The sequence below is a fragment of the Polistes dominula genome, unplaced genomic scaffold (assembly GCF_049000335.1).
Source record: "Polistes dominula isolate Pdom_NZ unplaced genomic scaffold, Pdom_raw_medaka contig_31, whole genome shotgun sequence".
NCBI classification, from domain to species: Eukaryota; Metazoa; Arthropoda; class Insecta; order Hymenoptera; family Vespidae; genus Polistes; species Polistes dominula.
Window position 1 is genome coordinate 1148598 of NW_028300925.1, and position 72089 is coordinate 1220686.

Genomic DNA, 72089 nt, shown 5'->3' on the forward strand with positions numbered 1-72089 from the left:
TAAAAAGGGTCCCATACCAAGCAAGTGGAATTTGCGAGTAGGTAGAAATTCGGTCGGATCGATAATTTGTCGGATGAAGATAAAAAGTCATCCATCTTGTAGGGCCGTCAAGTAGGAATGTTAGGAATGATAGCGTAGGACGTTTTATACATTGGTAATACGTCCAACTATCGCTGTGGTGAAACGTTTCAGGAATGTGGAGACTATGCGGACGAAGTTAAAATATATTTAGTTCTTTGCATTCTCGATATTGATCGTACTTGTCTCCATCTGTCGTTGTTAGATTGATCAAGAAAATTGATCTATATTTTCTTGTCTTCTACTTCTTCATATCCTAATCAATAAACATCTTCGTACTACACGAAAGCAAATATTTTACGATATCAATAAACATAATACAATTTAAATAATAAATTATTTCTCAAATAAACAATTCTAATAATAAATTTAAATTTACAGTTAGGTATGCATCTACTGCAAGGTAAAATATATATATATATATTTTTTTTTTTTATGATTTAAATATAATTAATTTAAATACACAGTATAGATGGCAATATATTGTCAAATAAAATGAAATATTAATAATAAATCTTATCGAGAAAATATTAGTATAATATTGAAATAAAATAGAATAAACATTTTCTATTACAAAAAGAAAATTTTTGTCGGAATAAATGTAATGAAAAAAAAAAAAAATACAAATTATACTAAATATATACGTGTATGTATATATGACGTAAATGCAAATGAGTGAAGTCAATCGTTTTGCCGAGGTAGATAACGAGAAGATAAACGTCGATTACACAGGAAGGTACACGAGTAGACGCCGGAAGGTCTTGGAAAAGTAGCACGTATAGTACATACGTATGTAAGTATATACATAAGTATGTATGTATATATATATGCATGTAAGTACTTACCTACGTTGAACACGTTAGCGTGGCGAGTAAGGTGATACGGCCGGAAGTCACCTGCCTCGTGTGCATAAGTGAGCATAATTCACTTGGCTCACGGTAATTCGGTAAGGGTCACGTGCGAAGAAAATAGGTCAAATGCTAATTCATTCCTGTGGTATCTTTTATGGCCTCGAGAATTAACCGATAAAAATGGTACTTGTAATTTTAATTACCTTATAAAATAATTTACGTGTTACGTGTTCTATTTGTAGAAAAACAAAACAAAAAGAGGAAATTAATGTGATTTGGAATAATTGGACGAATTGAATTTGGGTATGTTATTTTATATTTTTTGTTTTGTCATAGAAAAAAATTATGAAGGGATAATATAAACTTTAGGGGTAAGTTCATATGTAGAAAATACAGGAACGTTTCACGTAATTACCCGTTTCCCTTGACCAGCTACTTAAGGCAGCACGTCAGTTCCCTTAACCCTCTTCGCTACCAGGAGTTAAGGATCGTGTAAACGTCGAGGGCATGCGAGCACTTTTAATTGCCACGCATATCGCTGGAGCACCGAGATATGGCGAACACCATAAGAAAAACAAGAAGAAGAAGAATCAGAAGAAACAGAAGTAGAGAAAGAAGAAGATAAAGAAGATGATGATGATGAGGATGAGGATGAGGGAGACGTTGGTGAAGGTAATACGAAGATCGAGTGAGAAAAACTTTAAAGAGTAGGAGGAGGAATAAGAAGAAGAGGAATAAGATAAGTAGAAGAAGAAGAAGAAGAAGAAGAAGAAGAAGAAGAAGAAGAAGAAGAAGAAGAAGAAGAAGAAGAAGAAGAAGAAGAAGAAGAAGCAGGAGCAACCATGGCGGGAGGAAAAGAATTTTAATTGCCAGAGCAACCGAGGAGAGTCCGGCTTATGGCTATATAGCAACCACCATAAGGTTGAGGTCGAGCCTGCTGTCCAGTACAGTGCTGGGAACCAAACAGCTTGGTAGCCAATGGGATCATATATCAACTACTGCTCCGGTAGGCAGGAACAAAATGGCGTCTGCGATTAGATTGTTCTTTCGTCTTGGGTCTCTTAAGTTTCTTTCTTATTTTTTTTACAATTTACCGAATGTTCAATATACTTCTTAATGGCTAATACCCTTTATAATAGTCGATTAGTATTCATCACCAATAACATTTATTTTCAGAATCAAATTGAAGATTTTTCAATGAATATATTAGAACATGTATTACGTACAAAATTAATGTTAATTTATTTAAAAATTATTTAGATGTATTGCATTGCATATACGAGTACAAAATTAATTAGAAATCAAGCAACGTTCGAGTTTCAAAACGAATTGTTCGAAAGAAGAACAAAATAAAACAAAACGAAGAAATTTTGTTGGTTCGCAATGAGTTTTAAGGATGCTAATTTCGACCCATATTGCAAGGAAAGAAAAAAAGAAAAAAGAACGAAAAGAACCAAAAGCGAAGGTGCCTCCTGTGCAATACGCGAGTATTGCAGTAAAGTACGTGCCTATACCCGTTAGGCTGGAGGTGTTGTTTGCAAGCACGTTTGCAATAAGGCAGGTGTCTTCGAAAAAGGATTTCGTTTATCGTTTGGATGTGCATGCTCGTTTTTATTCGTCAGTTGATGAGGAACCAAACGTATGTGAAAATTAGACTCGATCCGGAAGAATGATCTACGCACACACTTATCTTTTTTAGCTTACGTTAAAGTTACTGTAAATGTGTGTTGTAATCTGCTCCGCTTTTACGACTTTTCTTTCTTCCTTTCGTACAACCTAAGGAAGTCGTATTTTAACTTGCCTAACGAGTTTCTCACTATCTATGTACTTTAATTTATATATTCACGTATATTTTATACAAGTGTCAAATATTAAAGGGACTTGGACATTTTGTGACGTGATCGAATAACATAAAATTGTGTGTCATTTATGTCAGAAGGAATAAAAAATGATTGGAAAGGGTTGAAAGATCGAAATACGATAATTGTTATCGTTTTATCAAATCGTGGTAAGGAGGATTGGAAGAAAAATATATGTGACACATGAATTTATTATTTAAACAAAAAATATATCATATATATTAATAATTAAGTAAATAAAATAACACATTCATCTTTATTCATTTTATCATACGTAAAATTGAATACTTAAAAGAACAAATGTTCTTTTAAGTACAGGTACTTAAAATTTGTTGCATTTGGTTTGTATTTATTTTTTTGGTTTTTGTTTTTTCATTTCCATTCGAAAAGTTTGAGGAATTGCAGCGTGGGTTTCGTTAAGAGGGAAAACGTACCAGGCGCACCTTGCGCAAGGCGTGAAAGAAGGACACGATGGTATCCATCAAGGTGTCGGAGGTAACCTAGGCTTGTGTGGGTGGTTTGACTCAGCTGTTGTTGGTACACCTGCTTGTTGGGATATGAAAGAAAGAGAAAGAGAGAGAGAGAGAGAGAGAGTAACCTTTGTGTTCCTTGTCCAAAGACGGAACCACGTTGCATTTACATACGCGTTTCGCGCGAACACAATGTAATTGTTACCTCATAATGCTTGCCCCTTCACAAATGCCTTCCTTCTAACAACTTACTCTTCAAACTCATATATATCCCACTTATTTCACATTTTTTTTTTTACTTATCTTTGCTAAACAAAGTTAAAAAAAATTTGTTTTTTTTTTTTTACTTGCTTGCTTACAATGTTTGTTTGATTCGCTTTTATTAAGTTTGTTTTTGTAAAATTAAATTTCTATTTTCCTCGTATTCGTCGAATAGAAAAATTTAATTGGTAAGATTGATGATGATAGTTTTGATTTTGTTTAAATAAAAAAAGAAATGATATTATATATATATATATATCTCTTGTAAATTTAGTATATGGAAAATAATTTATAATATAATAGTCAAATTTCATATGACGTTTCTCCAATGTTGACCTAACATCAGAGTCGATAATACCAGTTATTTAAAGACTTGTGTCTAAGGGGCAAACAACCCTATACGTATTCCCATGAAGCCACAGGTGCGTAAATTAGTTTTTCGAGAAGTTTCAATGGTGGGACGACTATGGCTCGTGGTAAAGCAAATTCTTCGGTAGTATCGATATCTTTTCTTTACACACATACATATACACGTGTGTGCATGATGAGATGTGGCGTAATAGCGTATGGAAAACATTCAAAATGAAGTTATCGTTTAAAAAGGACTTTACGATTATGGCGACAGAGACGAGACACTCCTATAGTCCATGGTAGTAGTGTTTGTATTTAATAATAGTTGTTGTAATAGTAGTGGTACTAACGATCACCAGGAAAACAAAATTAAAAAAAAAATAAAAGAAGAAGAGAAGGGAAAGGATGGGCGACGATTTTCGAGACTCGCGTATGTGGAAACCCAAACGATTAAAAAAATATGACGAGCATTCATTTCCACGATCATAAAATCATTAGCATAGAAATTCCTATACCTGAGAGAGTATCTTTCTCTCTGCAAGTCTCGGAGTCTCGAACAGAGTGGAGGATTCGTGTTCAGAGGTGAGGCGCCCTCTAACCCCCTTCACCCCCCTTCACGTTCACCTCCACCTCCTTCTTTTGCTATTCGTTTTCTTCTGCTTCTCCATCCCACCCCCCAATCTCTCGGAACTGTATCTCTCTCTCCCCCCTCTCTTAACAACTCCCATGGGACTCCCTCGTGTTTCTTCTCCGTACTCTATCTCTCTTTCTCTCTCTCTCTCTCTCTCTCTCTCTCTCTCTCCCTATGGCTGATTTATAAACATATAATGTGACGAGGGTGTGGCCGCGCTACCACATAATGATAGGCCGACGTTAATTACGTTTGGTTAACTCATTTATGACCGGGCCCGTTCAACCTATCTCTCTTCTCTTCTCTTCTCTTCTCTTTCTTTCTTTATTTATTTATTTCTTTCTTTCTTTCATTTTTTTTTCTCTCGAAGTTGTGCGAAAATTCGTAGGGGCGAAATTTCGATGCAATAAATCATGAAAAGGTTTAAAACGTATCGTCACCGTCTTCTTTCCTTTCTTTCTATCTTTCTATATTTCTTTCTTTATTTATTTATTTCTCGTATTTATTTTGATTTCTTTTTTTTTTTTTTTGGTTTGTTTTGTCTTGGGGGCAGGGATTGGGTTCTTCCTTTTTCTTTTTTTTTTTTCTCCTCCTCTCATTTTCTTATGCGACCATATAATTTATTATCGTTCATTTCGAGAGAAACGCATTTTTTATGGATTAACCTACGTCGAACGCCGATATAAAACACATCGTTTTCTTGTGAATGTAGAAGAAAAAAAAAAAAAAAGAAAAAGAAAAAGAAAAAAAAGAATTGACATTGGAGAATGAGAGAAAAGATATCGATGGTTTTTCCCATTTTATATACGTTAAATAACGATTTACATATTCGTGTGTGCCTAGCATATAAATATGTGTTTTGTTGAAGGATGCGTGGAAAAATTATGTTGAGGTATGTCGTTAAGTTAAGGAGACCTGAACAGAGAAATAGAAAAAGAGAAAGAGAGAGAGAGAGAGATATACCATGGGATTTCTTCTATAGGTATATGCAGTAGGGCAGTAAATCAGTGGAACACAACGAGAAGAACCATAGGCTTGTGGGGTTATAACAGTCCTGTTAAAAACTTATACACATATTTACTTACACACTATTACTTCTATTCGAGAATGAAAATAGCTTATTTCTTTTGATGGACGGAATTACGATCTAGTCCTTTGGTTAATATTATAATTATTATTGATTATGTTTATTTTAATATGGTATATAATTAAATTAGCAAATTTAGTATTATATTTAATTTTCAATTTATGCAAGAATTTATCGAATAATCAATGATATTTTAGATATTATTTATCTTTCTAAACAAATTTGTTAGACATATATCAAAGTCCAATAACAATTATCAATCGTTTGTTATACAAATGATTGGTTATCAACATAAATCGATCAATCAATCTCACGATAGATTAATATTTCAGATATTATATAGAATATTTATATATGTTATACACGGTGACATTTTAATTACTATGATGTAGCAAAAAATGTCTCCAACCGATAGTTCGCGTTCCTAATAAATTAGCTCGACACCCTAAGTCATCTATGATGATACTAGAAAGGGAGAAGAAAAAAAACCATTGTTCCTGGCTTTTGACTCGAATGGAATTCCTTGACCTATAGTTATAATCTTCTTTTATTTTCTTCAGAGAGACGACTCTGAGAGACGATAAAATATCCCTGCCCTTTCTCTCTCTCTCTCTCTCTCTCTTTCGTTTTCTGTTGGCGTGCGCGCTCGCGCGCGCGAGAAAGAGTTTCTTTCGAGTCATGTGGAGATCAAACACCGTGTGTGCCTAGCTAGAAAGACTCCCACAGCCTAAATGGTGAAGGCGAGTTGAAATATCGCGTTGGGTCTCCCTATATGTTAATCTCCGCATTAGCATAATACCGTGATTCTTCAAGGATCATTTGGAAATGCAAATAAATAATTTATAATAATAAGAGCGGACGTCCTGTTGTGGCAGCCTTACATTCATACGTCACCTTCTTGCTCCGTTTTACTTCTACATCTTCTATATATATATATATATATAGAAGCTTACTTATATCCATGTATGTATGTGTGTGTGTCTGTGTAAAACAATTTTTAGTATTCTCAGTTTCTTTTTAACATTTTTATCGACAGTACAATCTTTTAACACCTTCATAAAAACTACTTTAAACACGTTACCTATATTCATAATTTGTAATAAATGTATCATACATAATGTTTTCTAATATTTGGGACAACTTTGGGACAACTTTGGGATAACTTTGGGACAACATGTATTCTATTCTATCTTCTTTTAAAGTAATAACTAATTTTAATGGTTTTCATTAAAAAACATTTATAAATAATCCTACTTCTAAATACTTTTTAGAAATACCCTATGAACTTATCAGATCAAGTAGACGCGTACTGTTTGAAAATTCAAAGTCGATTTTCTCGAAAACGAAAAGTCTTAAACGAAAAATGTTTATTCTATATTATCGATTTATTTTTTCATGTAGAATCACCCCTCTTTTCGCTTGTAACATCAATATATATTAATGATATATTATTTATTTATTTATTTATCTTTTTATTAAAAAGAGAATAGTACAATTTTTGTAAAACAACTTTTACAATCAATTAAATTTATTTCTATCTTAAAATTACCAAATAATAATAAAAACAAAATACTAATATGAAAAATATTATCAGATACTTGAAGAACAAGGTAAAATTCTATTCGAAATGTATACGTTGTAGCAACGTTATTGTTATTATCTCAAGATAATAAAAAAGATAAGAAAGAATGAAATGAAATAAAAAATAGAAATAAAATATTGGAAAGTCAGCAAGCAATCGGGCTAATAGGGAGGACGATCCTGTTTGCTTGTTGGCCTTCCGGTGAAGGAAAGGCACGACGACGACTACGACGACGACGACGACGACAACGACGAAGGAAGGCAACAACTAGCAACCAACGGGTCCCGTGAGTTTATGATTTTCTGTGCCAGGCCACCGGCCGTATCGAGCATATCCCACTATTTTACGATATCTAACCAGCTTCGAATTTACGTGGACGTTTATAACCGGGCCACGTGAATGGGAGGACGAACGAAACGAACGAAACGAACGAACGAACGAACGAACGAAACGAACCTTTCGTTTATCCACTAGTTAGAAAGAGAAAGACAAAAATCAAGAGAAAAAAAAACCGTAGAAAAAAATAGAATGAAAAGAATAAGAAAGAGAAAGAGAGAGAGAGAGAGAGAGAGAGAGAGAGAGAGAGTGAGTCGTGCGAGTCGAAAACACGGCTTTTACAGGACATAAATAAAGCGTAAGTGCGTGTGCCTTGTCCACTGCACGAGCAGCCGCAGGTGTGCACGTATGACGTGGCTTTGATGTGTTACGTGTTAATACACCGGAATACGTCGTTCCCCAGCATCCACCACAACGGTCACAACCATACTCGACCAACTCCTCCCCCTCCCAACATCTCTTTTCTCAACCCCTTTTATTTCCCCTCACCCTCTCATAAAAAAGATTCTCTTCTTTTTAAAATGTGTTCTCCCGTTCGAATTCAAACCTTCTTCTTCTTCTTCTTCTTCTTCTTCTTCTTCTTCTTCCGTGGACCACCTCCTTCTTCTCCTACTCTTCAAGAAAATCGAATTATTCTCTCTTTCTTTCTATCTTTTTACTCTTACTACTTCGAAGAACTTAGCCGTTTTATGAAGTCATTACTATACACCATGGATGTTGCTGAAGTATCAAGAAGAAGATAGGGACCTCGATAATAACTTTTTTTTTTTTATTTTGTATTCCTTTATACCAAGCCTATATTTGCTATGTTTCTGGGGCAGGAGGAGGAAGGGAATATTCAAGGAAAAAGTGGGTAAATGGGGGAGTCGAACAGGAGATTGGTAATTCTGAATTTTTTATTGTTTTTATTTCTTTTTTTTATTTTTTTGGTTTTATTTGGTACTCTTTGTGAATACTTAAGGGATCATTTAGTTGAGTTATTTTCGTGTATTTGTAAAGTTTTAAATCGTAAGATTTATTTTTTATTCGTGCAACCATAGTTGTCACATTTTTATTTTCATTAATTTCAACTTATGCGATCCCGTAAAAAAAAAAGTATAATATTATTTATAATATTTTATTTCACGTTACGTTTATCACGCGATAATCATTTGACTCGAATTCGAGACGAGAATTTGGATTAAGAAGAAGAAGAAGAAGAAGATGAAGAAGAAGTGAAGGAGAATAAAAAAAAAAAATAAAAATAAAAAAAAAACGAAAGAAAGAGAGAGATAGAAAAAATGAGAAAGAAATACAGAGAGTTGCATGCACGTGAGTTATATGTGAGTGTTGTGTATAGGTAAAACTAGAAGAAGGTAGTAGAAATTGTCAGTGAGAGAATGGCGAATGAAAGTGGATGAGGAGGATGAGGAAAAAGAAGGAGGGATAAGGGTGAGTCAGAGTGAGATAGTAGTAGTGGGAAATGCAGTGACAAATGAGAACGACTACAAATTACACTTTCCTGCTCTCATTCTCATTCTCTCGTCGTTCCTCTCTTTCTACACTTTTCTCATCAATTTATCTCCCTTCGACCATCTTCTATCTTTTTATCTTTTTATTGGAAATAATCTTCGTACAAATTTGGACTAGCAGTCTTCAACAATTTTTTTTTTTAATTTCTCCCCATAAATATAACACGATTTTTTTTATAGTATATAAAAATAGATTATTCTTTTTTTAAGTTTTCAGGTAAACCTTTGTAGTTTTGATATTCAAAATACGTAATTCATATTATTTTAATGGAATTATTTAAAAAATTGTGAAACAACCAAATGGAACTTTTGGGACAGACTGTACTTTCTAATCCGTTGATCGTGTAGGTGCACGAACGATCTCGATTTTTGTATTATTTCCTTTTTCATCATGCTCCTTGCATAACACTGTATAAATTATCTCGAGAAATCAGGACAATAAAATATATCATAAATCTCGGGATAGGGATACTAATATATATTATATTTTATTTATAATAAAAATATATTACATGTATATATATATATATATATATATATATATATATATATTTTTGGAATGCAATTGTGTGTCTCAGAGAGAATTATATAATAATAATAATAATTTTATATAAACTCTTATATACATGGAATGTCATATAAGAAAAATTTCATTTAATGTAAAAAAAAACAAATTTGTAAATTTATTCTAAATTTGTCGTTTAATTTAAACGAGAAAAAAAATTAGGACAAATAAATAGAGAAGAATGAAGGATACAAAAAAAAAAAATTTTTTTAAATTTGTGCAAATTTTCGTACTGTGGGTCGATCGTTTGGTTTGTGGTCTGCTTGACTCGTATTTACTTGGAAAGATTCTCTTGGACTAAAGACGACGACAACCTGGACGACGAGGATGAGGATAAGGTGGTGGTGGAGGTGGAGGTGGAGGAGAAGCAAGAATGTTATATATAGTGGCAGGGGCCAAAGAGTAGAAAGTGTATTCTCGTACGGGCAAGCAAGTCCTACCTCGCTGCCGTTGTAATAACCCCCGTAGATCATACGTACGAGCACTTACATACGGTGGCTCGATAAAGTATCGCCCATTTCTTCGATACTTCGCGAATGAACATTTTTCTTTCTATAAAACAATATTTATCGATCTTTTGTTAAGTCGACTTTAATTTTTTTACCCTGATTAATTTATTATAACAATGTTTTTATTTTTTATTTTTTTATTTTTTTGGATCAAATTTAATTTCCACGTTCAAAAGGTATTTCAAACATTTCTTTTTTTCTTATATGAATTACATTTTATTCATTCAATAATTTTCTAATTAATTTTATAATTTGATTAATTTTGTAATAATTACATTTATTAATTTATTATATATTTATAAATATAATCAATAAAAATATATAAATTCTAATTAAATATAATATAATATATATATATATATATATATATATATTATAATTTTATTAATTTAATAATTTTATAATTAATTTTATAATCTTATTAATTTTTTATTACTAAAAAATATCGATTCTACTTCATTTTACCTTTTACTATACTTTAAATGATTCAACCAAGAAAATATTATACCTGTAGAATTACTAAAAAGAAAGAAATATTTAGTACAACCTAATATTTGAAATATGTATAATATTTAATAACATAATATAATAATAAATACAAATTATGAATCAAAATCTTGACAAATTTGAACTATAATATATAATATTTTAATCATCCCTATTTAGATACGTTAATCTAATTGATTGTTCATTTTTGTATGTCCACGTGAATAGAAATAGACAAAGAAAAAAAAAAAGAGAAAAAAAAGATGGTTGTCTCGTTCGTGGATTTGAGAAGAAGAGTTTTAACATTTACGATTTATCAATGGCTTTATGGTGGATTTACAAGGTGGACAGAGCCGGTAATGGACACCAATCGGGTGAGCCTTTTAATCCTCTTACACATCGTTTTACGTCGTTCACTACGGAAGGAGTGAACCGTTCACACTGTTCCCTCCCCCTTTACGTGTTTAAAACCTTTTTTTTATTTTTATTTTCTTTCCTTCCTTCCTTCCTTGCTTCCTTCCTTCGTTTCTTACACACTTCCTTCTCCTATGGCTGATTTTCTTCATGGGGAGAAGAAATTTTCACCTTCAGCACGCGCGCACGCTCTCTCACGTCATTGTAAATCTTCAAAGATTCTCATATATCTTTGAACATCAACGATAAATTCTTAACGCCTTCTATATCCCATTCGTTCGTGATATATGTTCGAGATATATCGATGTATACGTGTGTACACGTATGTATGTGTGTTTGTACTCACCGATTTTCGATCACAACCTTTTTCATATTTTTGATTTTATTTTTTTTTTCCTTCCCAATGTGTTGTAAGTTTGTTTTTTTTTTTTTTTATTATTATTCTTTTTATTTATATCTCATATTCCTACCGATTTTCGATCGATCATTTTATTTATTTTTTCTTTTTTTTTTTTGTATGGTGTTAGTTGTTCTCTTGGTTTCCTTTTTTTCTTTTCTTTTTTTTTTTTTTATCTTTTTAAAGTAATTTTTGTGCAATACATTTGGTTGCAGCACGTGATTGATTTTATTGCAGTTTGATATTCTTGCGATATAATGGAAATATATATATACACGTAGAATGATTTATATACAAATTTATACACATTTATTTGAAAACAGATTTGACATTTTTACTATTATTCTTATAATATTTTAAAATTATTTTACTTATGAAATAAATTTTTTTTTTTTTTTAACTCACATTTGTTCCTTTTTATTTTTATTTATAATTTAAAAAAAACAAAAACAATTCTTTTCCAACAATTGTACAGAAACAAAACACGATGTGCAATAGTAAAGAAAAAGTTGAAATTAAAATTAATATAAATATCGATCACGCGTGATATATTATAATAATAAATATAATATAATTAAATAATTACAATACGATATATATATAAAAGAAAAATTCAACGTTACTTGTGTTACGAATTAGTTGTTGTAAGTAGATCGTCACGTGCCTTTTAAAATACCATACACAAGACGCGCTCAGTATTTCACGCGTGCGTGTTTTCACATATGGTTTTTGTTCGAATGTAACATGTACATAAGGATATGCGTGTGTACACGTGCTAAAAGTGTTTCAATTAAAATAAGCGGAATGCACGAGCTACTACTACCATCACACTTTATACAACTCTCTTTCTCTTTCTTTCACGTGGCTGGATATAATGGCCGTCTAATTAGCTACGGGCTGTTAATCGCAAAGCAAAAACTTTTTTTTGCAATTACTACTTCTCACACCTTCCAGCATCGCGAAACGCTCGTTTATGGGCTCCTTATTCCTTTCCCTTGCAATACTTATTCCCCTTGTATCATTTAACTTTTTCTTCCTTCCTTTCCTTCCTTCCTTCCTTTTCTTTATTTTTATCGTACGAATGAGAGAACATAAAAAATGACATAGAATTAAAAGCTGAAATTTACTCTCGTTAAGGTATACCTGTCTATACACACACACACACACATATATATATATACACAATCAACTGGTAATCACTTTATTTTTATATATATATATGAAAATAAATGTTTTCTTATTAATACTAATAATTCAATCCTACGATTATTAATATTATAATAATGAAATAACTATATATGTATATATTATTAGAATATTGTTAAATAGATATTTTTCCTATAAGAAAAGATTGATGATAAAAATGTTTAAAAAGAAAAGATTATTATTTCTAACGCCCTTGAAAAATAATCTTTCTTCTTCCATCAACTCTTTCTCTTCTCATTTTATTCTCCATCCTACTTTTCTATCTTACTCTCGCGCACATATTTATTTGGCATTGACGAGGGTCACACCACCGTCGCATCGTTCACCGAAATCCTATAGAAATCCTTCTCTGATTGCGCGAGTTCTCTCTCATACCAGAGAGATAATAGATTCACTTTAATCTTCTCTTATCTATTCTCATTGATAACAAATACACGTGTATCATACGTATAGGGGGAAAAAAAAAATCATCTTTCAAAATCTAATCTCGTATCTACATCAAAATAAGAACAAATGTATCCTTTTCTTTTTGTTTTATCTTGAAAGAGAGCAACGCATTTACAAGTAAGATAAATTTCATCTTCTCAGGTGTCGACTAACGTAAAAGGGGTTGAAGGGGTAGGTGAGGAGAGGGAAAGAGGGACTTCAGTATGTTATTTCGTTAGATCGAAACGAAATAGCTAGTCTAGAAATCATCGATCACTTCGAGACAACGAAGAGACACCTTAACTTAACTTCGACCCATCTTCTTTCATCTTTTTTTTTTTTTTGTTCTTCATCGCGATCTTTCTCTTTCACGATGGTATGGCACGATGGTCTAGGGTATCAATCCCCATCCCAATCCCCATTCCTACACATATAGAAATTCCAAACTCTTTCGTGTGTTGTTTCGGCTAATAAAATCATCTTAGAATCCATTCGTGAACGAGATTATCTGACGAATTCATTTTCTTATCGAGCAATAAAGACTACATTATTTTTGTAGTGTAAACTTCTTTAGAATGGGTGTGATTTCAAACAATGTAACGGAGCGGTAGGCGGCAATGTAACAGAGCAGTGGTCGTCTATGAAATATAATATCTATATAATAATAATATTATAACAAATACATTACACCTACAATTATCCTACACCTGATATTCTGCATTCGTCTCATTCTCTGGAAACTTAGTTTTTTTTTGAAGGTTTCACTCTTAACACGTGTGATCTGCACACATGTTGTTTATTTTTTTTCTTTTATTGGTTTCTGCTTTCTTCGGGGGGTATAGTTGTCTCTTTTTGTTTTGTTTAGGTGCTTAGACGTATCCCTGGCGCCATGCAACTCTCCAACGTTTCCAATACGTTGCTATATTATAAATGTAAGTGTCTATATGTGTGGGTCCTATATATACATGTATATGATCGTATGGGGGTTTTTTCTTTTTTAATGTATATACATAGAGGAATTCTTCTTTCTTCGTTTCTCATTCTTGAACTCTTTCTACCTTTCTCTATTTTATTTCAACTCGCATCACCCATACACGAACATTCTGGTTTTTTTTTTTTTTTTTTTTTTTTTGAAGGAATGAAAGTGTAAGAGTGGGATGGGGAAAAGATACTAAGATACCAGTTTAATAAGTGTCCCTTCATGATGTTTATATATCCACTATAGAAAACAATTTAGTTTAATCTTCTCTAAGAATCTTGAATTCTATTCGTATTATGTATTTTAAATACTTATGTTTCTCTATGTATATATATATATATATATATATATATATATATATATATATTCAAATATTTCTATACGTGTGTGTATGTGTATGCACGTGTTGAGAGAAGTAATTTTTAATTATTTTGTTAACGATTGAAATTCTTGTTAAGAAAAATAAACAACGTTGGTTTTCCCTAATCCTGAAACTTTCACGAATTCTAAATAATTTTACTAGCATTTGTTTAAATTTTGAAAAAAAGATGATAAGTAAGATTGATAATGAGATTAAATAGATAACTATTTGTTATAGATTTCATACTGGAAATAATGAATTAGATCAGAATGAAACCACAGTTTTTTAAATCATTTCTATCGATATTTTCGTTACTCACTACGACACACAATCTATAAATCATTTGTACTTTTTATTATTTTGCTTTAATAATATCAAAAGACAAAAGGTGAGAGACATATAGATAATCAAAAATTAATAAAGAAAAAAATATATATAATTAAAATAATTTTATATATATATACACATAGAAATGTGTATTTCACATATTTATTCAAACATAATTTACATTTTTATAGATAACTTTCATAATTATATTTATTTAGAACGTAATTTCGTGTCAATCCTTAAAACTATACTTTAAATACCAAAAAAAAAAAAAAAGAAGAAAAAAACCAAAACAAAACAAAGTGACGAATCGTAGGTAAAATAAAAAAAAAATAAAAATTCATCACTACTTTTATCCTAGCACAATTTTTTAAACAAAAATTTGCTTTGTTTGTTGTTTAGAGAAGCGCGGTATTATTCGTGGTTTTTATTTATCGATAGCGGCGTAATCTCGGGGCCAAAATCAAGCAAACGGCTAACGTTTAGCAGTCGGCCGATATTTTCGCTGGCTTGTATGCTTGTATACTTGTATACTTGCTATTCCCCGCGTGGAAATATTCTTCGCCAAGTGGGCGAACGCGCCTCGTCGCATTTTATTATCCCGATCGTTCATAAATTCCGTCCCGGTAGAATAAAATATCCGCCGCCACCACCACCACCACCACCACCACTAACAACAACAACCACCAACAACAACAACCACCACCACCACTATCAACCACCTTCGCGAAAACCAGAATGCCTTTCTCTCCTCTTCCTCTTCCTCCTCCTTCTCCTCTCTTCCTTTTCTTCTTCCTATTCGATTCTTGATTTTTGGTGGGCCCGAAATCATCGTATAGAGACATACGAATCTCAAAAAAGATAATAAGGGTTGTTAAAAGGGTGGAGGGGGAATAGGGAAAGATCGTGAAGGAGCAGATTAGAAGGGGAGGATGCATCATCATTCGCGAAATTAATTCATCTCGTTTATACTTGTTTTTTTTTGGGGGTTTTTTTTCGTAAAATTCAATTTTGTAGAAATATTTTGTTCCATGAAAAACTCGTGTTGATGATAAATTTTTCATAGGGAAAAAAAATAACAAAATGTGAACTATGCCCATCTTATTTCTATCGCGAAGTGTCTTTTCTTTCATTCTTGTTTTATTCGTTTAAAAACGATAGATAGATAAAAAGTTTAAACACGTCTATTAATTTTGTTATTTTCCTAATTCATTAATTAGACAGTTACCATATTAATTTGTCAGATAATTTGAAGATTATTAATAGCAACGTCTGTAACAAATGATCCCACGTGGCCCCATAAAAAACAAAACAATTTTCAAGGATTTATCACGGACACTGAACGCGTTAATTATTCGAATCTTATTATTATTTAATTGATTTACTTAATTAATAGCAAAAGCTTGACCACATATTTATTTAATTCACCCTTACTCGATCCCCTTTCTCCTCTAATAATTTAAAATATAAAATAACTTTTTAAAAAAATTGCAACAGACTTTCCGTGCAATTCGATACACGTGAAAAATAACAAATTGCATATAAGAAAAATAGGGAGATATGGATGTTAGATAAAATAAAGGTATGATATTAAATGCTTGTAACATTTTAATCTATACAATTACATATCATCAATATATTTTTCAGGAAATATATCTGATGTAATGTAATCTTAATATATATATATATATAATACATTGATGATATTTGTGTCATTATTATTTATTTTTATATCGTTTACTTTTGTTTATTTTTCTTTCTTTCATTATAAGCATATGTATAACGAAAGTACAAATAATAATAATAATAATTTTATTATTATTTATAATTGTAATTATAATTATAATTATAATTATATTAATAACGACGGTGTGTTAATGATAATAATATTAATAATAATAATAATAATAATAATAATAATAATATAATAGTAATGATAATAATAATAATAATAATAATACCGTAGAAACGTCTATAAAATAGTAGTAATAATAATAATTATTATTATTTTAATAATAATAATAATAATATTAATTAATAATTAAAAAAATTAATATTTTATAATTAATAATTATTATTACATCGTTTCTAATGTTTCATATATTTAATTAGATTAGGATATACCTCATTTCTAATGGTTTTTTGCCGTATTCGTTCGTATTTACATAATATCACACGTAATATAAATCCGTAGTATAATGTAATCGTATTGATTGAACACATATACGCGACTCATTCGCATATATTATTATTATTTTTTTGTTCATTTACTCCATCTTCTTTTTTTTCATTTACCTTTATACTATTTTAATTGTAAACGCTTAATTAGTTTTTCTCTTTTCTCTATCTATTACGTAATCTTAGACAATTTTAACTAATTATTTACAATACTTCCATTTTATACTACATATTTATACATGTATATTTATATTTTTTTTTATATATATATATATAGACATATTTACGCGTGTATGTGTTAACGTGCGCGTGCGTGCGTTGATAAAACGTTATCCTGGACAATTTCATTAATGAATAATTTTTATTTAAAAAAAAAATGACACACATGTCGTCGTTCAATGAAATCATTTAAGAGATCAATATATTGTTTTTTTTTTTTTTTTTTATTAATAATAATTTTTTCCATGAATTTGTCATTTTATCAAAGCATCGCACGCAATATACGCAAAAATGTATTGTTTGTAATAATTAATGCATCTCGTTTGCATGAAAATATATAAACTTGGATTTAAACGCACTTTTCTCAGCCCATTTTATTTTCTCTTTTAAGAATGAAAATAAATTGGACGAGTTTAGAGAGATCAATTTAGATTATTTAAAACTTCTCGTCGAACGATCGATTATCCCCAATTTGTTTTATTTGTTTTACATAATTCCATAAAACCCATATTTATTTATATGAAATCTTTTGATTGAAGTAGGGGATAGACGGGGAAGAGGGTTACGTGCTTTAATTTTTACTTTATTTAGAGATGAGGTCATTTCATTGCTCGAAAAAATAATTTATTTTTGAATATTTGTTACTTTCGTTGAAGTTTTGCCGAAAATTAATGTTCTGCATGCATGTTTTTCATTTGCCAAATCATAACTTTGCCATTTTGTAACGATTTGCAATAGACAAAAATTTATCAACGTTGACGAAAGTGTTAAACAATAAAGATCCGTAAATGAATTTCGTGTTTTATTTATCGGATCTTTATTAAAAAAAATTATTCACAAAAATAGGCTATTTTTTCGAGCGTAAAATTACAAGTGGTATTTTTTACTCCATAAAACAACTTCTTTGTCTGTTTCTTTGTTCGTCAAATCTTTTCAATTATCTTTTTTTTTTTTTTCTTTTTTAGGCACGAAAGTGACTGAAATTGTACATCAGTTTTTTTTTGTTCCTTTGTTTTTACTTGTAAATCTATGCTAATTTTTTTTTTTTAATTTTTTCTTGTTTGTTTCTCGTTTTATCATTTTTTTTTTTTTTCCAAAAATTTACTTCATTTTGAGAGAATTTTGCTTCCTTCTTCTTCTTCTTTTTTTTCTTTTCTTATTTTTTTTTTTTTTTTTTTAGTATTTTTTCCTTTTTTTTTGGTAATATTTTTCTTGGTTTTTTTTTTTAATTTTTTGTTTTTTTTTTTTGTTTAGATAGACTTACAATTTAAACATCACCGCTGTGAATACTTTTGTCTCGTTTGTATAAGTGCATTTATTTATTTATTTATTTATATTTTATGCGTTTGTTTAGTTTTGTATTTTTTTTTGTTTTTGTTTTTGGTATTCATGCTCTCACTTTTATTTTTCCTTCATTCATTACAAAATTCATTATCACATACAGACTGTTTCATACGTTAATTCAATCTTTCATTCTTTTGAGGACATACAAATTTTGCGTTCATGCGTGTGTTTTTTATACTCACGTGTATTTTTGTTTCTTATTCGCGTACGTGCAAACGTTCGAACGTTTGTTTGTTTGTTTCTTTGTTTTTTTTTTCTTAATCAAATAAAAAAAGAAAATATTTTCTTTCTCATAACAAAAAGTTTGAAGAGTTCTTTTTTCAAAATTATAAATAAAAAAAAGAAAAAAAAATAAAATAAAATAATAAATATATAAAAGTTTAACACGCTTTAAATAATCTCAACGTTATTGCAATTTTGTCGTCATCATATAATTTAAATAAAAATAAATTTTCAAAATAAATTCGTCGTCGTTGTAATAAAATAAAATAAAAGGTAATAAAACAAAAAATAGAAAACAGAATGGTGTGGGGAGTACCCCCGGATGGGTACATAGAGGTAACTTTATTGAAAATAATTTAAATTTCGAAACTTAGAATGTGGCAATGTATATCCTTTTTTTTTTATATTTTTTTTTGTTTTTTTTTTTTTTTTAGTACGAATATTACCAATCTTAAATTAGGACAAAAAAAAGACAAAAAAATAAATAAATTAAATTAAATTAAATTAAAGTAAAGTAAATTAAATTAAATTAAATTAAATTAAAAGAGTAGTAAAAATAATAATATTTTTTTGGGGTTTTTTTTGTTTTTGTTTTTTTTTTGTGTGGAATACGAGTATTACCAATTCTAAGTTTAGAAAGAAGGACAAAAAATAAATAAAAATAAAATAAAGTAAAATAATAGAGTAGAATAATACAAATGAAAAGATAATTTAGCAAAAGATTGAAAGATTAAGAATGTATGTTTGTTTTTGTATCTTTTCTCAGATTGTTCCATCTTTCCACACGTTGTTTTATCTACATACGATTGATAGAAGATTGACAAGATATCGTTGTTGAAATCTAATATATATATATTTTGTTACATTTAATACGTATCTAAGATCAAAAATATGGCGAAAATATTTGTCATCGTAGAATGTAAAGCAAAAATATATAAAAAGAGTTAACATACAACGATCAGTATCTCAACCAATAACATCAAACTATAATAAGATCATGATCGAAGAAGCGTGTTGAGTGGAAAGATACGAAAAATCCAATGAGACAGACTGACATTCATTTTTCTTATTGAATGATTTGAACGTTTTCGACGTTGCATTAGAAATATCGCTGTATCGGAGAAAGATCAGCAAGATTTCGTGATAGCGAGTAGTAGTAGTAGTAGTAGTAGTAATAATAATAGAATAGCAGTAACAGTGATAGTAATAGTAGTAATAGTGGTTTTAAGAGTTAACAGACTGGAATAAAAAATATCCTAATACTAAGTACATTTAGAAAAATTATTTATCCATTTTTGACGTAACATTTTTAAAATGTCCTCGCAATTGATCAAAATACGGAACATCTACAATGATCAATCAAAAAAAAAAAAAACAAATTGCAACAGAACAATATTAAAAGCAGATATGAAAGTGAGGTGTTGGTGTAAAAATAAAAGCACTCAAGTATAAGCACAAAAATAGAAATGATAGTTTTACTATTCGAATATTAAGATTGTAAATTGTCAGATTTAAAAAAAAAAAAAAAAATGAAATATTGTTGTTGTTCCAATTGTTAAGTTTATTAATTTTCTCGTAAACGTTTGTTTGATGATCTATCAGAGGAATGAGAATGGTAAATAATTTTTCTAAGTGTTAGAATTAGAATTAAAATAAAAAATAAGAGAATAAAATAAGAAATAAAGATAAAAATGAAATGAAAATAAAAAATGAACATTGTTGTTGTTGTTGTTTGTTGTTTTTAGTAGGCGGTCGCTTGATGATGCATCAGAGGATTAAAGTGATGATGGCCTAGATGATGAGGAGGCGGAGGTCCTGGTAATGGACTATGTTGAGGAGCCACGGTTGGCGGTTGGCAAACGTACCACTCCGTCAACTCGGTTCCACGAGTTACAGGGTGACTCGTAGACGGGTTGTTAGACGTCGTCGTCGTCGGGACAACCGGTGTTGGTTGGGGTGATTCTGTATTACCGGTCACCGACAAACTACCCCCGCTGCTGCTACTTTCTTCACCCTCGCTTTCGTATTCTCCACCCGTCTTACCTTCCCCCATCGTCATACCGTGCACCTGTAACACATATAACGTGAATCGTATTTTATTTCTTTTTTTTTTTTTTTGATATATGAATGAAGAGATTAGAGAGAGAGAGAGAGAGAGAGAGAGAGAGAGAAAGAGAGGGAGGAAGATTGGGTATAAATCGAAATAATTAATATATATTAATTATAATAGAATAAAAATTTTGTTGTCATATTTTATTCATTAACTTTGATCATCTTATTAAAAGAACAAGATTCACAATATTGAATTTATTATAAAGTAAATCGATTAAAAAGAATATTCTAAAAATAATATTACATTTTTATAGTTTTACAGTTTATGACAGAATTAAATGATAAAATAAGAAAGAAGGTGGAATGGAATTTGGTGTTGAGAAAACAACCTTCAAGGTTTCGATATCCAAGATAGAAAGAAAAAGAGAATATCTTTGGAAGGTCAAGAAGATTGAAGAAGAAGAAGAAGAAGAAGAAGAAGAAGAAGAAGAAGGAAACGAAAGGAAGGAGTATGATGATGAAAAAAAAAAAAAGATATATATGTGTGTGTCTGTGTATGTGTTGCGGGATACGGGATGATGTTTGAGGGATCAAGCCGAAAACGGGCGAGAACCGGGAGGATCCGTCATCCTCGTCCTTCTTTCATAATTCAGTGAGCAAATCTCGTCGACTGCCTTCCGCGAATCTCCTTGGTCAGATCAAGAAAAGTTAAGAGAACTTGAAAGTGTGTGAAATTTTGTTCCAACATACAAACATATATACACACATATGTGCTCGTACACGGTAAAATAGGTTTAAGCGTATCTTGGGAGTCGTCTTTCTATCCCTTCTTTTTTATCTTTTTTATCTATCAATCTATCTATCTATCTATCTATTTTTGTTGGTTTATTTATTATACTTCACATAGCCACGAATCTGTCGTGCATAAATCTCACGTCAACATTTCGTGTATCGTAACTTATGCTACCTGTATAAGGTTGTTCTAAAATTAATTTCTTTTCTTATTTCTTTTTTTTTAATCGACATAAAATGAAAGAAGATTTAGTAAAAAGACTAAAATTCGAAGTATTCAAAATTAAGAAAAACAAAATAAATAAATAAATAAAAATGATTTCTACATTGATACAGTTAATACATTGAACTTGTTCGAATAGATATTTTTGTTCTCCTCGAATTGAAATTATATGAGATCAATTTGAGTGTATATTTGTTCAGCATGTGTGCGGGTTAATAAGAAAAGGGAAATTACTTTACTATGTTATACCATTTTCCTATATTTTCTTAATATGAGCTGGTGTACCTTCATATGTTTACGCAACGAACTTGGATGAGTGTAGGATTTGTCGCATCCTGCAACTCGACAATTGTAAGGTTTATCCGAAGTATGAACGTGACTATGTTTCTTGCGATCACTGCTGTTAGCGAATCGCCTTTCGCATCCAGAAAATTCGCATTTGAATGGTTTCTCGCCTGTAAATAAACAAAATATATCAAATTAGTATCATCTTGAAACATTGCAATAAATATCATCAATTAAACTTTAAATTAAATTAATAACGACAGGAACAGTTATTTCAATTCAAACATTTTTACGTGTTAACGTAATTGAATTCAAATGACTGTTCCATAATCGATTAGAAAAAAATTACAATTATTAAATTGCATAACAACAAATATGATTTGATATTGTCGCATCAAAATGAAGATAATTTTATTCATATATATGAAACGTGTGTCATAAATTTTATTTAAATTGTTATATGAAAATTAACACGATATCATCATCGTAAATAATATTAAATATTATTCTTAGCTTCATTATTTCTCTAATTAAATTTAATCGCTTTAAACATAATTAATTATCATCAAGTTTTTAATTAAAAATTGAAAAATAAACGATCATCGAAAAGAAACAAAATGAAATAAAAAACAATTGTCAAGTTTGAATGAAAAAAAAAAAAAAAAATTCCATGAGAAAAGAAAGAAGAAAAAAAAGTGTTATTAAGTAAAGCCTACGTGTTAGGGAGGAGATGAGGTGGGGAGGGTGGCGTAATGGTTGACGGAAGGGGAGAGGTGTAATTAAAAGGAGATTAAGAAGTCTTTGGTTATAAAAAAGTTTGTACCGATTTCCGTGTATCTCGGGGTTGGTCGTAGGGTTCTTTTCGTTGGGTCAAACTTAAGAAGATAAAAAAAGATAAAAAAAAATATTGAAAGATAAGATCTTTCTCTCTCTCTCTCTCTCTTTCTCGTTTCACCCTCTTGTCTTCTCTCTCACACGAATGATTGCCATAGTCGTTGAAGTATACGTGAAGTACACGTGTATATGTAAATGTATGTATAAATGTACATAGTGGGTTCATGAACGCATAAAAGTGTACGTATGTGTGTGTGTGTTTGTGTGTGTAGTATGAGCGTGTGGCGTGACTCTTATTTATTTCCAGCGGAAGTTGACTGGAATATATTTTACCGTCGGTTCGCACCCTCATCCCTTTTTTCTTTTAACCAAAGAGGGAGCCATCCACCCTCCTTTTCCGGAAAAAGAGAGGAGAGGCTTTTCCTCTCCTGGCACTCTCTCTGGCTTGAGAAAAGACCAAGCCGGAAACGCGAACTTGGCGGATTTTTTATGGTGAAAATGGCGGCCAACTTCTTCCTCCTTCTTTTTTTTTTTTCACTCGTTTCAAACGTGTTCTTTTTTTCTCTTTTTTTTTTTGCGTTTCAAAGTGTGAACGCTCTATGGGTTGATAAGGTTGAGAAAGAATAAAAAAAAAAATATATATATATATATAAGGGATGAAAAGCGAGGGAAATTTCTTGATCCTTTTTTTTTCTTACCTTGGAAAATCTCGAACTTTTAAAAAACTCGACTTTTATTCGCCAAACGTGTAGTTTAATAAAGAAGTATTTTTTTTTTTTTTTTTTTAATTACGTGCACGTGTGATACAAAAATATATATTGATAAATAAGTTATTACATTCAGAAAAAAAAAATACCATAAAAAATATGGTAATCGTGGGAATGTAAAGTTCGTTCAAGCGTGATACCGACAATTACAAATCTATCTACAAAATCATTGGAATTTTGTTATAAAATTTTTTAGATCACAAATCTAGAAATGTAATAAACATTAACAATTTTTATCTTGATCAATTTTAATTATGTCCAATAATAAATTATCACATATGGAAGAACATTTTCTATTAGGGAATATTGTTATATCGCGTGTAAAGATTTATCGATTTTCATTTGATTTATTCGCCTTAAGGAAAGGAACACTATATAAATAATGTTTAATAGATAGCTATTTAACTTTTCTGTCATAATCAGCGTGCTGCAACGTGGACGTCGTTATTCATCTCACGTGTGAAAAGTACGATAAGATAAGAAAAGTTTCGATTGACGTATCTGCTACGACAAAGATTATATTCAAATCGTTTGGTCGAACGTGGTTGGTATAATACACACACATACATATACACGCGTATATGCGAGTGTGCATATTGCTCCTGCCAAGAACGTTGAACGTCATATACAGAAAGGTGCTTTAAATATTTATGAACTGAGGGAAAAGAAATAAAAAGAAAGAAAGGGAATAAGAGAAAGAGAAATAAAGAAAGAGAATGACAGAGAGAGAAAGAGAGAGAGAGAGAGCAAGATAGATAGCATTTTATGCACGGTGTCGACGCTTATCTCGAACGTCGAAATAGCAACGTTTCTGTTCCCTCGTTTTCAACGTTGTTACTTAAAGTCTCAATCGTTCGAATAGTTTTTCATTTTTTTTTTGTTTTTGTCTTTTTTTTTTATCCACCTCTTTTTCCACCCCCCCCCCACACGCATCAAACCCACGTATATATATATATATCACACTTATGAAAATTGTTAACATCACAGTCGTGCAAATTTCAATGTTAATTTTTCTTATCACACATTTTGTATTTTTTATTATTTCACCATGAATTCTTACATCTTTTGACGATCAATTACAAATTTAAAACCCAAGTTAACATATACGTAAACAATATTTTAAGGGATGATCGATAGATTGATTATGATTTCTTCATACCTATGGAAAAATGCCAACAACAATCATCATCCCCATCCATGGGGGATTATAATAAAAAAAAAAAAAAAATAAATGTGAACCGTATGAAAAAAGGATAGTCTTGAAATCCTTTTCATTCCTTTTTCTTTGCACTCTTTCCACATACGAAAACTGAACGATTAATAACTTTGAAAATCTGTCCCCAACAGGAACGTCAGAGGTAAGGGGGAGAGGGAGAAGGACGGTAGCTCTAGCATTGGCAAATAAATAGCAGATAAATAAAACGTGCGACTTCGTCTATCTTTTTCTCTCTCTCTCTCTCTCACACACACACACACATATATATACACTTTTACTCTCTCTTTCTTCCTAACATTCATATGGACCATTCTATGGATCTGTGCGTGTGCAGATGGCAACAATATGCCGTGAAATATTGCCTTTGGCATACTCGCGTGCACGCGTAACTACTATCCACATTTATATATCCATATACACATACATACATCCATATATATATATAGATATAGATATAGATAGAAAAACGTATATGAGAGTATTTTAACAGTAGTATGGTCTAAAGCGAGTTCTTCGAAACTCGAAATTCATGGTGGTGGTGCATGGTGAAACGAAGGTGCTTTGCTAGGAAACACACAGACAGATATACAGACAGACAGAAAGAGAGTGAGAGAGACATCGTAATGGTATGCGTATCCAAGGGGACCCTCGAGAAGAGTGGTGGAGGATCCCGAAGGGCAGTGTAGGCACCGTGTTATGACTTTCAGAATGGGGAGGCACAATGGCCCAGATCCGCGTCGGATAAAATAGTTATTATAATCGTTTTGGCTACGGCTGGGATCGAACAGAAAGAATGAGAGAGCAAAAGAAAGATAGAAATAGAGAAAGAGAGAGAAAGTGAGTGAGATACAAGTTCACCAAGAAATAAAATCCCGTTCGAAGGTGTATTTTAAGTTTATGTATAAGTTTTGTACGAGTTCTTCTTCTGTATGTGTGAGTATAAGCGTAATACTTACGAGTATATCATCAATGTGTGCGTTTTTCTTTCGCTCATCTTTACCAACTTTATCTATCGATGCTCATACTCCTCTTATACGTGTATATATATATATATATATTTTTATAAGTGTGTGTTAGGAAGAATTTTACTTATGTTTGAAATCCTTCGTCTAGTTTCCAAATAGAATAAGATAAGATACAAATAACTGGATTAGAAAAAAAAAGTGCGATCCTAATCGCAAGCGTGTATACGAATCATCTAAGTCAGCTGTTAGTGATAATGAAATAAGCAAATCCGAGGGGTAGATAATTTGTTTATTTATTATTCTTTGTAATTTCTTCAAGACGCATCGAGATCGTGCGTGACTTTGATCGACTAAGTTTGATATTTCGTGAAATTCTCTTTTTTAGGGGACCAAAATATGTAAAATTGGTATTACAAAAAACGTAATATGGAAAAAGTTAACTTTTCTTTTTTGGTTTTTTTTTTCATATTTATTTCCGATCGTTAAGGATTATTTCAAGATTTATGAAGATACCGTTTAACGCTGGAACACATGCCGAAAGAGATTTAGGATTTTTAAGGTTTTTTTTTTTTTTTTTTTTTTTTAAAGTTTTAAGAAGAAATCTAGAAGCTTGTTAAAAGAAGAATGAAAAATAAGAAAAAGTCAATGTTGACTTGAAAGAGAAGAACAAGGATGAGAAACAGACTAAAATTTTTTTTCTTTTTTCTTTTTTTTTTATATTTTTTTCTCCCTCTCTCTCTCTCTCTCTCTTTCTTTTTTTCTCTCCCTTAAAAAGGAAACTCATTGAAGTACAGTTTTCAGGAAAAACCTCGGAATGATATATGGGCGTAAACCATTGTCCTGTCTGGGGCGGCCTGAAAGTTGCAACCACTTTTATCCTATCCTAGACTCATTCTCGCTTTTTCACACACACATATATACACATATACTTCATCATATTTCCTTCTACTTTTCTTCTATGGGTTTCTTGGACTCGCGCGAAGGATAATGGATGATTTTTCAGCATTGTGTGTCTCGGATAGGATAGCAGTCTTGGGTCCACTACTGAACACATTGTTGCCAACTTTACTCAAAAAAATAAAGAAGACCGACCCTTAGCTATTCTGCTTATGCCTTACTAGGCCCTTCGACCTATTTCTTACCTCGTACTATTTCATTCTTTTTTATTTTCAACTATGATCTCTTCCTATCCATTCTACTAAAGTTCTCGAGTGGATAATTTCCTTGTTATACGTTCGACATTAACTTGAAAACGAAAATGATATATATATATACATATTTCATATTATTCTATATATATATATATCCCAATATTTTATCTTTCTCTTTATACTATTATTATTATTAATATTATTATTATTTGGTGGTATAAGAATAAATATACGCGAAACTATTGACTCCGTGGTGTATAACCGATCGGATATTTCGATAAGAATCGGAAAAATTTCCAAGATCGTTCCAGATCGATCCTTCTAAAGATTAGCTTGCGAGATATTGGATTTAGATAAGAAACTTCAGATGGTTCGCAGATCTTTCCCCTAAATTGATTACATCGATTCTTACTTTCTTTTCATACATTTCCTTTTATTTCTTTCTCTTAAATGGCGTTCAAATGCTCTATGATTTTTCTTTCTTTCCTTTTTTTTTTTTTTTTTTTAAATATCCAAATAAAAAAAAAACAGGTTTTTGATTTCAAGATTGTACTCGTAATAAAATCTAGATCAACTTTGTTATTTAATTTATTTATTACTGAGATCGTATCTGAATTTCTGGTAATAAGTCAAATTTATTCAAATAATTGAGAATTAATTAAACAAATTTATATATATATTTGACAATAAATGAAATGTTATTTTGTAAAAGTAAAATTTAACAACAAAATAAATGTTGTACTTATCTTCCGACAAAAACTTGTGAATTAATTAAGGATAGTAATTCATCATTGTGAATACAAGAAACACGAATACTCAAGTTAATGAATTTTTTTGAAATATAAAATAGTCCAAGTCAAATCTTGGATTTATTGAATAATCCTTTTTTTCCCCTTGATAATGTGTATATATATATACAATAACTGCAAAATAATAATATTTGCAGAGCACGTGCCAGAAATATCAACAAGAACCGTACTTCTCTCAAAGACTCGAATAAGTAGGGCTCACCAATTTTTGTCAAGAACGATTTATCTCTAACTCACACACAGTACACAGTACACAGTAAAACTTACACACAGGTAATAAAAGAATCTCAATATTTACCTTTAGTATCGTTTCCTAACCGGTACTAATCTTTCTCAAGAGTATTTATTTCCTTTTGGTATAAAATTGCTAACCGTACATTTTCGGTAGCCGAAGTGAAAATCTGAACTAAAGAGACGGTGTGAAAGAGAAAAAGAAAAACGAGAGAAAAATATAAAGAGGGGAGGGAAAAAATAAAAAAAAAAAAGAGAGAACCGCAAATCCGTGGGCAAGCCTAACTACCAGTTGATGCGCCGATCATTCCGCCATGTTGGCTATGAAAGGGAGAGCGCCATCGGCAGATGTTTCTTTTCTAAGGTAATTCGAGTGTTTGTCCGTTTCATCTCTCTCTCTCTCTCTCTCTCTCTCTTTCTTGTTCATCCATACAACATACAGACATAACATATATACATAATGCGTGTGTGTGTGTTTATGTGTGCAGTTCTTTTCTCATCTTGCTTGAACGTACGCCAATGCGATGGTCGTTTCGAAGCTAGAGGGAGGCCCAAACAACTCTCTCTTTCTCTTTCTATTGGTGGTAACCATGTTAGAGACCACCACCTCCAGATCGTGTCGAGATAAGACAAAAGGATGACCCATATAATACTAGGGAAGAGAAAGAGAGATAGGGTGTTTCTCTTTTTCGGTTATATACTCTTGGAAAGATAGATCGATCTTTACAATGATCATAGAAAATGGCGTTTATTGTCTTTCATCTTGGTCAAATTATATTTATGAGTTATTGTTTGATTTATCATTGTTCATTTTATTATAATGACATTAATATAGATTGTTATTTTGAAATATTTACTGTAAGCTAATTATATTTTGATTTATTAAATGGTACAATAAATTGTTGATCTATTAGAGGTTGTTTTAGTTAAAAATAATTATCGAATTACTAATGCTACATAATGAAAATGTTAATGTAATTTATATATATGTTATAGATATTTTTGTTTTGTTTTGCAATAAGATTATCACAAGCTAATGAAAAATAAATTAATAAATTCCTAATGATAGTTTCAAATGAAAAATATTATAACATAATTAAAAAATTCGAATAATTATAAAAATTAATCAAATAATTAATATTACAACGAAACAAATAATTGAAACAAAATTGTAAGGAACATAAAAATATCATAAAAACAAAGTTTACAATATTAATTCTAAAAGATCGAGTTTTGCCGTCGGACACAGACAGAGAACAGAACAAAACAGAAAGATAGACACAGCACACCGGTTGTCCAGTTTTTTTTTTTTCAGAAACCTAGGTAGGTGACGAGGTGCGTTCCAAAAAATCGCGGAGTAGAAATCTTGATTTCTTGAAAATTCGGTAGCCCGTTCTCTTGCACGTAGGTGCAGTTTAGAGTCGTATATCCCTGCTTGTTATCTGAGTCGGGATGCTACCGTTGTGAGAACTTCTCACGTATACTCAACACAACTCACCTCACAAATTCTCTTTCTCTCTTTCTCATTTTCCTTCTTTCTTTCTCTTTCTCTTTCGTACAGGTTATACACGACGTTTATACGTGTTTATGTAAAAGCCAAGAAAGACTAGCAGGACACACGTGTTGCTTGGCTCCTGCAACATCCTACCGACCTATCCTCTTTCTCTCTTTCCAACTAATTTTCTCTGTCTCTTTTTATCTTTCCTATTTCTTTTTTTTTCATTTTTTTTTTGCTCTCGCTCTTTATCTTACTTTCACCCACCACTCGTCGTCGTAGTCGTAGTCGTCATCGTCGTTGTGGTTTTTTTTTTTTTTTCTTTGGTGGCAAGAGATCAAACTCAAAGATTTTCTGAAATTCCCGACGTAAGAAAGATAGAAGGAGACCTTCTTTGCTCCTTCTAGAATTACCAGGCACGCATGACATACTTGATAGAAATTTTTTCACGATTCGATGTCTATCCAATTTATATATTTTTTTTCATTTAAATACATTTTTACGTATATAGATTATTCGAAATAATTATGATTCTTATATTCGTAAACTTCAATGAAACGTTACTTTTTATTATTTTGTTGATTCATCGATTACAATCAATCCTAAATAATATTTTAAATTATTCAAATATAATAATTAATGAAATCACAATTATTTTGTGATAAAATTTAATATTTTCTTTTTTATAATACGCGGCCCTGAATAGAAAGGGATATTCTTTTCCATGCAAACAAGAGCGCATGATATACATATATATATTTATTCGTGGAAGGTGAAATTTTTTATATTTTTCTTGTCCTTTTTTTTTCCTCCCTTCACCCGCACTTTTTCTTATTTCTTTTCGTTGTTCAGTGACCCCCGCTTGTATATAGTTGTCACAACCCCGAGCATATCTTAGCACCGACCTACAGTAATTGAATATCTCCGTTCTTTCGTATCTTCTTGGACGACGAGTAGAAAGAAAGAAAGAGCGAGAAGAAGAGAGAGAGAGAGAGAGAGAGAGAAAGATCGTACGTCCGAAAAGTCCTTTTTTCGAAATGACAACTCGAGTTATCTTTCCAACCTTTTTGGTAGCTCGAGTCTCACTTCGTCACAACTTGAAATTTAAACCTATTTCAACTGAAATGACTTTGGGAGTATACATATCTTTTATTTTCACTTTTACTTCGCTTCATTTTAATTGGATAATTAAAAATTAATAAAAAAAAAATCATTAATAAATCAAACAAGCAAGCAAGCCACATATACTTCATTAAATAATCCAACAATTTCCATGCAAACAAGTGTCGAGTTAATTATATTTAAATTATTTTTTTGTTATAATTTAATTTTTTTTCATGAAAGAATGATTGACAAATAATCTAAAATAAATTTAACGATCATTAACGTAATAATACCTAATCAATGTCTAATAATAATAATAATCGAAATCTTCTAGATAGGTGGGTTAATTCGATCGTCATTAAGAACTTCTCGAAGAAGAAAAGAGGGCTTGTTGGACTTTTCGATGAGGCAACGAGATTAAAAGCGATTAAAATAGTTTTCAAATAGGCCTTCTTCTCTCCCTTCCTCACTCACTCTTTTTAAGAAGGAAGGAAGGAAGAAAAGACTTCCAAGTACGCGTGAAGGAGAGGCGTGTTTGCTCGTATTTAGAATCTTGAAGGGCCCTCTTGAATATTTCAAAGGTCGTTCATTCGGGCGAAAAGTGGCTACCATGAACTTTTCATCCCTTATAAATACACACATGTGTATACATACTTATAGGTACACACTTTTTTTTTTCTTTTTCCTTCATTGAAGCGCAGACGTTGAGATTTTTGCACAGTTAGAGAACGAGAACATGAGAGAGAGAGAGAGAGAGAGAGAGAGAGAGAGAGAGAGAGAGAGAGAGAGAGAGCGAGAAGGAGAATCTTTTACTCTCCTTTGAACACTTCCTTCTCTTTCTTTTTCTATCTTTTTGGAAGAAGAATGAGAGAAATGTAGACGAGGAGGGAAAGAGGAGGGTTTTGGTGCGTGCCGACAGAATGTAAAATCTTGCTTTGTGGGCCCTCTTTGTACACCGGTGCTAAACGGCATTGCACAAGAACGGAAAGAGAGAGAAAAAGAAGGAAAAAGGAAAGAAGAAGATGAAGAAGAAAAAAAAAAACCAGAAAAGAGACAGGGATACGGCTCGTTAAGGTTTCTATTGTCCATCATCAGTCGGTCCCAAAAGACTCTCTTTTTCTATTCGACCGAGGTCGGTTGAGCGGCCCTTTGCCAAAAGGGCTTTTCCATACTCTTCGATCGGAACCTACTAAAGGACTACTTTCTCTCTCTCTCTCTCTCTCTTTTTCTGCTGACAAAATTTTTCACTTTAAATGCGACACGAGAGAGGACACCCAAATGAAAAATCTCTCGAAATGGGACATTTTTTTTTCTTGTCGGCATTCGGATTAGCATTCGGCGTTTTGAAAACTGGAACTAATTGTGTTTCCAGTTGCAAATACTCCCCCGAATCTTCTTTCATTCTATATGTGTGTGTTTGTACATGTATCTATACATTTACACGTGTATTCGTGTGTATACATGTACATATGTATGCATTTGTGAATATTTAAGTACGGTTCTTTCGGTTAGTTTTCGATTCTTCGAAGATTACAATTGTATTTCGTGTTTAATACACCCTTTGACGTTCTACACCTAGTCGTGAGAGGTTTCTTATTTGGGATTACAATTCTTTACCATTATTATTATTCTTTCTTCCGTTCATTGATTTTCTAAACAAAACTAAAAGATAAATCTAAAAGAGAGATGGGATTTTTTTCTTTCCACACTTCCGTCTTTAAAGGATTTGCTTGAGTAACTTTCACAATAGGCGGCGAAGAAGAAAAATAATTCACATATTTGTTTAGGATTAAGTATTAGAGAGATATCTCTCGGCGGACAATTTTGTTAAAACGACAGGAAATATGAAAAAAAAAAAAAAAAATAGAACTTCAGAAAAAGAGGGACAGAGAAAAAAAATATGTAAGAATTTCACAGACAATAAATTCAAATGGAAAATACAAATTTACGAAACATAATGCAACATAATCTTTGTTATGAAAATGTAACTGTGACAAATTTGGAATAATTTAATAGACCCTAATTTGAATAAAGAAAAAAAAAATAGTATATGAAAGTAAGATCAAGATAGGTATGTAGATTAAAAAATATGAAACCTAATCTAGAAACAATTTTATTGTTCTTGAACAAACTTATCATTCTCGTATATATTATGATCGTTATATCTAACATACAAGTTTCGTTGATTTATATATATAAATATCTTTTGACATCATCTTGACGAATCAAGATCGTCATAATTATTGATAGAGAAAAACAATGAGTTTCACGAGTAACCAAAAGAATAGCAGAGTTAAACGCACTTTAGTCACGGTTAATTTAGTTAGGTCGACGTTTAGTCATTAATAGATGCTGGCGCAAGATCGATCGGTATTTATTGACGGTCGATGATTCGACAATTTCTTATGAACGATTTACAAAAAGAAAAAAGAGAGAAAGAAGTAGAGAGAGAGAGAGAGAGAGAGAGAGAGAGAGAGAGAGAGTGAGAAAGAAGACCATAAGGTCGTCGAGCGTTTGTGTTCTCCACCCTCTTCTGTTTCCTCGTTCAAATCCCTCGGGACTCTTTCGGATTTTTGACATGACTATCTTTCTCTCTCTCTCTCTCTCTTTTTCTTTCTGTCCATCTTCCTTTATCTTATTTCATTTCTTTTTATTTCACATAAGTTTCTCGTGTGTGGGCCTGGTTTTGGTTTATTAATGAACGAAACTGAGGTTCGTCTAATGATTAGACACAGGGCGTGGCGGGAAGATTGCTAAATAAGATCGCGGTCGGATCTATCTACGCCTGAAGCCAGGTATCCATAAGATATTCTAAGAGTTCTCTTAACCACGCGGTGAGTGGTGACTCTTTATATCTTTAAAAGTTAAATAATACTTGCGAGTGATTCGTTAGAAATTTGTGTTTTACTTTTGTCAATCGCGTTTGGTCATTTATATTCATCCATCAGATATGATAAAATATTGAAATTTATTTCTATTGAAAAAATATAATTAATAATATAGTAATTTATTATAATATAATAAATGTAATAATGTTAAATTTTGATGATGCTTCTTTTTATTATATTAAATTTGATCATTTGTATAACTTAATATTTTCATAGAATTTCAATTTAACTAGTGTAAGATTAGAAAGTCTATGAAAAGTATTGAAATAATAATAAATGAGAGAATAAAGTAACAAAATACATTTCAATTTTTCTAGAATAAAAACAAAACATTATATATACCGTGTTTGTATATATATATATACTATATATACCATTATTATTCAAACATTTTTACAAAAAGAATTTGGAACTTCGGTGCGTTATTCGTGGAAGTAGAGTGGGGGGTCGCGAGTGGTAGATGGAGTGGGGATAACAGACTACTCGCGGGACCTTTCGTAGTCGGCAGTTTGGCTCGTGACGCGGTGGGAGAAGGACCGATGTGGTATGGACAAATATTCACGAAGAGAGATAGAAAGAGATACAACACACGTACACATACACACACTCACACACATATATCATATACACAGTTATGTATATAAACACACTTATATAGCATATTGGTAGAAAGAGAAAGAGATCGAGGGAAGTTGGAATATATATAGGAGTAGTGGGAAAGGAATAACTGGTGGAAGAGGGAGAGAACAGGGGGAGGAAGGGAGGGAGGGAGGGAGGGAGAGGAGAACATAATGTTTCCCACAGCGCGCGGAGTTGTATATTTTACGATATGGCGAGCAATTTGACATCTCGCGCGAGACATAATTCACGCCCTCCTCCTCCTCATCCTCCTCCTCATCCTCATCCTCCTACTCCTACGTTCGCACACGCGGACTCGGCGCCGGTGTGCGATTATGATGAAGGGTTGCTAGTAAGAGTGAGAGAGAGAGAGAGAGAGAGAGAGAGAGAGAATATCTTTAGAAAAAATACAAGAGAAAATGAATTTTGAAAATAGAATTACAAAAGATTTAAAAATTTTGATTCTTCTTGTTGCTATTGGCTGCAGTTGGTTGTTGTTCTTACTGTTACTTTATTTTCTTTTTATTTTTTTATTAGGTCGTTCATTCAAAAAGAGACAACATTTGAGACCAAGCATAAGCCAACGTTTTCATTTTGTACATTTTTGTTCATTTTTTTTTTTTTTCATCATCGACATGGCTGATACGCCGTTAGCGTGCACTCGCCTCATTTCACGCTGCAATTTTATTTATCGAGAGACTTTTCGCAGGATATTCTTGTTTCTTTTCTGTATATTTTTTTTTTCTTTCTACTTTCTCTCTTTCTTTTTTCTTCTTTTAGTTTTATCGCGTCCGTTGATGAGAACGCGAACAACCGTTTTGTTCGTTCGGTGGTTAGTTCGATCACGCGAATGAAGGCCCTTTCGAGGAGAGAAAAAATATGAAATGGCACCTTCCCTCCTGGTAATGACTCTTTCTCTTTCTGTTTCTTTTTTTTATTATTATTTTTTTTTTTATTTGGTTTATCTTCCTTTTTGTCTCGTTTCGATAAGGAATTGTCTCGTATGTAATGAGTGATTTTTCACTTTTGTTGACCGACGTTTTCTACCGTTATCGTGTTTTTAATTTTTTGTTGTTGTTATTTTTTCTTTTTTTTTTTTTATTAGTAAAGTTTTCTCGTAACCGTTAGAATGATAGGACGATAGGACTATGTTAAAAGGGATAGAAATTTCTCACGAGAAGAAAATTACATCAACGACTACTGTATTATTACTACAATCAACCTTAGAAGCAACCCTCCACGGGCTCACCAAACGGTGTCGACTTACCAAAATTAAATTACAATGCTGAGAGAGAACTGAGAACTTGCGGACGAATATACCGCGATGTCAAAAGTATAGAGAAAAACGTTTCTCGGCCCTTTTGACTGGAACTTTGATCCCTTTTCTTTTTTTCTTTTTCTTTTTCTTTTGGCCTACGTCAATCAATGCGAAAACTTTTAGCTAACTAACCGAATAATTTTGATTAGGAATCATTATTCCTTGTATTAACTAGCACAAATATAAACGAACACATGATAAAATGAGTTTCAATATTTCGTTATACTTCACGTGTGAACACCATAAAATAAATATTATTTTAATTATTTATATATTTTTAATTATTTACGATTATTCACAATGAACGTGTGTACATCATAGAATGAATATTATTTTAATTATTTACTTATATAATATATAAAAAATATTTATTTGAATTCTTCTCATATAGTTTTTATAATTGCAAAACAAAGTAAAAAAAATAAGTAAAATTAAATCAATCGCAGATCATATCGAAAGGTATGAAATAAAAAATGTAGAAGAAAAATAATTCGTGCATTGGATGGGATTCGTGGATTGGGTGGGTGGGGGGTGGGACAAATATAGAATTTAGAAGTAGTTAGTATTGTATAGGATCAAATGCAAGTCAACTGTTGTACTAACGACCTATGTAAATGTTTTATCTGTTATCCTTGTCTCTTATCATTTTATCCTCTTCCACCTTATCCCCATAACACAGAATCACCCACCATAGCGTCGCGAGCTTCTACCGTCGTCTTATGAGAGAAAAAAGAGAGAATGAGAGAAAGAGAGTGGATAAGATATGAAGAAAAAGAAAGAAAGAAAGAGAGAGAGAGAGAGAGAGAGAGAGAGAAAGAAGAGGGTCCAGCATTCCAGAGCCCGGTCTCGACCCGCGACCCTCGCCCCCTAAATCATCCACCGCAGCTAGCCCGCAATTCCGTTTTGTTTTCTCCGCTCTTCTCTTTCGTTTCTTTCTTCTTTTTCATGTTTTATTTTTATTTCTCTTTCCTCCTCTCTTTCTCTCTTTCTCTTTTCTTCTTTCTTTCACTCTTTTACTTTCTGTCTTTCTTCTTGTTGTTTTTTATTTTTTTTTTTGTAAATTCTTTTTTTTTCTTGCTTATCTCTCTTCCCTTTTTCAACCTTTTCTACCGGACCACGGAGACAACCAACTCTCGACCCTTCTTCTTGTACTGCTTCTCCTTCTTCTTCTTCTTCTTCTTCTTCTTCTAAGTTTGTTCGAGAAAGAGTACAGAAGAAGGGATAACTCTTGACGAGAGCTGTGGGAAAAATTATTCCTATATGGCGTTTTTTTTATTTATTTCTATTTTGTTTTTTTTTTTGCAAATACATCGTAGATTAAAAGTGTATTCCATAATCAGTTTGATTCCATGATGATGATATTATTATTATTATTATTATTATTATTATTATTATTATTATTATTATTATTTCGTTGTACAATTCTTTTAATCTTATTCAAATGTTAATTAATTTATTTTGTTGTACCTTTTGCGACGTAAAAAAAAAAAATGTATTAAAAAAATTATTCCCATAGTGTTCTCTTTCTTCTATTTTTTTTCTTTTTTTCTTTAGGTAAGATGAATGTGAAGTGTATCGGATAAATGATTTGGTTGGAATTGATCGATTATTTTCAAATGAAAAATGAATGATGCGTTATTTTTGATATATAACCAATCATCTTGATTTTCCTAATCGACTTTCGTATTTTTATTTTATTTCCTTTTTTTTTTTTTTCTACCATGAAAAGAGAATATACAATAGAACTAATCAAAGTTTCCACCTAGAAACTAGCGAAAGAGAGATCCTTTCTTTTTTTTTTTTCCTACATTTTTCTTAGAAGAAGAAAAAGAAAACACACACACACACACACATACAAACGCATGAAAAAGATCGGGCCCATTTTTCTCGATTATTCACGAATTTTTTCCCTTTCACTCCCCCTATGAAACGAACCATCGGGAAACATCATCGAATACTTCGCGAGAATCGTATGAAGGAAAGAAAGAAGAAAATAACGAGAAAGAAAATATAACACATACATACACACACCAAAAAAAAAGTAAATAAAGAAAAAGATAATAAAAGAAAACTTGGTAGAACGAAAATAAGCAAGTGAATCAATCGGTTTGCTTCTTTTCGTGTAAAACGAGTAAAACATCCTTAACCGTTTAGTTGTTGCAGCAGCAGCAGCAGCAGCAGCAGCAGGAGCATCACACATGCATGTGTGTGCATACATGTACATATAATGGTTGAGGCATTTAAACGGGAGGGAAAGTATAATGTTACGGAAACTCGATATTTTCTCGATGATCGTCATTGTGAGGAGGAGGAGGAGGAGGAGGAGGTGGAGAAGGTGGAGGAACACAGCGCGTTTCTTTTTAAAAGCGCGGCAAAATGTTGGAAGCCATTTCGTGAACTGCTGCTTCTGATTTTGCTGCTACTGTACAAACCTATCTCACTCACTCATTCACTCACTCATTCACTCATACATTTTATCTACCTGTTTATAAATTTCTCTTTCTCATTCTATTCCACACACACACACACACATACACATATACACCTTTATATTTATAGATTTTTATCTCTTTCTCATATTTCTTATTATTTTTTTTTTTTTTTATTTATCTCACTCTTATTTTTTACTTTTTACTTTACTCTTATTTTTCTTCCTCTTTCTCACATATATACATATATGTCTTTCCTTATCTTCTCTATAATATGTATATATTTATATGTATATCTCTCTTTCTCTTTCTCATATATTTATTATTATATATTTATTTATATTTTTTTTTTTATATGTCTCTTTCTGTCTCTTTTTCTCTTCTCTCATGCATCTATTTGTATCTCTACTTTCTCACTCACTCTAATACATTCTATCTACTGTTTTATGTATATCTCTTTTTCTTTCTTTCACTGTCCCTTTCTTTCCCGTATACTCTATCCACTTTTTTATATCTATCTATCTTTCTTTCTCTTTCTTTCTTTCTTTCTTTCTTTCTTTCTTATTCTCATGAGATTATTCTACGAGACGCGACGAGACACGGGACGAAACTCCGAATGATTTACCCCGTCTTCGGTTACTACTATTCGTTTCTCTCTCTTTCTATCCCCTTTTTTTTCTATTTCTTTCACTTTTTCTTTCTTTCTCTCCTGTTTCCCTGCATTGTTGGCCCATTCAAAAAGAAAGAGAGAGAGAGAGAGAGAGAGAAGGAAAGGTCCCCGTAACCGAGCCCAGTTTCTCTCCTCAAATATTTTTATTCCTATCTTGCCAGTTAAACGCTCTTCATTCTCTTCCATTCTCCATTTTCTATTCTTCTCTTTCTCCTTTTTCACCCCCTCCCCTCCCCTCACCCTCCCCCTCCACCCCCGTTTTTCTTCTGTCTTATCAGTAGGTTATCTTGTTTTTTATGGGTTTTTGTAAAACATAATTTTAAAACTATTAGATATAATTAATATGGATGATAGATTTTAATACTCATTCTCATAGAAAATTGTTTTTTATTTACGAATTCATTCACATATTTGTATGTTAGGTATGTGTAGAAAAATTTGACGTTTTAGGATTATTAGATGATAGATGATTGATAAAACGTACGTTAATGTAAGATATTATATTTAAAATTTCCTATTTACGTTGATACGAATATATTTGTTGTTTTCCTTTTCTTTTGCTTCTTTTTCTATTTCATTTGCTACGTGTATTTATAAACTATTTTTTTTTTTTTCTATTAGGAAATTATCGATAAATTTGTTGACATGATATTCTATAAGAATATGATTATTATCGTTCGCGAATAAGTATATTACATTTATATGATTTTCACATTGTAATTTGAAATTAAATTTATATAAATAACTGTCGAGTAATAATTAGTAAGAATAACCGAAGATAAATTCAAAACTAGATATTTATAAACTTAATTTCATATTTTCAAGGTTTATCATTAAACAAAAATAAATTATTTCCAATTGTCTACTGTATATTATTAAATTTAGATTTACAAGTATCTCTGAAAAAAGTATTTTTATATAAATTATATATTAATTATAATAATTTAAATACTCTCTATACGTGTTTACATATAAAATCAATTCTATTAAAATTGGAATATGTAAATCTTCATAAAATTTATATCAATAAAAAAAAAAACAATAATACCTTCGAATATAAAATACGGTAACGTAAAGTTTATTAACTGTGTGTATCCTGTTTATATTAAAATAACGAATTTTACACTCTCTTACCCACTCACTATATATACATATATATACCTATACATAGATAAAATAGAAAACAAATTTAAATTGTTTCTGACGGATAAATAAAATCCGTAGAAAATAGTTTTACGTATTCATGCCACATACACTCACACACACACACACACACAAACACACAAACACATGAAAGTTCACGTATATTGGTATAAACGAATGGTCGAACGATTTTAAAGTTAAAAGGTGGAAATGTTTGTACTACTTTAGAAAAGCTTCTGGTGAATTACGATCGATAATAGAGGATAGTAAATACGAAGAGGATGAGGCGTGGAAAAAGAAGTTTATTCCGCAAGGAAGAGTAACTGTTATTTTCTTCTCTTCTCTTCTCTTCTCTCTCATTTTCTCTTATTCTTTCTTTCTCTCTCTCTCTCTTTCATTTCGGTTCAGTCAAGCTGCCAGCCCCATTACACACACTGGGAAGATAACCAGAAGTGTTTGATTTCTTTTTACTCCTTCCGCCTTTTCGAACTTTGCCTTCCCTTCTTTCCCCTTAAATCAAACCCCCCCCTTCCCCTCATCTCCCCCCTTCCCATAAACCTACATTTCTTCTCTTTAGACGTTGATGTCTTTCACCTACGCATTTGCGTCATTTCAACACGATTTTCAACACGGTGTAAGATCGTGTAAGAAAAATCCTTTATTCATTGCCAGAAATCTGGATTAATCGTTGGAGTTAGAAAATAATTGAAAAATAATGTACGATCTCGTTGACATTTATTTTTGCAAAATTGCAAAATGCATTTGTATTATTTAATGGATAATATTAATTGTGTGTGTGTGAGTGTGTGTGTGGATACAATTTTTTTAATAGATATATTTTGACATATTTATATATAATATTAATATTTTCTTTTAGTAATATCTAATTATTATTTTATTTATCATTTTTATATTACTTTTATTAATATCTAAAATTATTTATTTATTTTTTTCTTTTTTTTTACTAAATTTATTACTAAATTATTAAATTATTAAATTATTCAAAATTTCGTAATATCTAATAATAAATGCATTTATATATAAGTTTTCTATAATTTATATTTATTATTATAAATATTATTATGTGTGTACTTTATGCATATTAATGACGATGATATGTTTCATGGTTTGTTTTCTTTTTATTTTAAATTATTTATTAAAAGAAAGATAAGATTTTTAATGAAACAATTTAACATAGTCATTAGGTATTCAAATCTAATTTATCTTACGCGACACTTGCTTTCTTCGCCGAGAGAAATAGAAATAGAAAAATAAAGAGAGAAACAGAAAGAGAGAGAGAGAGAGAGAGAGAGAGAGAAAGAATGCACCGTCGGCATGCAACGAAGAAACGAACACAATCGTAAAGTTTCCTTGAAAAAGTCATCGCGAGAAAATCGGCCCATAAACTTTCAACATTATGTACATTATGTCTACTTTCGAGACGATGCATGAATGTAAATGCATCTTATCTTGCAATAATATTTTGTCTTTAATATTTAAAAAAAAAAAAAAAAAAAAAAAAAAAGTATATCTATAAAAATGAGGCACAGTGAAACAAATTAAACGACGAATAAAATAAGTCATTTCAGATAATTACGATAATCAAGAAAGATAATGATATATCTTGATTTTATTTTTATTTTTTTTTTTTTTTAAATATAATCCCCTTACAACACTGTAAATAATTTAATTTTGTAATTTTTTTATTTTTTTTTTATTATTATTTTATTTCAAGGTCTTGGAAAATTTTGTACAATTTTCGATATCACGGTACTGAGATTTATGATCGTGTAATCGTATCATTAATAATCAATAACGTGGCTAATGAACGTCCGCGCATATTTGTCGCTTAATTACGGTACGCATGCGTCCCATTAATGTTTCCTTTGAGCATCGTTATACGTGTCGTAAGCTTTCACTCTTTTAGTTCTCTCTTTCTTACTTTCTTACTGTCTTGCGCACAAGTCAACGCAATTAGCGATATGTTTGCAAGTAAGTACGTTTCGAAAGGGCTTCCCCTTTCCAAAGAGTACCTTCAAACGTTATCGCGATTACGATAAGGAAACCTGTTTTAAAACGTTCTTGATATCCTTTATATGGTTCGTCCTTATTTCACGATAAATAATTATTCCTTTTTTTTTGTTTTTTTTTTTTGTATTAAATAATCGGGATAGTAATTTCGATGATCTACGTTTCACATTTTTTACGTGTATGTTAATTAGAAATTTTTGTTCTTGTTGTTGTTGTTTTTTTTTCTTTTTTCTTTGGAAATTGAACGTATTTATGAAACATTTTGATATATGTATAAAAATGTAAGGTGCGTTTGTTTATTAATAAGATTCGATTTTAATAAATTAGACTTTTTATCGTAATCAAATACATTCTTAATTTACATTTAAATGCTAATTGATCAAACGTAAATACAAATATATACATTTATTATTATAATTATTTTTATGTACTTTATGCAAATTAATATTTACGCGACACTTACTTTCTTTATATATAATATATTTTATCTAAATGTATATAATTTTTAAATTTTTTTTAAATATATATTTCTATTAAATATAACACAATATATATATATATATATATATATATATATATATATATATATATATATATATATATATAAATATAATAAATATAAATAATAATAATAAAATATATATATTTATATACAATTATAAGGTATTTCTTTACCGTGTAATTTTAATTCAAATTTTACAGAGTAAAAAATTAAAATACAAATCACTTGGTAAAAAAAAAAAAAAACAAAAAAAAAAACCATATGATAGAAGATATATAAAATAAATCAACGAAATACGGGAAATATATTTTTCTAGTTCATCGTAACGGTACGAAGAAAGAATCGAGATTACGTTTATCGATCGATGTAAGCAATAGAAAGAACAGATAGAAAGCGATAGAAAAATAGATAGATAGAAAGAAAAAGAGAGAGAAAGAGAGAGAGAGAGAGAGAATTAGACGGTCTTCTTTTACTCACACGTGTTAACGCGTGTCCTCGTTATTTTTTCAGCCGATCGAACCGTACACGTTAACGTTCTGAATCTAGGGAGACTCTAAACTCACATGCAAACACAAATACACATATAAACGCACATATACATACACGAAGGAAGTCTTGATAATTAACTGGTTCTGTTTTTGCAGAAGCCAATCGTGAACGAGGCTCGATTTCTATTAAAGGCTACGCTGTTGGGTTTCGCGTTTAATGACGACGCCTTTTCATTCCTTTTTTTATACTCCTATCTCTTTCTCTCTCTCTCTCTCTCTTTCTCTCTTTCTTTTTCTTTTTTTACTCTATCTCTATCTTTCTTTCGTTGCGAGATAGATGTCCGTCAAAACGGTTGTTGTGTTGATCGTCATTGACTGAACGTCGTTGTAGACACTCGCCATTAACTGTATCAACACACGTTTCCGTTCAATTATTATGAACGAATGAAAGAGAAAAAGAGAAAGAAGAGTTAGAGAGAGAAAGAGAGAGAGAGAGAGAGAGTTGGACGTAGTTTATTGCGATGGAAAGATTTGATTATTTATTCCTAATGAAATAAATAAACTTAAATTTTGGTTACCTTTTTCATTCGATAATTACGAATTATTCGAAATTTATTATAATATTTATTTTAAATAAATATATATATATATATTTAAATATATTTTTTTTCTTGTGTGTAGGAGAAGTATGGCAAATTATTTGAGAGACAGGGAATTAGAAAATCACACGAATAATATAATTAAATATCGTTGATTTAAGCAGACTAAGTTAATTACAATTACTGTAACTCGATCTAACACGAGTTTCGTCTTAGGTTAAACGGATCCGTTGATTACGTATTAATTAAAATCCACTCGTGTGCTTCGAGTTAGATTGCAAAACGTTTCAATGGAAGGAACTTCTCCTTTTACTGCTCGTTAATTAAACTCACAGTCAATTTAGGTAACGTCGTACGTTTGGAAATCTTGGTTTTTTTTTTGTTTATACAAAATTTATTTGAAAGGAAAATTTTGTTAAAAAAAAACTTCGATCGTGTTATTTATGTTTCATTCAACGATGATATATAATTTTGTATCTTTCAATTAAAGAAAAATCGTAAAATTAATATATTTTATAAATATTATAATTAATTATAAAATGTATGGAGTGGATTCAACCGAAAAAAAAAAACAAAAAAACAAAAACTGTTTGCAGTTGATTCTAGAAAAAGAATATTGCATAAATGTAAAAAAGTATTCGTAGAGAAATAACCCATATAAATGATGAAGAAAAAAATATATATATATATATAATACATATGATAATTACAAATAATAATTTTTAATAATTATAAAAATTGAACTATATTTACCAAAAAAAAAAAAAAAAAAAGCAATTACAATTCACACAACTAAAAAAAATTTCCACTAACAAAATTCGATTACGTTCAGTTTCGAATAGAGTAAAATACGTCGATATCTTATTTGGTACGTGCAAAAGTGAGATAATATTACAGGGAACAGAATAAAATGAAAGAAAAAAAAAAGATAGAAAGATAAACACACTAACGTGAGAAGGAATAAAACGTATAGGAAAGATGATGGCCTGAGGCTAGAAACAGCGAGCCAGGAATGAAAGAAGCAAGATGGTACAAATGGTCATCTAACCAACCAACCAACCAACCAACTAACCAACCAACCAATCGTCTTTTGCAACAAATCTCTCTGTCTAAATCAGTTTCAGCCAAGAGATCGTAAGTGTCTTGTTCCTTGGAGACACGTTAGCTCAGGAAGGTAGGGGAAACCTATGGTGGGGTGAGAAGGATCGAGTTCTTCTTCGGATGTTAATTTATTTATCCTTATGAATCATTTGCCATTGAGCCATACGACATACGACTTCTCGTCGTTCGATATAAAACATCATTGCTAGGAACAACCACTAACACACATACACAGTATGTTTCGTATAAGATAATCATTTCCCATATGTATGGAATTAAATGTAATATCTATTTATCTTTATATGGTTTATTAGCATCATATTATGGTAAAGATCGTGATGGTAGTTTCAGTATAAACGACGAGTTATACTAATTAGTCTTAAGGGATATTTGTATCTAACGATCTGATATGTCAGATAATTTGAAATTATCTTGCGTGTTTTAATAGTTAGATTTTAAAATAGAATTAATCCAATTAATGTTTTCTAACGCTTGGTAAATTTATTCATGAAGGAAGAAGAGAAGGAAGGTTATTTATGATTGGTGATTAGAAATGATTTCGTTAACATGATTAGAAATGAATTGACAATTCTTTTTCCTTTTTTTTTTAAATAATTATTCACAAGTTATTTAATATTGTAATTAATTTAACATTTTTTTTTTCTAAACGTTTTTAAGATGGAATGTAACATTTTCTTTTGTATTAATTAATAATATTAAATTAAAAATATAAATTTTTTGTTTTTTCAACGAGAAAAATCATTTTAGTTTGATATAATATAAAAAAGAAAAAAACATATTAATAAATACTGTATATAAAATTTACTATTTTTTGTTTGTTTTGTTTTGTTAATTACGATAAAATTTGTAAAACTGATAGAAGTTAATAATAGAAATATAATATTTTAAGTAGGAAAGTAATTTAAAATTCTAATTGGTTAGATGTTAATCAATGATTTCCTCGTTATTTCTAATCGTCGAATCAATTTCAAGAGATAGAGATAGATAGAATAGGTGGGTGGATGGGTGGTGGGTTTAGGGAGAAGGGGAAAGGTTGGATAAACGAATTCAATGGCAAGAACGATCATTATAGTTAAGTTCTAAATCCGTATTATTTTGTTCGCTATGGCGTACGTGATACGTGTTACATTTTATCGATCTTCCTTAACAGAAGGAACACGTTTTCATACTCCAAAGCGGATACAAAATGTACGAGAAGGTGAAACAGATAGAGATAAAAAGATAACAAGATAAATAAAAAGAAGAAGAAGAAGAAGAAGAAGAATGAAAGATATAAGAAAAAAATAAAAAAAAAAATAAATAAACGTTCGAATCTACCAAACCGATTTTTCGCGATAGGTTTTTTATCTTTGAATCAAACCATGTGAACTCTTCTCTCGATCCATGGATGGGCCTAAGATCGATCGATCTTTCGATCTTTCGATCTCTCTGCCAGAGATTTCGATAACTCTACGATAACATGGCATAATCTTTATTTATCATCGACTTATTTCTCGTGATCGTCCGTCATCATTTTCTAAACGTTCTCGAATACAAATCGGTCTACGATCTAACAACCATAACTAAACGTGGAATATTTTTGTTTCTATTTATATATAGATTTTTTTTTCTCTTTTATTACCAAATCTTTTGTTACTAACGAAAAGATAATTGAAAAATATATAATTTTATTATTAATAAATATGATATTTAAATTATTTGTATGCTGCATTAAATAAATTTTTAATAATTCTTGTTTCCTTTTTTTTTTTTAACTATTATCATAATTACCAATTCTAGTAATTAATTGGTATAATTGTTTAATTTTTTAATTAGTAAAAATGAAATTTTAATGTTCCAATTCCTAAAACAATTTTTAATATTGGTTCGAAAATTTAACACCCACCATATTCGGATAGTAAAAATTTGTTTAATAAAAAATTGAATTCTCTTTTTCTCTTTGTAATTTTTTGAAAGTTTAGGAGAAGCATTGAACCCTTCACAAGATCATTCTAACAATTTCTAAACCCATGACCGAAGCAAATGTCGTCTCGTTACTTTCTGTCTTTCTCTTTTTTTTCCCTCTGTCCCTCTTTCCCTCCCTCTAACACCCTCCATAACTTTAGCATCCTTTTTTTTTCCTTTCCCTTCAGAATTCTCGACGTTTCGCGTACTCGTCGACGCCCCATGAAGCGGACACGAGCAAGCAACCAGTAGTAGTAGTAGTAGTAGTAGTAGTTTTCTTTCTTTCTTAACGTGTCTTTCTCCTCTTCACTAAAGTTTCTACGCCCTTCAACTATCCACCCTTTCTAACCCTTCATCTTTAAACCAAAAATCAGGCACGATGAGTAATCCAAAATTCTCGTCTATATCGTCTACGGTTTTTTACGAAACTACTTTTTATTCGTTTAATATTTTTGTCTCTACAATTAATATTATATTTTTCTTCTATATTGTTTAAATTATTATATTAATATAATTAAATAGAATTACTATAGTCAGAGATATAGTTATTGAAATTTTTATCTTGAAATATATATTCATTAATTGTATATTACAATCTTATTTTTAAATATTATAAAATATATAAAAAATAATAATATAATAAAATAATTACTATACTCAAAGATAACTCTAATAATTCCTATAATTATTATACTAATTTTATCTAACAATTTAATTTAACACACATAATAATTTTAAAGAATTAACACTATCAACATTATTACAAATTACAAACATGAAATAAATTTTACTCATGCAATAAATGATTATTTCGTTAATCTGATTCGATAATAAATCGGTAGGATTATTGAAAAAATAAAAAAATAAAATAATCGTTTGAAATGATTTTAAGTAGCCATTTTTAAATCTAACAGTTGAAAACTTCCGTGACCAACCCTCTGATCCAGCTCTCAACACGTTCACCCCCTACTTAACGTTTATTTCCCTTTGCTCGTTCGACCCTTGTCGACTCATCCTGTATCATCCCCTTATTCTTCGTCGCCTAGTTCTCCCCAAAAATCCTGACCAATGGCGTATAAGCTGAAGGGGGGAATCCATTGTCGATCGGACCAATCGTCTTCTTATTCGTTGCACACGTGATAGAGATTCACTGTCTCTCGTTTTACTTTTTCCTACCACCATAATATCTTTCTTTTCTTTTCTTTCTTTCTTTTTTCTTTTTTTTATATATAGTAAGAGGGTAAGAGGGGGGGGGGTAAGAGAGGGTGCAGTGGCATCGCTTTATGATGCATATCAATTTAGTCTAATGGTATAGCATCGATTGTAACAAAGTTGCATCTGCAGCTCTTAATAAGAAACATCCCCCATCTTTCTTCTTTTTTTTTTTTATCTAAATTATAATTTCTACGACCCTTTAAACCGGGAAAATTTATAAAAGAAAGGGGTGAAGAACGTGATTAAGATAAATTGGTGATGATGATGATGATGATGATGATAATAATATTTGTAAATTAAATTAAATATTGTTGTATTAATTGAATTATTTTTGTAATTATTATTAAATTAAGAATAATTTAATAGAAGGGTTGAAATATGACGAATAATATTAAATAATAATTTTCATTCTTTCGATAATTAATTCGTTCAATATTTGGAGATGATTATAGTTAGTTGTATTATGTTATGTAGTTAGTTATATTATAATAAGTTATATTAGAGTATTGTATATATGTGTATATAAGTAATATAGATTATTGTTAAGAAGAAAAATAAGAATTTGTATATTTTTTGTTTCAAGCATACTTTGTTTTTCCTTTTCATACGCTTTAACATAAAAATGTGTATTTTTTTTGACAATTGTTATAATAATCTTATACATTCACGTGTTTATATTAAATTTATTTCTTTCTCTTTTTCTTGTTCTTTTTTTTTTTTTTTTTTTTTTTTATTAAATTCTTATGAACACGATTGGCCGTATATTTGCGTCGCAGGAGTATGAAAATATTTTGCAACCGAGCAGGCAAAATATTTGATCCGTCAAAGGTCCGCCGTTCAAAGGACAATGAAAAATCCGAGGCGAGATCAAGCTTTGCGTCGTGGCGAGAAAGGACAATGGGGGTTAAAAAAAAAAAGAAAAAAAGAAAGAGTAAAAGAGAAAAAAAAAAGAAAGAAAATAAAAAATAGGGTGGACGGATTTGAACGAATGTATAAGAGAGAGAAAGAGAGAGAGAGAGAGAGAGAAAGAGAGAGAGAGAGGTGTGTGTATATACGCATAGACGAAGAATAGGAGAAAAACAATGCGTGAAATCGTGCGTACCGCGCGAAGTGCTTTTTTATTATTTATTTTATTTTATTCTTTTTTTTTTTTTGCTTCTTTTTTTCTCTCTCTTTTTAACAAACCAAAAAGTCTATTTGAATTTCTCGCGAGAAGTGGGTACTCCTGCGTGTCAATTTTGATCAAAATACAAAGACCTTTTTTATCTAGACGTTAATTGAAACGCGTTAAAAAAAAAAAAACCACAATGACAAATAACCAACCCCTATTTCGAATCTTTGAAATATAATTCATATTATTCAAAGTTTAATTAAATATTTAAAAATTATAGTTTTTTTTTTATTATATATTTTCTGTTTTTTGTTTTAAAGAATATAATAAATTATATACAATGCATTAACAAATATAATAATACGCTAAATTTAAACTGAAATTATTTCGATAAATAATATCATAATTTGTATTATAAAAATATTATTACTCCAGAGAGAAAAAGAAAATACCAAAAAAAAAAATTAAGTAACCGACCTCGAATTATATTACCTTCAACGACGAACACGTAATATGATTAAAAAAAAAATAAAAGAATCGACCAATCAAACCAGACACCCATAATTTTCTATCTGAAAATAACCGTAAAAAAGAGAAAAATTTTCTCTCATGTGTTATTTTTTTTCCCCCCTATTTTTTTATGTTAGTGTTCCGTGTATATGTTCCCTTCGACGAATTTAACACCACCGGCGTTATTAATCGCGAACAATAAGAAGAAGAAGAAGAAGAAGAGAAGGGGGAGGAGGAGGAGGAGGTGGAGAAGCTTTTCGTCGTAGAGAAAAACGTTCCATCTCAAACGATCTGGCATCTTTCATCGATGAAAATTAATAGAGAATAAGCTCGAGGCGTATCACGAAGTGTTGTTGGACGTTTTTCGATTGGTCGATGGTAGGGTACTTTTTCAAATAGGGGGATGAGCAACGAAACATGGCGACTCTCGCATCTTGTGTATTGTCAATGAAAGAGAGAAAGAGAAAGAGCGTATTTGCTACGGGGGTTGATGAATCCCAACCGAGGCTGGTAAGCAAGCAAACAAGCGACTGAGCTTGCGAATGAGATAAACTAGGGGTGAGAATCGTTGTTTGTTGTAAATGAAAATGAAATTTAATCTTACGCGATATATAATACAACACCAGGAATATCCAACAACGTATAGTAACTTTTACAAACTCGTACGAATTTAAACTAGAAATCCACCTGTGTATATGTTAGATGATGATCCAAAAATTACAAACAAATTTTAGCGATTTCATTACACCGACCGGTGCTACGAATGAAATAATTATTTATTTTAATATACGATTTCATGTTAATGTAATACGTGAAATTTTTACGCATGTATTTTGTGGGACTTTTGTTTAATATAAATAATATTTTAATAATAGTTGTATTAATGAGTTTGTATCTTTAGAAGATTGGTCGTAAAAATATAACAAAAGTAATAAAAGTAAAAAAAACATTACAAGTATGACGATAAAAAAAAATATATTTCGAACAAATTTGTTAACCAAATTTTTTAATGGATTGGAATTGTGATAACAGAATTTAACTGTGTTGCGATAAATGTAAAGGTAGAATCGTTTAAAAAAATTAAAAAAAGGAAACAAGAACAGGGTAGTTGGGAAGAGAAATAATTAATAGTGACTTTCCAGAAAGGAATTTCCCAAAGAACGGAGGAAGAGAGAAGGTTTAAGCAGCAGCATCAGCAGCAGCCGGTTTCTTCTCTTGGTGGCGTCTAGCCGTCGGCAAGAGAACGACCAATGAGAAGAGTGGCTTTAGCCTCGTCTCGTATATAAATATGTTAATACAATGTCCAGGGTCTTGGGCATAAAACGTAAGGATATATAGCCTGGTAATTTCTTAATTGCGACCGAAAAAATTCTTGTCATCGTAAAGACCTCCTTGATTACAATGAAACGAGCTGAGGCGCCGAGGGCGTCTCTGGAGGATCTGGTAAATGAGACTAAAGAGGGAAGACGAGGAAAAGAAGGAGGAGTAGTTGTTGTATCAGTGCTAATAGTTGTAGTAGTATGGAAGATTATTTTGTTTCAATGATTTATCTATCCGTTCGTAAGAGATAAATCTTTTTTTTTCCATCAAATTAAGACAAATGTTTGTATAAGAAAAATTATGCTAATGTACTTACCTGTATGAGTTCTCTTGTGTATCTTAAGATTTTCCGATCTTGCGAAGACTTTCCCGCACGAGGGGAAAGGACAAGGGAAGGGCTTTTCTCCTGTATGTACTCTTATATGATTGACGAGCTTGTATTTGGCTTTGAATGCCCTGCCGTTGCGTCCACATCCTTGCCAATAGCACGCGTGCGTTGTAACCTCAGGTCCTCCAACATGATCAATGGCTAAATGCGTGACTATATCGGATAAATTGGAAAAAACTTTACGGCAAAGTCTTTTTCCCGTACTAGATGATGAATCGTGGTCTACCCACAAACAAGAGAATTCTTGGTGTTGTCCACCGGTTTGTATTAAACCAGGAGCTGGGCCACTACCATGGCCTACACCGTTGTTCCTCACGTATCTAAGGAAAGCATGGGGATGATGTGTTGTATGAGTAACAGTGGGGGGGTGCTGTTGATGGTGTATAGAAGCCTGCGTCAAATGCGGGGAACCTAAATATTGATGATGTGTAGATAACCGGGTATCTTGAGAATAATGTCCAGTATAGTGTCCTGCTAAGGGATGTTGACTCGGGTGATGAGGAAATTGCTGCATCGAGGCAGCAGCAGTGCCATCATGATGCAACGGAGGGAATATACTTAAACCACTTTCCGATGTAGACGGATTAGCCGTCGCATTGTACTCGTGTTCGCGGCGTAGCAAAAAATCACGAGCAGTGTAATGACCTGCGTGATGACCCATGTGGTGGCCCATATGAGGTGCCATGTGAGGAGCAGGATGATGGGGAGGATAACCCTGAGGATGGAAATGGTGATGTTGTTGGGACGGTGCTTCGCCGACCGTCGGTTGGACACCACCAGCATTGCCGTCACCCGTCGAACCACCACCCCCCATGTTGCCATCTCCTCCGCTTGGAGACAATCTGATGCCCAGGGTCGCTAGGTGGTGAGAATGCGGAGATACGCCATCGAGAAAAGTATTCATCATCATGGAACTTAACACTTATTTAACTTTAACATTTCAATGCGTTTCGAGCCCGCCGGCTTATCATATCAGTTTATTTATTTCTAATCGAGTTTATATTCTTCGATTATAACGTTCGATCTCTAACAATAATAATAATATCTGTTTATACAGAAATCAACGTTAAAATTAGAACAACGCGTCCTGTCTTAAGAAGAACAATTTGATTAATAATTTTACGCAACACTTCTATCGAAATAATTTCGATTAAATCGTCGGAATTTTTATGACGATATATTTCTTCCATTTTAAATTCTAATCTCCTCGAAGGAGATTGATAGACAAAATAACACTTTTACACATTATTTTACGTTTGTCTTTAGATATTTACTTTTGTTTTATCTTTCTCACAGTCACAAACAAAAACAAGAAATGAAAAACTATTTATATTAAAACTTCACATTTAATAATCAGTTTAAATTTCACCAATGTCCGTCATGTCGTACGATGAAGAAAAAATAAAAATAAAAAAAAAACCAAAAATATCCGATTCGATGAAACGCGATATCAAAGAAGAAAAAGCAACTTAGTCAAACGCGGCTGGAGAGACTATGTAAACCCGTATTCCGTAGTGTGTCTTTCTACGCTCACAGCGGGACTGAGAGTGTATCTGGACTCCTGGCGGGAGAACTCAGGGCACAGCTCGCTTGATTTCGGCGGCTCTCTTTCTTCCATCTCCACCGTTCTCTTTAGTTCCCTATTCAACGTTTCCAGGGCCCCCACCAAGTGCCCAAATACAAGCGTTTCATTCGACGAACCTGATTATCCCCACTCTCAATAGGCGTGAACTTGATAACAATCAACCAGTTGGGAAGCTCCCTATCTGGTTACCAGCGTTTTATTGGTGACGTGTCAACTGGACCCGATTGGAGACTCTCCTCCAGTCCTACACACTCGCCAATCTCCTACACGTTTGTGGGCGTGTTGAGCATCAAAGCGCATGCCCCTGATACCGCCTACCTTTCCATCCCTATTACCTTCCCTTAAATATTCCCTTTTTACCCTCCTACAGCATCCGATTACTTTTGGGCGTAAACTTGCTCAAATTGGTCCGATCTTTTTCCAAGTTCTTATGTAGTACCAATAATAATTATACTCTAGTAGTACTCATACATACTTGCAGTTCATACGAGATACTTCATAATATTTTTCTTATGGATTTAAAGTTTAATTGGATTAATATCTTTCATTGTCATGAAACTATCTCGATAGAGTTTACGTTGAAGGTTTTTAGATTAATCGTGTTGATCTGTTAACTCCATAAGGATTATTAATTGTAGATAATTTAAAGAACAACCACCATACGGAGATTTTCAACTCTTGACCTCAACGAGTTCTACGTGAGAAAAATAAAAAGAGAAAATGGATATTCGGTATAATAATAATTTTGTTTTTATTGTTATTTCTTCTGTGTTAGAATTGGTACTACACCTAGATAGCTAATTACCCGTGGATACTCGAGAGTTATTTGTGTCGTTGATCGATCGCTGTATAACTTTACCATGAAGTTAACATTATTTAACAACCCCAGTAGTATTTATCTGCTGTTAGATTTTTTTCTTTTTTTTTTCTTTTCTTCTCTTTTCTTTTCAAAGTTTAAACTGAAAATTCTTTTCTTGTGAATGTGTTTAATGTTGCTCAGGTATACAGTATTACTTATAAAAAAAAGAATAGAAAGTACCTGAGACTTTCCATTTTATTATTAAATTTTAGGGTTAATGTTTTTTTTGTAAATCCATTTTTTTTCTTAAATAAGTATTTATTCAAGATAAAAGTGCTAGAAAGTTGTTTTTTTCCGAAAGTACAATATTATTTTTTGTAAATTCTTTTCTTTTTGAAAATTAAAAAAAAAAAACAAAAATAGATAATCTTCGTTTTCTAGAATTTATTTCAATAATAGAAAGAAACGTGACTTTTCATAATTTCATTCCCAACCTTCGGTAAAATTATTTTGAAAAAAAAAGTGGAAAAGAATTTGAGAATCGGGTTTCAAATTACAATAAATTTGAAAGAAATGTGTTGATGACAATATGTGTTCGTGCATATTCATAGAACTTGAAGATTAATTTAAAAATTATTGACAGGACTTGTTAGGACACATTGATAAAAAAAACAAGAAAAAAAAAACATGTTCCCAAAATCCTTTTTATTTCTCACCAACAGTTATTTTTCCAAGATAATCATAATTGGATTTGAGATTATTTTTCTTTTCCTTCGTTAAGTTCTGAATAGTTTGGAAAAGGTTAAATTATTCATTCAAAGATCTAACCGAGATATCATGAAAAATCAACAAAATTTTCTTTTCTTTTCTTCTCTTTTCTTTTTTCGGAAAAAATACAGACATTTATTTTATTTTTTTAATAGAAATTTTTTACCTGTACATCTACCTGAAAAGGTTTTTTACCTGAAACGTATTTTTGTTATTATACCCATTATAACTATAACTGAATTATAAAAACAATTTTATAAATCATTATTTATAATTGTTTTTTTTTTTCCTAACACTTTTAATCACTTCCATAGTATATTATAAAATCAACGAAGCAAATAACGTCTACAGATAGATACAATTAACCAATGATCGATGTTTGCGAATAAGGTTTAACTTCTAATGAAGTTGCAATGATTTTTTGTTTTTTTTATTCTCTTTTCTATTTCGCAAATCTAATCAACTTAAACTAAACTGATCAACGTACACTAAAATGAAATCAATTTATCGTTGGTTCCTCACTTAATTCTTTCCCATAAAACATAATCGAATACATTATCGCATAAAATATTATAATTTATAAAAAAAAATAACAACATGTACAAGTTGTAAATCGGCTTTAGTACATGAATTACCCCGTACAACAACCATTATCAAAATTTTTTCTTTATCGAATAAATCAATGTTTCTTTCTCGATCGTTCTATTCATTCCAATTCGTTCATTCATTCATTGAACTTTTATTTACCACGACGTCAACGGGTTTAAACTACCAGGTAAGATCTTTCTACCTTCGGTTCTAATTAGCACAGGTAATAAATGAAATACCGATGTAATGAGAACGAACGTCGAGAAACTGATAATTTGTTGCGGATGTTAACGATTTGATATACGTGTATCCTGCGGCGAATGTTAAGGTTTATTTTTAAAGGCCATCCTTAAATGCCACCTTTTCCATGTCCTTACACATTTAATATTTTCTCCTTAATCATTTTTATTTATATATATATATATATATATACACATGTATTTATAGTATATTTATAGATTTCTACTCATTTATATTTTACTAACTGGGTTACCCAATTAAACTTTGATCATAAATGTTCAGATTTTAATATCCATCATTTAATCATTCATTATTACTACTGTTTATTATTATTATTGTTTTTATTTTTACAATCTTACATTTCCTGTCTATTACTTTTTATAGAACTTGTATATAAATTCGTATATTATTATTCAATAATTTTTAATTTATATTTAATGTCGACTGAATTATTCAGATATAACATTAACCATTTATGTTTACGTTTTAATATACATTATGTTATTTAAATATATTTCCTTTTTTTAAATTCTTTTAATCAAATATTTCCTATTCACTTGTTTTATTTTGTTCTACAGAATTTGTATAGTTTTTTTTTTTTAATTTTATTTATGTTCAATAATAATCGTAATTATCCAATTAACATTGGTCATTACATTTAAAATATTTTTATTAATCAAATATTTCAAGCTCGTCATTTTTCTATTTTATAAAAAAGAAAAAACAATTTAATTTATGTTTAATGTTAACCAATGGTTAATCAATTAACATTGATCATTAATCCTGAATAATGTTTTGTTTCTCTTTATTATGTTAGTGATATTATTACAAGACTTGTAAGTTATAGGAACAAGTTAAAGATTAAACAGGAAGCAGATTCATTGTCACGAGAAAAAACGACGTCTCATTAGCTTTCATAATGGCAATGGTAGTTGGACTATTCGATATTAATAACTCTCATAAAGGTGTCGGAGTCTCACAGTCGTGGGCTACCTCGTAACGCTTTAATAATAAGATAAAAAGAGAAAGAAAGATGATACGTCCTACTAACTATCTTTCTTCTCTTTCTGTTTCTCTTTCTCTGAATGATGTTTTCCATCCACCTTCTGTCGCTTACCGGGATCCGCGAGACATCGGACACGTACAAATCTTAGCTTATGCTACCTCGACGTTAACATATGCATTTCATCCTACTGGGTGTTCACAAATTTATATTTTTTTTTTTTTTTTGGTATAATTTAAACTACAAAGTATTGTTGATTAAAATTAATACATCGCATTTGTTTCATTTCACAAAACTTGTCCTTTTTATTTTTTTTTTTTTTTTTTTTTTTTACGTATATAATAATCTAATAGAAATTTTGCAATTACAAAAATTCAAATAAAATTTAGAAAAATACCTTTACACCGACATTTCGAAATAATACTATAATAAATAGAATTTTGTACAATCATTTGATCTCATTTTTATCAAACATATGTTATTCATTTGTTGATCAAATTGTTATTTACAAATACATTCCTAAAAATTTCGATTATTTTCTATTATATTGATGATTTATAAATAAAACAAAATTATAAAATAGTATGACACCGTGTATATGAATAACGTGTATCATATCGTATGTGCTACCAATGTTACGGTGTATTCACCATACACCTACACATTACATATGATCTTCTCATATAAATATATGTAATGTGTATATATGTGTGTGTATTTCTTTGGAAAAGGGCCACCAATACGAGTCGGACATTGTCTTAGCATGGTCATCAGTCACGGCTGGTGTAGTCATTATATTTAATTAATCATTAGACTGAATGGGTCGATTTATTGCGCGGTCACGGCCAATGCCATGGAAGAGTTTTAAAGTGGTGGGGGTAAAACGAGAAGAGAGCGTGGATTGAAAGAGATTGAAAGCTTTGTAATCGACCTTTTTGCTTTTTATTTTTTTTTTTTTTTTTTTTATTATCAAGCAACGAATACTACGAGATGAAATTCGATAAACTTTCGACTAAACTTTCTTCTTGTTCTCGATATTAAATTATTTTATTATTATAATAAATCATTTCACATTTATTTTATTTTAATTACACTTGTGTATATTTTTCTTTAGTTTGTAAATGGCAAGGTTTGATACGATGCGAATTTTAATAAAGAAAATGAAGAAATTCTCTTAAAAAGAATTTTATTTAGGGTGACATTCCTACTGCTACTTCCTCAAAAGAAAAAGAGAGATCCTTATTGTGTTATAAGATGAAATAGAGTGAATGATATTAAAAAGAAATTCAAAAATAAATGAGACTTAATCTTTGACGATTTTACGTAATTATTATTTTCTTGTAATTTGAAGTAAACTTATTTAATAAAATTCTTGATATTATTTTAAATATACTTTACAAATAAGTATTATTATTAATCAAATTGTTATAGTTATATATATATATATTAAATAATTAATGTTAATATATTATTATTATATTTTTTATTACATTGTATTTATTAGTACAATATAATTATTATATTATATTTATTAGTAATTTAATATAATAAAAAATATAATAAATAAAAAAATATAAATAAATTGTAATAATAATATATATTAAAATTATATATATATAATTAAATAATTATACATATAAATAATTCTAAAATAAAAATAATGTCAAGATATTCAATTAAATATAAAAGAACTTCGTTTATTTCTTTTGTAGTTTTTTAATTTTGAAGATATAAAATATTTGAAATTCCTTTCATTTAACTTATCGAACTTAACTCGTATAGGGAAGAAAATTTGTAAAGGATGTGTGTGGACCTTTTTAGGTGGGAAAAAAGAAAACCGAGAAAGGGAAAAGAAACGTACGGTCATTCGAAGGTGGGTAATAGAAGATAAGATTTCTACGAGCGATGCAAGCTAAGATAAAGTCGCAGATAGGTATCTCTAAAGGATGGACAAGCCGACAATCAAACAAACAAATAAAAAATATTCCAAACGTCAAACTAACAAGGATCTCGAAAAATGGGCATGAAAAATCCTTCGAATATGATAATAAAATTACATTTCCTTTCCTTTTCTTTTTTTTTTTTTTTTTTGGTCATTTCAATTTGATTAACCGCACGAATAAAATAACAAAATTAAATATAGAAGAAGATGAAAAATGACAACACAACTATTGAGGAACACACACACACACACACATACACATATACATATACACAGTTTGCGCAAAAGTAATAGAAATAAAATGAAAAATAGATAAATATAAAGAGAGGGTTATGGTACATTCAAGGACAATGAAATATTTTCGCTCCTGTTTCTAAGAATGCTTGGAGAAATCGAGAACGAGGGAAAAATATAGCCTTCGTATGATTTACGAGTTCCCAACTCCTTTTCGAACTCCATTCTTGTATTACAACAGAACCAAACAGCAATGGGCAATAAGCTTTTTTCGAAGGGCCCCCTTAAACAAGGAACCGTTCTTCTTCTTGGTCGTTACTGAAACGAGATACACTTTATTTGCCACGAGAGAAATCATTTTCTTCTTTTTCCTTTGTTTTTTTTTTTTTTTTTACTCTTACGTGATATATAATTTTATTTGATTGATCAATTGATTTCGATTATTATATCTTATTCGTTATTAATATTATTATATAATATTTAATTTGTAATGATTATACTTTTATTTATGTTAAATTACTTAGCTTTAAATTTCATTCTATCCTTTTTATTTATTTATTTATTTATTTATTATTTTATTAAATAACTGTAATAATTATATCGAAAGAGGGGATGTTTTTATAATTCAATACAGTTTGTCTATAGTTGTGTTCGTAAATAGTTTCGTATATAAATATTTTTCTAATAAAATATAACATATACGTGTATAAATGTAGAAAATAATATATAAGATTGGTGTTAGTGTGTACTAGTACGAGTTGGAAGGAAGTCATCGTTGTCGAAAGCGATGTTTCTGCACTTCTGAAAGGGATTTCTGGCATCTAAAACAAACTCTCCCCTCCCTACTCCTACTATCCTCCTACTCACCCCCTTAGCAGTCGCTTTTATCCGCCGTATTTTTCGCTGACAACCTCCTTCTAGCAGCCTTGATTTACGACACCGTTGCGTATAAGATAAAATAGAGAGAAAGACAGAAGAAGTTATAAGTCGGAAAGAAAGAAAGAGCAAAAAAATTGGTAAAAAAAAAAAAAAAAAAAGAATATCTATAAGAACGAACAGAGAAAAACCATTTTTGGAAGAAGCATTAATATTTATAGTTTTGCACGCGTACACGTCACCGGTTTATAATTTTACGAGCAATTTTATTACCAAGGACTGTTGTCACTGCTCGGACGTTTTACGGCATATTAGTCGGTCAAAAATCAAAATGCCGACATATAGAATTGTGTACGAACCTAGATAAAATCTATTCACGTAACATGGGTCAAAGGAGTTCGATACTTTGGTACGCGTCATTGTGAATTATTTTAAATGACGGATATAAGAAAAAAATAAATAAAACAAGAAGTAATAAAAAAATTAATTTTTTATTTATAGTTAAACCATAGATTAATTAATTGAATAACACGTATAATGTTATTAAATTAATTAAAAATTAATTTGACTCGTGTTATAGAAGAATAATTTAATTGCGTTAATGTTTTTACCATTGTATTTGTAAAAAAGTGCAATTACATGAAACAAATACACAAAAATGTATATATTAAATAAATATAATGATTAAATTAATTATATTATAAATAATTTAATAATTATTTAATTAAATAAAAAAATAAATAATAAAATTATATTATATATTGTATATTATTTTATTATATTATATTATATTATAAATAAATTCTTAAATTATAGAAATTTAATAACTATAAATATAATAATTAATTAATTATTTTGGTATTTGTTTCACGCAATTGCATATGTTATATATATGTTTAGTATGTAATTGCATATTATATATATATATATATACACAACCAATACATGCAGATGCGTTTAGGTGGATAATGTGACGTAGGAAAAGTTAGATTGTATATTCTAAGGTTGTTGTTTGTCCGCAGTTGGTGAACAAAAAGGAATCGTTAGTCGACTTACCCCCATATTCCTTGGACTTACCCCTAAAAAATGATCGTTCCACCCCCCGTCGAGTAGCAGATGCAACTTTCCTAGTATATTTCTCGGCTGTCTCTTCGCGAGCACGCGGCTTGTGTCGGACGTAGGCGGTAGATTTACCGTATTTTTCTTTCTCTTTCTCTTTTTCCTTTTCTTTTTCTTTTTCTTTCTCTCACTCGTTCATTCGTTCATTCGTTCATTCACTTTTTCTATCTTTATCTAAAATATTGCCTCATTAAACATAACTCAAGCAGAGTTCGTAAAGGAAGATACGTTATCCGCGTGAAAAGACATTCTAAGGCTAATCCATCCACCAGCAAGTAATTTGATCTCATAAAGATAAGTAACTTTTAGTCTCTCTCTCTCTCTCTCTCTCTTTACGATTATAAAGGATAGATAAAAAAAATAAGAAATAAGGGAATAAAGAAATAAGTAAAGAAGAAATGTCGAAAATAAATATCAGAATACAAGAGGAAACATAAATACGTCAAATTATATATACCATCTATTTTAAATATATTTTTTTTAATCATTTATTCACGTTAATGTTCTTGTAAATAATGAAAATTTATTTTACGTATATAATATTTCAACAATTATTTAACAATATCAATAATTATCTACGATCTTTTATGATTTGTCTAATTACAAAATAATTATCGTGTATTTAACATCTACAAGATAATCAAACGATTTAAAAATGATCTACACAATTACGTATTGAATATATATATATATATATATATATATTTTTTTTTTTATTAATCTTTCAAACAAGAATTTAGTTTTATGAATAAAAATAAAAAACACAAATTCATTTAGTCGAATAAGAATTAACATATTATCAAAATAGAAGAGAGAAGACAAACCAACGCCATTTTCATGGTTCCTCATCTGTCTCCAGACGAGAATAAGGAAAAGGATACAAAAATTATCATAATTACCTGTTTGGTTGGTCAGATTTTAAGACAAAGGGTAAATCGTAACTCATTGACAGGTAGTGCCACGCCTTTTTTCGTTTTCTTTTCCAGCATTTTGACCACATAGAATGAAAGAGAGAGAGAGAGAAAGAAGGAGAGTGTCCTTTTGCTATAGAAAAACCTGTCGTCGGGATTCGAAATTCCTGCTAGTTAGATCTAGTTCGAGATATGGTTGGGATATCTTGTAAACGAAGGCTCATTACAATTTTTTTTTTTTTCTAAAGATCCTAACAAGATTAAATCTTTTGTCGGCATGTTTATTGTGGTTTATCGAACACAACTATTGCGATAAGATTTTTCTAAATGAGATGTTCTTCTTGTATTTCTATTTTTTTTCTTCTAGGTTTTTTTTTTTTTTTTTTCTGTAGGAAAAGGGACACGTGTAACAGATAACTTAGGTTAGTGTAAGATGGAAACATAATGAATGAACTATCGTTTTAATCTTTACCTCAACTATTATTATTATATCACTCTAATTAGATTAGTTTAATAGAATTTAAATGAAGAATCTTAACGATTAAGTACCCACGAGTTTAGTTAGTTACTTCTTCGATAAATTCGAAGGACTTTAAAGCTCTAATTGTTTCATTGTTAGGATAATACCTCATCTCATCTCATATTTGATCAATCTCTTCTAGTAGGGACAATAGTAAAAGGGGGCACGCTTACATTCATACTACCAATTTTATTCTTCAATTTATTAACTGAATTCACTCTCTCTCTCTAATCTTTATTAAGTATAATAGCTTCGTTGTCATCTTTTTTTTTTTTTTAAACCATTATGTTTCAACAATCTTATCTTATCTAAATGTCTAATTATTTTCTATGTCAATGAAAAAGTTTTGAGTTTAACATATGTTAAAAACACATGTACTTAAAAGTTTTCTTTTATATGTTACTTTATAAAAAAAAAAAAAAAAAAAAAAAAAAAAAACTATAATTATTGTAAATAGATTAGATAGAAATTTATTAATCTTTTCTAATTATATTTTAATAATATTTATTTTTTAAATATATTTATAATAAAATATAATAATTATGGGTTCTCGATATTAGGTATAAATATAATTTATTAATTTCTATTTATACGTTTAAATAATATTATCTTCCAAATGTCCTAGTTTTATCTATAAATTAAAAAAAAAAAATATATATATATATATATATTCCATTATTTTATAACCAAAGTAGAACAAAACATTTTTTTTAATAATATTAATGAAGAAAATACACAAAAAAAAGGTTGCAAATAAAAAATAATATATTACAAAAATCCTATTATGTGGCCGGAGACGGAAACGAGGTGTAATTTTCTTAGGAAGATTCTCGACAGTACTTGAAGTAACCTTCCTCTCTTTTTCTCTCTCTCTCTCTCTCTCTCTCTCTCTCTTTTACTCTCTCGGGGTCACCGGAAAGGCCGCTAATGAGAGAACAGAAGAGAAGGAAGGGTGGACGAACAAATCGGAGATGAAAATGAATTGAGTTGAATGGATTTGAAGTGCTCGACGAGTGTGCTGCCGGGAAGTGAGCAACTTTGAACGAACGAGAAGAGAGAACTCGAGCACCCTCTCCACCACCACCCCCCTATCCTCCCAACTCCCCCTTTTCGTCTTCCTCTAACATCCCTCAACCAACAAGCCTCCTCTTCATCTTCCTCTCTTCTTCCCTCTTCTTTCCTTCCTTCGAGAATAACTAATTGTAATTCGAGACGGTTAGTTCTATCTCTTTCTCTCTCTCTCTCTCTCTCTCTCTCTCTCCCTCTCTGGTATTATAGTAACGAGCATTAGAACGATCATTTTCAATTAAAGATAACCTATCCCCTCCTATGTTCTACCTTCTATCTTTTTACGCCAACAAACCATGGCGTGCTGCTCGTGCCATTTTTTAATCTAACATCTTTGTTTTTTTTTTTTCCAATACCCCTCTTTCAACTCTTTTTACATTTATTGTTGTTTATTTTATTTTATTTTATTATTTTTTTTTTTGTTTACATTCACGACATTCCTCGGCGATGTTTTCAATCGAAATTCCATTCCGTTTTGCGAGCATCGTCGATTAAAATTCTTTTTTGCAGACCCACCGCACGCAAGAACCTACTTTGTTTTTTTTTTTACTTTTCTTTTTCTTCTTTGTGTTATGATTTTATGGTATCTGTATGTAATTTGTGATACAGTTTTCATAGTTTAGTTATTTTATTTTTATGAATTTGTTAGATTACAAGTGAGTGTATAGGATTGATACAGATGATATTTTTGAACTGTAACTTTTTATGATTTGTTATTGAGGTAACATTATTATTGTTGAATATGTTAAAATTAAATTTAATGGTGTTTTGTGCAAATTAATAAAAAAAAATAACAAAGTTATTGTGTTGAAATATTAGTAGATACATAATTTGATTTTAGATGAAATACTATATTGAATTTTTATTTTTTTTTTTAGCATATTTTATATTATTATTATATTATTATATATACTATAATAATAATGTATATTATTATAAAATTTAATTATATTAATAGAATATAATTTTATAATATTATATATTATATATAATAATTATATATTATTATTTAGTATTTAAAATATATCTATTTTAAAAAAAAAATTTAAACTATATATATATCATCGTGCAAATATCACGAATCAACTTAACAATAACATAATCATTAATAATATAATTAAATGTTAAATGATAGTTATGTCAAGGTTTATCTTTTAGAAAAATATTGAAGTATAGATCATTGTATTTATTGTAACATGGATAGAAAAATATATTACGATCAACTATTCACAACACAATATACCTATCGGATCTCATGGAGATTCAAAACAACTGACACAATGGTAAAATAAAAAATAATAATAATAATAATAATAAGCGAGAGGGAGTTAGTGAAAAAGAGAAAGAGAAAATATCGTGTGGGTGATGACTAATAGATTTCAAGACTTGGTCCATCCATCTCGATACTTCTTCTCCCAAGTCTCTCGATACAAATCGATCTTAGCAAGCGGTCACGTTCCGGTCGTACTCACCGGTCAGCAGATATCGCATCTATCGATAGATCGACCCTCCTCGTCTCTCGCTTTTTTCGAGAATGCATTTATAACATTGGCCACGGCCCTGAACCATCATCCTTCCTTCCTTCCCTCCCTTTACCATACGAGATTGTTTGTCATTATGGCTACGAATCTTCTTGTTTTTTTTTTCATCTTTCTTTCTATCTATTTTATTCTCTTCCTCTCTCTCTCTTTCTCGTAATTTCATTTTCTATTTTTCTTATTGTTCCTTTAAAAAAAAAAAAATGAAGGATAAATAATTAATTAATATTATTTGAGCATCAAACTCGTTTAAATTCGATCAAGTAAACGATATGGGTTAACAGTAAGAAGAACAAAAAAAAGAAAAAAGAAAAAAAGAAATTGAAAGAAAGAGAAAGATAGAGGAAGTCGATTAAAAGGAAGGATGATAAAAATGACGAAGCAATTTACGGTCCTGTCCGTTCATCGGGGAATAATTGTCATCGACGATGTCCCGTAGCACGATGGCGCCACTCGGGCCCAATTAGCACGAGCAATTAAAGAATTACGTCGAGACACGTCTCAGATCTTTTCCTCTAATCCCAAATTCCATTCTTCGAATATGTTTTAACGAATAAACGTATAATATAACAGGCATTCTCAAAATTTATTTAACTCGTCGAAAAAAAAAAAAAAATATACAAAAACGTACACATAAATATTCAATATTTCAATATTAATTTATTCAATTGAATTATGTTATTTAATTTTTTTTTTTTTTTAATTATTTCTATGTATGATATATTTCAATTTTAATGTAATTAAAAAATATGACGTTCAAGTATATAGAGAATAATAATTTATGTTCTTAAACTTTCTTAGACTTTATCAAAAATTTATTGAACTCGTCAAAGAAAAAATACAAATGTTTAATATTATTTTTTTTTTTTTTTTAATCATTTCAAATTAGGATACATTTTAATTAAAATATTGTTACAAAAAATGACAGTACAAATATCATCAAAATAATAATAGAAAAATTATATTAATTATATTTTATAACAATTTTCAATATAATTAAATACGAATTTGATATACACAATAATTATAATATATAATTATATAATAATAATATATATTATATATAATTATAAAATAAACATTGATTTATAATGAAATTACAATTTATAGTATAATCTACATAAAAAAAAAAAAAAAAAAAAAAAAAACTAAAACTTAATATAATTTCATTTATTCAACTTGACAACTTTTGAAACACACACGTGATTGTATTAACTATGAATATATTTACATAAATATAATTAATACTTATCTAACTTGCTAATATTCTTTATATCTATATACATGTAAAAATAAGATAAAGAAAGTAATAGAAAATCTGTGTAGCTGTTAAATGAAGAAACAAAAAGAGACAAAATATATAATAATAATAATAATAATAATAATAATAAAAGAAAAGATAGAAAGACAAAAAGAGAGAGATAGAGAAATACTGAACATATACACGTGTTCACATGTATATTAGTGTGTTAGTATGAGTGAAGAAGAATTCTCAAATGGCAAGGGTATTTCGCATTCGTAAAATCGTCCCTTTACGATTTTGGTCGGCACATAATGTCCTAGACGTCTCCATAGGTTGTCGCCAACGCAACGATACACTCTCTCTCTCTCTCTCTCTCTCTCTCTTCCTCTCTCTCTTTCTCTCTCTCTCTGTTTCTTTTTTACTCTTCCTATTTCTTGTTTTGTAAACGAACATAATGTCTGTTCGCGCATAGCAGTGGGAGAATGGTAACTGCGGCGACGTATCGAAATAACGCGGATGGGGGGCTACTCCGTTTTTGTTTATGCTCGTTCTTCCCAATTAGACCGGCACCGTCACTGTTTGTCAAAAAAAAAAAAAAAGAAAAAAAAAGCAAAGATCTTTACTTGAGATTTCCAGATTTTTAATACTTTCGATAAGAAGAAAGGTCGAAAGGTAAAAAAATAGTATCTTTTTTTTTATTTTACGGTTTTTCTCTTTTTTTTTTTTTTTACAGAGAGAGAAGAAAGAAGAGGGAAAGATAATAATTTCTTTATACTTATTTAATTAGAAATTTATTATCCTATTTTATTTTTCTTACGTTTATTTTTTTTTCTTTTCAATGTACGTTTTATCATCTTTCGTAATATTCCAGTTAACTTTGATTCATCCTGTATAAGAAAAACAAATAAATAAATTATGAAAAGTGTCAAGATGATTGTTAATACAAGGGAATCATATTTTCATCAATTATGGTTAAATAAATGTTCGAAGTGTCAGACATTTTCTCAAAGATCATCATGCAACTGGTTAAATGAGCGTTTCTCTAATTATAATTCTCGATTCGCTAATTAAAGAGAAAATTCCTTTTTTCTTTTGTATGTGGTAAGGGATTACTTATTTTGATTTGAAACGATTAAATTTTAATTGCACGTTTTTACTATTAAACACTATCCACCCTGATGATAATTATTATTACTGTCATTATTTAAAAGGGGGGAAGGGGAGAGGGGGAGGGAGGGGGTTTCTAAGTATTATAAAAGAATACGTGTAAAATACGTATTGAAATAAATACGTTGAGAAGAAAAATATGTTCACCATTACCAATTGTAAATAAATAAATGAATAAATAAAGAAATAAAATGAGAAAAGAAAGAAGAAGAAAAAAAGAAAAGGAAACAGAGAAAAATCTAAAGTTAAAAGAGTTGGAGAAAACATTTACGAGCATGGTAGTCGTAGTAAAGAGGTAGAGAATGATCGAAAGTAAATTTCAGGTGTGTATGGCTACTTCCGAAATTTTATGGTCTTTGGTTAAGAACCATGTTGGGAAGTATAAAATGAATAAGAGAAATTCTTGACTTTATATAAGGGTCTCTATTGTGAGGTTGATAAAATCAACTAGATCATGATTAAATTATAATGATGAAATATAATGAGGATTTAAAAAAAAAAAAAAAATATTGAAATTTATGTGATGTTATATTTCATTGAATTATAGTCACACACACACACACACAACTGATATTATATTTAAAATAAAAAAAAAATACTGTATATACTATATATTTTTTGTAATATATAAATATAATAAATAATATATTATAGTTATATAAAATTATTATATAATGTTATAATATAATAATAATAAATAATATTATAAAATAGTAATATGAAAATACTATATAATACTATATATTGTAATATTTTATTATCGAAGTAAGATGTTTAATATTTCTGTTGCAATTCATAATAAATTGCAATATTTTTTATATCAATGTTACATTTAATTAACTTTAATCATTTAGAAAATATTACAAGGATGATAATTTAATTAATTGAATAGTATAGTATACCATAATATAATAAATAAATAAATAAATAAATAAATTATTTATATTGAAAAAAAATGATGAGTAAACTTTAGTTGTTAAAATATAACATAGTGGTTAAATGAAGTATGTGAGAAAACGTTTAGGTATTATTTAAGATAGAAAATAATGGAAGATTCTTACGAAGGGTTGCATTCGTAGGAAGGAAGGAAGGAAGGAAGGAAGGAAGGAAGGAAGGTCCGAACTCATGCCGAGTGGGAGTGGCGTGGGTGTGTCCAACACACTCGATAGCACGTTCTCCTATAAACTTTACGAACACGATGTTACGACTCCTGTTCTGCTCGTTTTATACTGATCGGGGGATGCTCAATTTTTGTATAAAAATTCTAATACAAATATCTTTGTTCAGGTACATAGAATATTTTCTAAGTTTTATTTTTAATTTATTTCATTATTAAAAAATATATATGTATATATATTTTGCATAGACTAATGTATTACTTGTACTTATTATTATTATTAATGTATTATATGTACTTATTATTATTATTATTATTATTATTATTAATACATTTTTAAATATTTTATTTTATCTTATATATTTAGAATACTTTTTCTTTTGTAGTGTTATATCCAAGATTGAACAATTTCAATTCAAAAAATATATTTTACAATTGATATTCTTAGCTATTTTATTTCATCTCATATATACATATATATATATATATATATATATATATATATATATATATATATATATATTTTTTTTTTTTTATTTTTTTTTCTTAGAATATATAGAAATTTCCAAATTTTAGGCAATTCTAGGAATCAAATTCTTCTGGTGAAACGTATAGGAGAGAAAAAAAAAAGTAAATAAAATGTCTTTAGCAATACTGGCATAAATCTTTTGTCGCGTATAAGCCCCTAACCATTGATAAAAGATAAATGGTTTTCTGGTGAAGTTGGTATCGTTGACGTTAGTCCAAGATGGTGGGTAGTTTTGTGTAACGACCACACGATACAGTTAACAATATCTGTTTATGTTTCTCGTGAAAAATCGTCATCCTTATTTACCTTAGGCGTGTGTTGGGTTTAGTGTTAGGCACATGGCGGAAATGGAGTACAATGAATATTGGGGACGTTACTCTATATAAACCCTCGGGGTTGCATTTTGACTCTGCATTCATGTGAAAGTGTGCGAGAACGTATTGGAAAAAAAGAAAATGTAGAAGAAGAAGAAGAAGAAGTAGAAGTATAAGTAGAAGAAGAAAACCCTAAGGTTTTTCTATGTAACCCGAGATGAATCGTTGAAACGTTTGTGGCCTAAAATGAAACGTAAGGGTCTCACTTTTCGATTTGGTATTATTGGAAAAAAAAAAAAAGAAAAAAAAAGTAAAAAGAGAAGAGGAAAAAAAGAAACTTTACTTTTTTTTATTATTATTATTATCATCAAAAAAAGGCAAAAATCATTTGATTCTTTACGATTAATTTTTTTTTTTTTTCGTTAGAGAGATTGCAATTGTAGATAAAGGTTTTTCTTGATATCTACTTTTACCTAATACGAAAGTACGGGAATCTTTTGTAGGGAACTAGGAAGTTTATGATTAAAAATATAATGAAAGTCAACTCTTTAAGGGATGAAGAATAAAAAGAATAAAGTAATGGGGGATCGTAAAAAAGAAATTTCGTGTGTATTTCTTTTTTTTTTTTTACTTTTTTCTTTTCTTTTCTATTATTCCTTTTGAATGGAAGAAGAAAAAAAAAGAGAAAGAGAGAATGTGGAAAAGTTAACAATTTGTGGTTAAAGTTAAGATTTTATAGAAAAATATAAAAAAGAATCAATCAAAGACATCTGCCGAAATGTTGTTGTTAGAATTTCATTGAAGAATTCTTCCTCGTTTCTTTTTCTTCTTCTTCTTCTTCTTCTTCTTCTCGTTTTCTACCCTCTGTCAAATAAATTATATAAAAAAGGAAGGAAATAAAAAAAAAAAAAAAGATGAGACCGTTCAATGACGTAAGAGCCCATGACTAACAAGCGTTGTAATTTTTTTGTTGTCAACCTTTACCAATTTGTCAAAAACAAGTTTACACATGAGGATTTTTTAAACGTTTGAAAGATAGGGATTTTTTTTTCTTTTTGTTTTTCTTGTATTTTTTTAGATAAATCTTACGTAAGATTTATCAACAAAAGTCTAAATAAAAATACAACACGTGTTACATCGTACAAAACTAATAAAAGCTAGAAAAACATATTTTCTTGATAATAGTTTTGTTTTTTTGTTTTCTTTCTTAGAAAATCAAAGTCGAAATCTTTTTCTCCGACGAAATTTCTTAAATATACTTTTTTTTTATTGAAAATTGAATGAGCTAGAAGAATAGGGGGAGGATGGGGAAAAGAATAGAAAAGAATCTGAGAAATTCGATATGCTGAAAAAAAAGTCAGAAAAGTTTCTTCTATTCCTAATTTGGCCTAAATACCAAACATATTTCTTTTCTTGTTGGTTTCGTGCCTAAGAGGATGCAGTTTAAGGATTTGACTATAGAAAAAAAGATGAATAGATAATTCAGATTTTAGGTTTAGGTTTTTTTTTCAGATTTGAAGATTTTAGGTTTGTTTGAATTGTTCGTAGTAAGTATTTGAACAAAATTGTCATACAACTTAGTTTATTTAAAAATATCGATTATTTTTTGTTGGTTTCTAATTAAAAAAAAAAAAAAAATATGAATATTCGAAATGTTTAAATAAAGTTATTTTAATGAAAAATTCAAATCAATCTTGTTATAAATTAAATAAAGAAAAAATAATAAAATAAATCAAATAAAATATTAATAAAAATAAGGTTAACCTAATGAAAAATCAAAATCAATTTTGTTATAAATTAAATAAAGAAAAAATACAATATATAAATAAAATATATATTAATAAAAATAAATAATAGATATAATAAAAAAAAATAAAAAAATTGAAACACACTTATCAATAAAATCCATTTTATTGATAGAAATATGAAACATCACAGATTTATTCGATAATTAATTTATATTTCTTTTCTACTTGAATTATTTCAATTTTGTAACAAAATTAATGTCAAATAAATTGAGATCATTTCATTTAGTTAAAAAACTAGCTTTATGTTACATACATAATATATATATATATATATATATATATATATATATATATATATATATATATATAAAATAATAATATCGATCGTAGAAGTCATCGTAAAGAAGTCTCGTACATATTTTTACGACGAGTAGTTGACCGAAACGATCCCTTAAAATTGCTCCATTCCGAACGAATGATATTTCCGGATGAATGCTCGTAAAAACTGACATGACTTAAATAAATAAAAAAAATAAAATAAAATAAAAAAAAAAATAATAAAAATACAAGGATAAGCGAGTGAATGGAGATCTAACGAAGTAATCAAGTCGTACAAACGTTCTCTTCCATATTTTCTTTTTCTTTTGCGAATCAAGTGAGACAAATAGACGAATATAAAAAAAAAAGAGTAGGTGGAAGGGGTAAAAGAGGGGTGATGGGGTTATTTTCTTTCTTCATTCTTCAAGAAGAATAAATACTGTTGTTTTCTTCATCTTCATTTTCTCCTTATTTTCTTCCCTTCTTTTTTATCATTTTTATTATTACATTTATTTATATGTTTTTTTTTTTTTTTTTTTTTTTCATTCTCGTTTCGTGTGTTTGACAAACGTGACGTATATGAGTAACGAGTATTCCTGCTTACATGAACATGTTGTAAGCTCGATTATGTCTTACCTGGTCGACCGATTAATCATACGATCAATGAAATAAGGAAAATATGTTTTACAGTAAAAAAAGAAAAAAAAAGAAAAACAACGAAAAATAAAATAAAGAGAGAGAGAGAGAGAGAGAGGGATAGTAAGTCTCTTTAATTACGCCGCTTCGTACTCTTAGTCTCGTATTGTATTTAAAACGTTTACACGTTGATTATCACCGGTTAATTAATTACACGATACACGCAACGTCCAAAGTAAAATCGAAGAGATATTTTCCAAGATAAGTTAAAGTTAACTTACGTTCTTTTTTAACGATTGAACCAACTCTTCGTATTTATATTATTTATTTTATCATACAACATTTATTCATTATTTAGCATTGGTTAGTGAAAAAATTAATTTTGTATTTTTTTATTCTTTTCGTTTTTATCTTTTATCGTAATTTATTTTAGCAATCTAATCTAAAGTTTCGCTACAATATATATATATAATATCCTATAGTGTATTTATTATAATATTTAAGTTTGAGTAATTTGTAATTTATTTAAATTATATTTTGGTTGTATTAATTAATAGTTGGTTAATAGTTTGATATATATAATATAATAGTTGTAATAATATATATTACAACTATAATGTATATATATTATATATTAAATAAAATATTTAAGTTTGAATAATTTGTAATTTATTTAGATTATATTTTGGTTGTATTAATTAATAGTTGGGTAATAGTTTGATATATATATAATATAATAGTTGTAATAATATATATTACAATTAAATAAAATATTTAATGTCAAATAACTTGTACTTTATTTAGATCATATTTTGATGTATATGAATTAATAGTTGTAATAATAAAATATATATATATATATATATATTTTGTTGAATTTATTTGAACTTAGAACTTTATGAAAGAACAAAAATGTATTTTAGATACATTGCAGAGAAAAATAAAACTTAACATAG

At 29.9% G+C, this 72089-nt stretch overlaps 1 protein-coding gene across 1 annotated transcript; it reads right to left on the bottom strand.

Moving 5' to 3' along the window:
• Nucleotides 1-16776: 16776 nt before the first annotated feature.
• On the bottom strand, nt 16777-52768 carry LOC107064712 (uncharacterized). Its single transcript, XM_015317715.2, has 3 exons — nt 50799-52768; nt 22003-22172; nt 16777-20718 (listed from the first exon to the last, which is right to left on the bottom strand). Exons 1-3 carry the CDS (start codon nt 51778-51780, stop codon nt 20392-20394), a joined length of 1479 nt encoding a protein of 492 aa, XP_015173201.2. The 5' UTR covers nt 51781-52768; the 3' UTR covers nt 16777-20391.
• Nucleotides 52769-72089: the final 19321 nt, after the last annotated feature.

Coding starts and splice junctions, on each gene's coding strand:
- LOC107064712 (XM_015317715.2), bottom strand. CDS start 51,780: ATGATGATGAATACTTTTCTCGATGGCGTATCTCCGCATTCTCACCAC. Junction 22,173..50,798: donor ACACAAGAGAACTCATACAG/GTAAGTACATTA, acceptor GTTTATTTACAG/GCGAGAAACCATTCAAATGC. Junction 20,719..22,002: donor CGTTGCGTAAACATATGAAG/GTACACCAGCTC, acceptor TATGTGTTACAG/GTGCACGGTATGACGATGGG.